This window comes from Cervus elaphus, chromosome 18 (assembly GCF_910594005.1).
Source record: "Cervus elaphus chromosome 18, mCerEla1.1, whole genome shotgun sequence".
In the NCBI taxonomy this organism is placed as follows: domain Eukaryota; kingdom Metazoa; phylum Chordata; class Mammalia; order Artiodactyla; family Cervidae; genus Cervus; species Cervus elaphus.
The window spans coordinates 94,830,752-94,902,840 of NC_057832.1; the positions used below are offsets into that span (position 1 = coordinate 94,830,752).

A 72,089-nucleotide genomic window follows, 5' to 3' on the forward strand; every position below is an offset into this window, starting at 1 on the left:
GATTCTGGATCTTTGGCAGGCCCTGCCACTCCTGGACACTGGAATTTCTGTTATCTGAATAACAGAAACTTCCAAATTTCCACTGGCACAACCACCTTCTAGCTGATTTGATTCCTAAGATCTCAATTCAAAGTCTAGAGTTGGATCTAATTGTCTTGGCCACAGTCACATAGCAGCACTCTATCTTCAAGGAAGGCTGGGAAAGCAGACATTTGGATAATTGAATAAATTAATTAATATTTCCTCTGGTAACCTTGGGGTGCTTCAGAGGGTCCCTGAGGCCTCCCAAAGAAAGATATTAAACTAATTAGGTTCATTTGGTGTGTTCGAGGTACGTGAGAAGTACTATTAAATAAGGGATAAATCTTCTCATGTTCTTGTGTACAGTAAATACAACTAATGCAGATTTTCTAAAAATTATATAGAATTCATAAAGATCTGATATGTCCTGGTAAAATGTTCTAAGTAATAATTCTAGTTATTATATTAAAGTGTTACATGTCACAGCAGTGACCAAAGTTATTTTGTCAACTGAAATATAATCAGAGTTTAAAAGTGCCTTCTTAAGCCTTTATTATGGACAGCTATGATTTTACTCTGATGCTCTTGCAAAAAAATACTACCGTCTCATCAAGATTTATGGAAAGGACCTTCTAAGATGAAATTAAAATTAACTAGATAAATTTTATTATTAACAGTAAGCTGGTATCAGACTGAAATTTGATTTTCTCTCTCCATTAAGAGAATAAGGTTTTCTTGGAATGTCACTTTTGATAATAGCCTATGTGAATTGCTTTGCCTGTAAGTGATTTATATTTGTTTTTACAATCTTTTGTTGCTTTGGTAAAGTTAATAAATATTATTTCACAATGATCTACGAAGACTGTGACATATATAGATCCATATAGATTAAGCTCTTTTGCTGCGGCAAAAAATTAACCCCTCATTGTCAGATGCTTTGCTATCCTGATGTCCTTATAACATGGCAACAGTCTACTCCTAAATCAAGGAATTTAAAATGAGTAAACAATAGCCATAAATCAAAGAAATGGGGCTATGGGAAATCCAAGACAGTTGCCTGGCTTTTCCCAGCTCCCTGACAAGCCTCACTTTTTAAATTTGATGGGATAAAGCCTTTCCTGGCTGCAGGGTTAATGCCCTCACAAAACAAATTATATATTTCACTGAATATTGAATACTAAAAGTTTTGTTAATTGAGATTCATGTTGACCAAGACTCACTTCCCAGACAGTTCCTTGTTGTTATGTCTTATAGCTAAAAAGTTTAATTGAATTATTTTAAAGTTTATCTCAGTAATCTACCTTTAGATGGAGATCAGATACCCCATTAACTACAACCAGGGGACATAAAATCACATATATTTATGAACTATATGCTAATTGAAGTTTATGGCAAAAACAGCAAGGCAAAAGAAGGCCTTTGGACTTCTGGAGTTGGAAATTTCCAGAGGCTGGGAGAAACTATGCTACTTTTGAAAAACAGTTATTGGCTTATTATTGGACTTTGATTGATATGGAACAATTGGCTGTAGATCATACTGTGATATTAAGACCTCAAGTGCCAATCATGCGATAGGTGCAAAGTTCACCCAAAACCTACAGGATTGGGCAAACCCAGGAGTCCAGCATAATAAAATGGAAATGGAATAGTCAGAACTTGGGAGCCAAGTTGGGCCAAACTTGGGCCACATGGGGTCGCTGCATTCAATGAAAAGATTTCTGAAATTCTATTGAAGGCCTCAAGCAAGAGGCTCTAATCAGGCCTGAGATATCTGAGTTGCTTATAAAATGGGGAAGGCCCTTTGACTTTCTAACTGCACAAGAAAAACAACACATATGGTTCACTGATGAATCAACTAAATATATAGGATCCACTCGCTATTGAAAAATGGTGGCATATAATCTGGTCACTACTGAGTTAATGACAACTACTAAGGAAGGTGAAAGTAGCCAGTTTGCCAAGTTACAAGCTGTTTATCAGCAAGAGAATTTAACTGAATGCCATACATACACAGATTCTTGGTTGGTAGCCAATGGATTGGCTACCTAGCTTCCCCTGTGAATAAAGAACAACTGGCAAATTCACTCCAGAGAGTCATGGGGAAAGGAATTGTGGTCTGACATTTGGGAAATTGTTCAATCTACTAAAGTTTCAGTCTTTCACGTAGATGCTCTCAGTGTTCCAAATTCTATGGAACGATGGTATTATATAACTCTATTACAGATGAACAAATCCAAATCCAAGCAGTCAGTTCAGTCTCCAGCAACTTAAAAGGTTTTGTTCTAGTAGGGAAGAGCTCCATCCATCCAGTAAAGTTACCTTAAAGACTAATAAGTATTAGAAGCCCTGGAAAGAGGGCATCTGAGTGAAATCCATTTGCCAGTGTTCTCCTAGACAAGTCTTCTCCTTGACATTGCCTCCTGGATTACAGATAGCACAAAGGGCACAGACTTGAGTAACTCTTTTAATTGTCTCCAGGAGCTCTTTCCCTGTAAAAGATCCAAAAAAACAATCATAGACATTGTATCTCTCCCCAGATGGAGAGAATCATGTAGTCCTTTAATAATCTTCCACTGGTCAGAGAGAGGTATGAGCAATTTCAGGTCTACGTGCCACCAGACATCTCTTCCCTTAGTTCCTTTCCTAAGGCCTGGGCAAACAGGTGTGGGCTGTCACAACATCCCTGAGGCAATACTCTCCAGGTATATTTCTGCTTTGGCTTGAGTCAAGATTAGCCCACTTGAAGGCAAACAGACACTGTGATTTTTGCATCCCAGTTAACTGGGATGCAAAAGAAGGCATCCTTGAGATTAACTATAGTAAACTATTTAGTGTCCTCAAGGATTTGAGTTAATATGTTATAAGGATTGGCCAAGAGGGGATGTATAGTGACAACTGTGTGGTTTATTGCTCTAAGGTCATGTACCATCCTATATCCACCGTTTGGCTTAACACCTGGTAGAATAGATGTGTTGCATGGAGACTATCAGGGTACCCGAGAGGCCACGCGTTGGAAATTTATCCAAGGGGTGGTAAAACCTTCTTCACCTCCAACATTATAGGATATTGTCTCTTATTAGGATAGGCAGTTTCTTGGCTGTTTTTCAGTCACTAAGTCATGTCTGACTCTTTGTGACCCCATGGACTGCAGCTCGGCAGGCTTCCCTGTCCTTCACTATCTCCTGGAGTGTGCTCAACCTCATGTCCATTGAGTCAGTGATGCCATCCAACCATCTTATCCTCTGTCATCCCTTTCTCCTCCTGCCTTCAATCTTTCCCAGCATCAGGGTCCTTTCTAATGAGTCAGGTCTTCACATCAGTGGCCAAAGTATTGGAGTTTCAGCTTCAGTATCAGTCGTTCCAGTGAATATACAGGGTTGACTTCATTTAGGATTGATGCTTGGATCTCCTTGCAGTCCAAGGGACCCTCATGAGTCTTCTCCAGCACCACAATTTGAAAGCATCAATTCTTTGGCACTCAGCCTTCTTTATGGTCCAACTCTCACATCTATACAGACTCCTGAAAAACCATAGCTTTGACTGTACAGACCTGTGTCAGCAAAGTGATATCTCTGCTTTTTGATACACTGTCTGGCTTTGTCATAACTTTCCTTCCAAAGAGCAAGCATCTTTTAATTGCATGGCTTAAGAATGCTATGGTACATATACACAATGGAATATTACTCAGCCATCTAAAAGAATACATTTGAATCAGTTCTAATGAGGTGGATGAAACTGGAGCCCATTATACAGAGTGAAGTAAGCCAGAAAGATAAACACCAATACAGTATACTAACGCATATATATGGAATTTAGAAAGATGGTAATGATAACCCTATATGCAGGACAGAAAAAGAGACACAGATGTGTAGAACAGACTTTTGGACTCTGTGGGAGAAGGCGACAGTGGGATGATCTGAGAGAATAGCATTGAAACATGTATATTATCAAGTGTGAAACAGATCACCAGCTCAGGTTGGACGCATGAGACAAGTGCTCAGGGCTGGTGCACTGGGAAGACCCAGAGGGATGGGATGGGGAGGGAAATTGGAGGGGGGATCAGGATGGGGAACAAATGTAAATCCGTGGCTGATTCATGTCAATGTATGGCAAAAACCACTACAATGTTGTAAAGTAATTAGCCTCCAACTAATAAAAATAAATGAAAAAAATAATAATAAAAGAGAGAAAAGAAAGAAATAGAAGATTTGATGATAAAAACATTTATTACTCTTTACATGGTTTGATTTTGAGATGCTTCATGGCTTTCCAGGTGGAAAATAATACTGACCAGTTGGAAATTCAGAATGATAATAAAAATCCTGTCTCTATGAAAAAAAAAAATTGCATGGCTACAGTCACCATCTGCAGTGATTTTGGAGCCCAAGAAGATAAAGTCTGCCACTGTTTCTACTTTTCTCCCATCTATTTGCCATGAATTGATGGAACTAGATGCCATGATCTTAGTTTTTTGAATGTTGAGTTTTAAGCCAGCTTTTTCACTCTCCTCTTTCACTTTCATCAAGAGGATTTTTAGTTCCTCTTCACTTTCTGCCATAAGGCATATGGCCATATGCCATAAAGCATAAGGCATTCTGTCATCTGCATATCTGAGGTTATTGATATTTCTCCCGGCAATCTTGATTCCAGCTTGTGCTTCATCCAGCCTGGCGCTTCACATGATGTACTCTGCGTATAAGTTAAATAAGCAAGGTGACAATATACAGGCTTGATGTACTCCTTTTCCAATTTCAGACAGGTTCAAAGTTGGGAAAGGTGGTTTCTGGCCTAGGCTAATTCTTACAGGCTGATTGTTAATGGTCCTTCCAGGGATTTCTTTGTCCCAAACTGCTTGTAGAATATGGCTGGGAATAGAATCTTGCTCTTCTGGCTGGTGTGTCTTAGTCAAAGTCAAGATAAGGGGCTTCTTGGGACCTCCTAACCAGAGCATGGCCCCAAGGGAGCCCAGAAGGTCCCTCCCAAGAAGAGGGGTAGGACACTGGGGCACAACTAGAAAGGCATGGGAAGTCAACCACTGCTCACATTGGCAAGTGAGAGGTCCAGTAGAATAATGGGTACAAGGCTTTCCATCATCATAGTACGGCTTTTGGAGAAGAGAGGTCCAGCATGAGAAATTAAGATCATTTACGTGGCTTCTGTATCAATTAAGAAATGGATCTTCTTACCTGTCACTTCAAAGACTACCCAGGGCTCGTGGTAATAGACATCTTATTGAGGGGAGCTGCCAGAATCCCTGGGCTGCTTCAGTCATCCAGTATGGCCATCTTGGGAGTAGGAGTCCCCCTTCCCACTTTGGAACTGAGGGCAGTCCCTCTTCCAGTGACCTGTTTGTTTGCAGTCTAGGCATGCCCTGGGGGGGGGGCTCTTTCTGGTGATCTTGGGCCCAGTGGCCAGTTGACTTGCATCTGTAACATTCTCCCTTGTTGATCTTACCCCTGGATGAATAGTTGGACTTTCTTGGTCCCATTGGGTTGTCCTAAAGTCACAAAGCATGGCTGATAGCAATGGCTATCAGTTGTTTATGAGCCCTGACCTGTTTTTTTCTCACATTGGATTCTCTCTTCCTCCTGAGCTTAGTCTCAATTATTAAATACCCTCAAGGCCACATCTAGGAGTTTGTGGGCCCCAATGGTAACTTTTGGAGTTTCTCCCTAATATCAGGGGCAGACTGGCTAAGCGGGAATACTGTCAGGAGCAGGAAGACCTAAGTTTGGAGCAAAAAGAGCTCAGTTTCTCCTACAGGAGGGCTTAGAAGGGGATCATCCAAAATGTTGGGAGAGCCTTCTGGTTCTCCAGGTTTTAAGTTACAAGAGCCGGATTGGGCAGGATTTTGGTAAAGGACCACAAAAGCCTTTCTAGGGAATATAGGGAATCTCACTCAACTTTCTCATGCTGTGGCAATAAAGATCCAATTGCAGCATGTACTGTAATTTAGAGACCTGTTTTCAAGCCATTTTTATCCACTCCCCAACTTATACAAAGTTTGGGCACTGCTACAGTAGAACTTGTTTTTCCTTTTTTAACTCTTCAATTAAAAAAAAAAATCCAGTTCTTAAGGATACATTCCAGAGGTGTTTCTTCTGGCTTGAAAGGGGACCTCCCATGTTGAGTAACCTACAACTGAGAACAAGAGAGTGCTCCTAGAATGAATCTGGCATCCCAGAAACATTTACCAGGAGGTTTTAACCTGAAGGAATTCAGGGCATCCCCCAAATTCCCTTTGAACCTGGTGGAGTTTCAGATGTACTTTACACTCCCATCAACTTTTGGACAGACATCTCTGGCCCTCCCTGTGACCTTGCACAAGGAGCCCAGCCTGGCATGGATAGAGAAAGGTTTTTAAACCAGTGCCACAGGTTGCCAGGACTTTCTTTTGGAGGGATCCCTTGTCTATAGAGTTTATGCCTGTGATAAGTCTTCCTAAGCTGGGGTATTCCTTGAGACTGAGCATCTGTAAAGTTCATAATTCAGTCTTCTGGGTAGTGGCCAGCTTGATAGGCTGTCCATAGCAGTGTGGAGGCTACCAAGGCCTGGAGTGAAGGGGGTCTGATTGATAGTTGCAAAGAGGAACCCTTGGAGAAATTGGAATTGGGCGGAATGGAAGATGACCCAGGGTTCTAGGCTTGAGGGTCAGCAGGCAGAGAAATTCTTATAGTAGATTTCTGAGCATAGAATGAGGTGAGAGACTAGACAGAAGATGAAACAAATGGTTTGCTTAAAGAGCAATTAATTAAGCTTGGAGAGGGCTCTTATGAAAAACTGGAGGGCTAACTTAAATACTGCCCTCAATAGTTTAAATAATAAACATACAGGAGAATTAGAAATTTCTTTAATGAGAATAACAATTCCAAACTTACATGTTTATAAAATAAACTTCTATCCTGAGACAATCAAGTATTGGGAAATTAATCCAGGAGCACTAGCTCCTTTCTGAGCAACTCCTGAGGCTGCCAGATTGAATTTGTACTCTGTATCTGACCACAGATTTACTAAAAGCTTGATATGTGCTATTTCAGCTGTTACTGGAATTAAAAATGCCTCCCAGACACTTTGGATTAATCAAAGAATGCTCCAGTTTAGTATTAAAAGTATCTGTGTCTATGGGGGAGTTATAGACCCAGATTACTAAGGAGAAATCCAAGCAATTTTACAAAATGAAGGAACGAATAATTTATTTATTAATAAACATGATTGAATCACCCAACTGCTGATTCTTCCATGTGTGATCGGCAAAGTACACAATGGAGAACCTCCCACCGTATTAACAGTTAGAGATGATGGAGGGTTTGGATCCACAAATGAAATACATGCAATTGGAGCCAAAGTTGGGTAAATCAGTCTAGTGGTCCTCCCATACCTGCTGATGTGATTGCACAGAGGAAGACTAACACCATGTTAGTGATGATTCCAGACAGGAAAAGTGGAAACATGTGCCGTTAACCCACTGTTATTCTCATGAGTAGATTATTCTCAGAAGCCTGACTGTAATGTGGATTGTCATTCACAGCTCAACCTTCAAGGATATGCTGCAATTAAAAGAAAATTATGAAGAAGTCTACTTGGAAATCTTCAGCTGGAGAAACCTGAGCCAAACCTGAACTTAGGATAACTTCACTTGCTCAGCAAACCAGGCCTGTCCTAACTAACTTTGCCTTTTTAGGGACAAAATCTGTCTGCTAGGTTATACAACAGTGGTAAAGATATAGTGCAAGCCTTGAACACAAGTAGTATGTATCAATTTCATGTATTACTTTAATAGTCACACCCATTTACTGATAAATTGTGATGAGACTAATGAAGGATGGCTATGTGGACCAACTTCTCGCGTTTGGGAAACACTTCTTATTGGAGAACTCCATCAACTATTGTGAATGGACTAATTTCCCTAAAAATTACAGTATGTTTTTTGAAATAGTCCCTCAACTAGTATATATTGTAACTGATGTTGTAAACACTACCTCTATGTATCAGTTAGGAACCACTTTCTCTGGATTCCTATTACATGTTGATCATTTATATTGGGAAGGGACCACCTATTATTTTCCCCCCATGAAAACTCAGACATTATATACTCAAATGCTATTTCCTACTTTGTCTGTTCCTAATATTAGCTTTTCCTTAGAACCCCTGTATAATTTTGCAGGGAATGAAAGTATTCAAAAATTTCATAGAAAAATATAATCATACCTTGATAACATATTCTATTGTTACCACTGTTATGTTAATGGATATAGAAGTTAATGTACAAAAATATATTTCTAATTCATGGTGGGACTTTTTACGTGCTATGTCACCTTCTGCTCAGAAATGGTTTTCTGCATTGTTTAACCCCTTGCTTGTTTCTTTGATTATCTTGTGTCTTTTGACCATTTGGAATTGTCATTTGACCTGTAGAATCAGCATGACTGCTTGGGTTATTTTGCCTTATTCTTATGCTCTTTAGCCTAAATAATCCTTAGGTTGACTGTTAGGGAAATTAAAGTGGGGGAAGTTTTGTTCAGGTTTCAGAAGCAGGAGAGCAGGCCTCTGCCCTTGCTTCTGACCTGCCCAGACACTGCCCAGATTCCGTACCTGCCTGCAAGCATGGCTGGCCCCACAGCACTTTAGATAAGAAAGGGAGTGGGTCTCAGAACTCTTGAGCCCCTGAAGTCCTGGCCACAGTGCCTAGAGTTTAATGAAATCCTATGACTCACAAGATGCTGTAAAGATGTTAAAGCCAGAGCTGCATTTTTGCATGCAAACTGATGATGATATCAGTTTGCAGCCTGGGATTATAAGCGAGAACTCCAGAAACTGCAATTTGAAGTCTCACTGGTGGAGTGAGGGCCACAGAGAATGAATCTCAGATCGCTTTACCCTGGGGGGGCCCATCTACTTCCTGTCTCAGAGCCAGCTCTAGTTTTCCACTTGGAAGAAAGGAAATATCCACCTCTAGCCCTATTAGCCAGCTTGTCCCACCTAAGAGGCAATGTGGCGGGGAAACTGAGAAGCAACTAGTTGTGAAGTTCACAGTCCAGAGGCAAGGGCTCTCTAAGACTGCGATCTAATCATGGGACTGGGAGCGCTTCCATTCCCCCGACACTTTACTAACATTCCGCAGCTCCTGTTCCCCAGTATGAGCTATCTGTCTACTGAGAAAAATTAAATCTCGTCTAGCTATCAAGAAAAAAAGTTAAAGACATACTAAAAGGCAAAAACACAATTGCAGAGACAGAGAAAGAGCCAGAACTAGAGTCAGATACATCAGGGTGTCAGAATTGTCAGACCAGGAATTTAAAACAACTATTAGTATGCTAAGGGCACTAACAGATAAAGTAGAACAAATACAAGAACAGATGGACAATGTAAGCAGAGAGACAGAAGTACTAAGAAAAAACAAGATGAAAGGCTAGAGATCAAAAACACTATAACAGAAATTGAGGATATCTTTGATGGCCTTATTAGACTAGGCAAAGATGAAGAAAGATCCTCTGACTTCAAAGATATCTCAATAGAAGTCTCCAAAGCTGAAAAGTAAAGAGAACAAAGACTGAGACAAAACAAAACAAAACAAAATAAAACAGAACAGCTGTCCAAGAACTGTGTGAGAGAGATAAGAAATGTTTAGAGACTGAACTGAACTTTACACGTAACAGGAACTCATGGGAATCACATAATGTGACTATCACATCTCTGTATTCAGGAAAGTATCGATGTGAACGGAGGGAGAAGCTCTGATCCCTTCAGTTCAGCTCAGTTGCTCAGTCACGTCCGACTCTTTGCGACCCCGTGAACTGCAGCACTCCAGGCCTCCCTGTCCATCAGTAACTCCCGGAGTCCACCCAGATCCATGTTCATTGTGTCGGTGATGTCATCCAACCATCTCACCCTCTGTCATCCCCTTCTCTTCCTGCCCCCAATCTTTCCCAGCATCAGGGTCTTTTCAAATGAGTCAGTTCTTCGCATCAGGTGGCCAAAGTATCGGAGTTTCAGCTTCAACATCAGTCCTTCCAATGAACACCCAGGACTGATTTCCTTCAGAATGGACTGGTTTGATCTCCTTGCAGTCCAAGGGACTCTCAAGAGTCTTCTCCAACACCACAGTTCAAAAGCATCAGTTCTTTGGCACTCAGCTTTCTTCACAGTCCAACTCTCACATCCATACATGACCACTGGAAAAAGCATAGCCTTGACTAGCCAGACCTTTGTTGACAAAGTAATGTCTCTGCTTTTTAATATGCTATCTAGGTTGGTCATAACTTTCCTTCCAAGGAGTAAGCATCTTTTAATTTCATGGCTGCAATCACCATCTGTGGTGATTTTGGAGCCCCCAAAAATAAAGTAAGCCACTGTTTCCACTGTTTCCCCATCTATTTCCCATAAGTGATGGGACCAGATGCCATGATCTTAGTTTTCTGAATGTTGAGCTTTAAGCCAACTTTTTCACTCTCCTCTTTCACTTTCATCAAGAGGCTCTTTAGTTCTTCTTCACTTTCTGCCATAAGGGTGGTGTCATCTGCATATCTGAGGTCATTGATATTTCTCCCAGCAATCTTGATTCCAGCTTGTGCTTCTTCCAGCCCAGCATTTCTCATGATGTACTCTGCATAGAAGTTAAATAAGCAGGGTGACAATATACAGCCTTGACATACTCCTTTTCCCATTTGGAACCAGTCTGTTCTTTCATGTCCAGTTTTAACTGTTGCTTCCTGACTTGCATACAGGTTTCTCAAGAGGCAGGTCAGGTAGTCTGGTATTCCCATTTCTTTCAGAATTTTACAGTTTATTGTGATCTACACAGTCAAAGGCTTTGGCATAGTCAATAAAGCAGAAATAGATGTTTTTCTGGAACTCTCTTGCTTTTTCGATGATCCAGTGGATATTGGCAATTTGATCTCTGGTTCCTCTGCCTTTTCTAAAAGCAGCTTGAACATCTGGAAGTTCTCGGTTCACATATTGCTGAAGCCTGGCCTGGAGAATTTTGAGCATCACTTTACTAGCGTGTGAGATGAATGCAATTGTGCGGTAGTTTGAGCATTCTTTGGCATTGCTTTTCTTTGGGACTGGAATGAAAACTGACCTTTTCCAGTTCTGTGGCCACTGCTGAGTTTTCCAAATTTGCTGGCATATTGAGTGCAGCACTTTTGCAGCATCATCTTTCAGGGTCTTTGTTAAAAGAGGCAATGGACCTGGACCCAGCAGAGTCCTCTTTCTGGGCTCTGCATTTCTTAGTCCGCCTCTTGCCAGTATTCGTCATATCATGGATAATTCTCTAAACCATTTCGCTTACACTATCTCATTCGAGCTTCACAAAAACTCTTCCCTTACTTGTCATGTCACCTCTGACCTGTTCAGCAGATACCTTGGTCCTGGGAAATGGAAATAGATGTGAGCCTGAAAAGAAATTATTAATAATTTAAACCAAAATATTTTCTTATTTTTGAAAATTGTAAGGAAATTGCTGAAAAAACAAAAAAAAAACTTTAAAAACTGGATTGTAAAATCTTTCATTTTAGTAGACTATAAAAGTGCAGGTAAGGAGACTTCTCTCTCAAGTATTGATACCAATATAAAATGCCCAAAAGAAAAATACTGTTTATAGTTCTGCTTTTAATGTCCACAAAATCACCCAGTTACATTTTCCAGCATATAACCTATGGATCCTTAGGATCTAAGGAAATGGATCCTTAGAGTATAAGGTGAATGTTTAATATTCTAAAGAATGGGGGAATGTATTATGATTATTAATAACAAACTTACTTAGAAAATCAACTGCAGAAAAAATTAGGAAACCAATTGCACACATTCTACTTTTATTTTCCCTCTTAAATGACCTAGATTTATGTTAACCTTTAAACACTAAACCAGTAATCCTTTAGGATTACAAAACCAAAATTCTCCCTGCTGAAATTTTATTTTCATCTATCTTAACCATATCTTAACTGAGAAAAATCTATGACTGGATGAATCATAAATAAAGCCCATTAAGTTAGGTACTCTAAAATTAACAACAAATATATTCAGGGATCAGTTATAAGGGCTGGATCAAATCAGATCTTGCGGGCCCTAAACATTGTGTTCCTTTGCCTAGCCTGGGAATCCTAATGGCACAAAACCCCTCTGATATAAAATAAAAATGTTTTAAAAAGCCCTCTGAGTCACTGTAGAGGCGAAGTTTTGGGGAGAGTGTTGCAAACTGAAAGCTTCGCTTTTTGTTTTCAACCAAGGGAACTTGGCTAAGATGAATGCGAGGCATCCCTCACATTTGGAGATGGAAAACTTTGGGATTCTGTTTTCAGGTCATATACTTATAGCTGGTTTGTGTGTATACATCCTTAGTCAACTTTGACTAAACAACTTTTGCTGGCTATTTACAGGCAAATTGTCTCAAAATGATATCCTGTTTGGGAAGATATCAGTTCAATAAATATATATTTAATATGTTTTTCCATTTAATTATAGAGTGTAATATTTAAGCACTGGTTTGTTTAACATTTGCATTATTCTAAGAAATTAAAGAATAGTGTCATCCTATTATTTTACATTTAGCCTCCAATCATAATTACTGGCAGATTGTTTTATATTCAAATGAATAATGAACTCTACTGTTTTCAATCTGCAAGATCTAATCAGTACTATTGGAGAAAGTGCTGCCCTGAGAACTGTGGGCATTGTTATTTGGGGAGACATGAGTTTGACTTCATCTGAGTTAAGATGGTAACTTGGCAGTATGTTGTTGTTTAGTCTCTAAGTCTTGTCAGACTCTTCTACAACCCCATGGCCTGTAGCCGGACAGGCTCCTCTGTACATGGGATTTTCCAGGCAAGAAAACTTTAGTAGGTTGCCATTTCCTTCTCCACTTGGCAGTATAGTTACTATTTAAATTATTCCCTGTTTTCCTATAGAACTTGCTCTAATCAGAGCTCTCAGATATCCCATGGCAAAATTGTTTTATAATTCAAGTCCAAATAAGCACCTGATACATAGAAGTATCTCAATAAAGATGAACTTGTATTAAAGTGAAGTCACTCAGTTGTGTCTGGTTCTTTGTGACTCTGTGGATTGTAGCCTACCAGGCTCCTCCGTCCATGGGATTCTCCAGGCAAGAATACTGGAGTGGGTTGCCATTTCCTTCTCCAGGGGATCTTCCTGACCCAGGGGTCAAACCCAGGTCTCCTTCATTGCAGGCAGACGCTTTAACCTCTGAGCCACCAGGGAAGGCCACCAGGGAAGCCCTCCAGGGAACTTGTATTAAGATGGCTAATATTGACGATTCTTGAATATTTACTGTATTCCAGGATTGTACTAAGTCCTTTTTTATTTTGGGTTAGCTCACTTACTGATCATAAAACCCTTAGGAGGTAAGGACTAGCATCCTCATTTATAGAAGAGGAAATGAGAAGAAATCTAACTAGGGTAACAGCTACTTAGGCTCGCTAATGGTGAAGCTGACCCTAACCACAAATGGTACGACTCTGGAGCCTTACATTTAGCCATTACATAAAATGTGTGATATCATATTTTGAAAAGTGTGATTAGACAGTAATTTCTAATATCCACACTGAACTTATTTATCTTCTATGGAGAAATTAGTGGAAAAAATAACACCATTTAAAGTAAGATTTTTCTCTTCAAATTTCTTCCAATTAAATACTACCTATTTCTAAGAAATTTTCCTAGTTTTCCCCAATCCACATTAATCACAGTCTCTCCTGTATTTCCAGATGTTTTCTGTTTATATATCCATAGGATATTTTGCCTTGAATTATAATGCTTGTATCCTCAATGCTTTTTGTTAAATTTATTTCTTTGCAAGTTCATGGTAATCTGATATTATTCTTAGAATTTCATCTACATGTTCAATTTGTTGCTACCAAGATGTTGTTTATGAAATTACTTGTGACAATATAAAGTTAAAAGTCTCCTCTGTCCACATATAAGAATTACGTAGACACTGAGAGGATCGGTACCTGACTCTCCAGATGTGATATTTCCCCTCTAACCCATGTGGCTCCTGACGAGTCATGAGGAAGCTGGGTGCAAAACCAGGAGTCTCTGTTTAGAACACACAATAGAAACACACATGAATGACTTGGCCAGCCTTCTAGGCATCCCTGTGTTTGAGTTGTATAGACGAGACTAGATCCCAGGGAGGTCTATGTTTGAGCATAACAGGAAAATCCAGAAGGCTCAGGTTGATGGTCAAGAATAATTTGGTAGAACAGAATAATTCAGGTTCTAACGCAACACTGAAAAGTACACACAGCTGAAAGGTGGCCAGAGGACAACAACTCTGGCATGATTTCTAAATTTGGGTTTGTTCCTCTTTCTTTCACACCCATTAACTTGGGATTTAGAAGGAAGAAGAAACAATAATATAAATTGGAAGAAGGCAAGGTCACTTATGGAGCTTCCTTAATGGCTCAGAGGTAAAGAATCTGCCTGCAATGCAGGAGACACAGGAGACATGGATTTGATCCCCAGGGTTGGGAAGATCCCCTGGAGGAAGAAATGGCAACCCACTCCAGTTTTCTTGCCTGGATTATCCCATGAACAGAGGATCCTGGTGGTCTACAATCTACGGGGTTGCAGAGTCAGACAGCACTGAGCGACTGAGCACAGCCCAAAGTCATGTATGCTGACGCTGGGCCCATTTCCGAGCTCAGTTAGCCTAAGACAATAGATTTTCCATCTCCTGTCATGACCACCTCCATCTTTTTTGGTCTGGATCCCCTGTGTTACAGCACCTGAGCCCGAGTTCACTGGCTGGAACCAATCCATTAAGTGTCAATCAAGTCCAAAGAGCTGCCTTATGGGTCTAGATGCCCTAACCCTACCAGTACTAGAAAACCACTACATCCTATTTGTTTCTACATTTCTAGGGCAACTATATTAAAGGTGAAGCAATTTGCGAGTTCTCATTTAGGGAGCCACATAGTCAATGTGACCAGAGCCGCTGAGGCGTGCAGCCTTCCTGTCTGCAGGAATAACGGGAGATGCATAAGGAAGGTGTGGAAAACGCCTGATTACCTTCACCTGAACCCTGCGAGTTACCACATCGAGGCCTCCGAGGACGGAGAATTTACTGTGAAAGGCAGAGTGTCTGACGCAGACCTGGCAGTGCTGGCAGAGAGATTCTCCTGTCATTGCTATCAGGGGTACCACGGGGCTGACTGCAGAGAAATGAAGAGGGCCGCTGGCTGCTCTGGGCCTTCCTCTTTTTCGGGCTCACTACTCACTCTGTGTCTGCTGGTTTCCACAGGTTATCAGAGCCGTCAGTGGTGAGATAATTGAGCTTAAAGGGAATTATGTGGCCTCTAGAGTCATCACTTAGGGAAGAGATGAAACTTGTGACAATTTTTTTCTCCCATGAAAGCCATTGAGAGGCACTATTAGTAGACATGTGTGTCACTTGATATTAATAGGAAACACTACATTCTTTGGCTCCAATTTGGCTAAGAAACCAGATCCAGGAGTTAAACCAATGTACCTTTCTTCCTTGCTGGAAGGTTTAAGTTGTATTTAACCTAGAACTAATATATTTTAGTTTCATATAAACATTGATACATGAAAGTATACATCTAAATGTTAAGTTATTAATTCCAATAACTGCCCTTCCAGCTAGCAATTTACTTAAGGACATATTACTAAGCAATTATCTGATTTAACAAGTGGGGTCACCTTAGGGATCTGGTCACCTGGTCCTTTGAAGAGAATTAAATGCAGAATTCCTGTTCCAGCCTTATGCTCAAACTTCTTCAGGCTTCTTCTCCTTGCCTGGGCTGAATGAGTGCAGAACTGCTCAATGAGCAGTTCCTGTTGTGACTTCTCACAAGGGCTCAGGAACTGAGGCAAGGGAGATGTCATCAACTCCCTGCAAAGACATCTATTCCAATATGGTGCCTCTCTCACCCACCATGAGTCCCTCCTTCACAGACGCTGGTCATGGAAATAAAGTGAAAGACTTCAGGATAGTATTCATGCTTGCCTAGGCTGATATTGCTCTAGATGTAGAAACTAGAGACCTGTTAATGAAAGTGGGGTTGGTGTCTTTTGCAAGCAAAAATCATTAATTAAAAAATATTTTAATGCATGACATTTAAGGGACCCAGAAATGCAACTGGGAAGGGTTTTATCAAGAATTACTGGGTATTTTGGCCCCCATATGTGAGTTTAGAGCAATGGGTTTTTAAATCAGTTTAAATCTAATTTAAATCATTGTTTCATTATCCATCTGGTTATGTGACTCTGGGAAAGTTATTCATATTCCCCCCTTTTCTCATCTGAAATTTGGTAATATGATTTGGTAATATGATTCTTAGTGAATTATTCGGAGGAATAAGTGAGATAACACATCCCAAGCATACTTTCTCTATTAATACATGTTGCTAAATCTTCAGTTATCTTGTCTGGATCACCAAAATAACAGAGACACTTAGAATGAAATGAGGTCTTGGGCAATTTCCTCCTCCTGATGTTATGTTCTATGTATAATCACTTATACATGTATTCTCTTGCTGCTACTGCTGCTGATGAGTTGCTTCAGTCTTGTCTGACTCTGTGTGACCCCATAGATGGCAGCCGACCAGGCTCCCCTGTCCCTGGGATTCTCCAGGCAAGACACTGGAGTGGCTTGCCATTACCTTCTCCAATGCATGGAAGTGAAAAGTGAAAGTGAAGTCGCTCAGTCGTGTCCGACTCTTGGCGACCCTCTGGACTGCATCCCACCGGGCTCCTCCGTCCATGGGATTCTCCAGGCAAGAGTACTGGAGTGGGTTGCCATTGCCTTCTCCATTCTCTTGAAAGGCACCATTTCAGTTGATAGAATTTCCTTCTCCTAGAGAAGATCTCTATGAAAGATAGCCTCAAGACAGGCCTGATGCTATTATAGAAGGCATGAGAGTTGATTCAATCTCCTTTTCCACCTCTTTTATCTTTCTGTGAAATATTTGTAATATAGATTTTACTTTGCAGCTCTGGGTCCCTGCTTGTCAGGGGTTACTGACAATGTGAAGGTCTAATTCTAAATGTAAAATACAAACAAAATGAAAATTATAATACCATAGGAGACAGGTAGCAACATGCAGATTAACTTTGAAATATTTTCATTACTTATTTTTAGAAAACACATTATAGAAAACTTGTGTATGTAATGGAAATAACCAAAAAATAACCAAAAATCACTATAATATATACTGGTAACTCTTGATCTATTTTTTGCTAGCTTTTCTTATAAAGATATTTTTAAAACATGATTCTAAATAATATAAAGAATAATATATGTGTATTCTTGCATCTCATATTTTTCACTTAACCATATATTGTAAGTAGTTTTTTGCTATTTAATATAAGTAGAATTTAAGTACTTTAAAGCCACATAATTCTCTATCAACTGCATGTGGCAAAATTTAATTAACAACTTTCCTTAACTTTTGAGTTTTAAATATCAAGTTTTTACTAGTCACCTCTTCAGAGAAGTCTTTCCACGTCATCTTCTTAATTCATTTATTCACCTATTAATCAATTTGTACATGAATTGATTTATTAATCCTTACTTCTTATCAGGGACTGTTCTAGGCTTTGAAATATATCCTTGAACAAAACAAAAAGCCTTGCCTTCTTAGAACTCATAGTCTTTCTGGAGGAGACAGTCAATATATAAATTAGCAATTTGTTTCAGATGTTAGATTTATGGGAAAAAAAACAGAAAAAGCAGAATGGGGGGAGAGTGGGATTTTCATGTGCTAGGCAGCTTTAGCAAACACTGTTTGAATTTAGCAGATACTGTTGACTGTGGGGATGTTTGGGGGAGGGTATTTCAGCCAAATGGATCAGAGGTGCACATTTGGGAGTGGGCCTGATATGTTCATAGAAGAATCTGGAGGACACTGGGGTGGGATACTTCCCTTCACCATCAACTTCCCCTGTTTATTCTCTAGTCTGTAGCATTTATCACTGTCTGACATAGTATAGATTGCATATTTGCTTATTTCTGTCTTCTAAACTAGGGAAATGAAGACTTCATTTTGTTTACTGCCGAAACACTACTTGGTACAGTGCCTGGTACACAGTAGGTGCCCAATAAATATTTGAATGAATGAATGAGTGATTCAGAAACCTGAACAGTGGAAGTTATAAATTTTTTACAGGTTTTCTTTTTTTTAACTCTGCACATTTATAGTGAGTTATTGCAAAGTCACTCTCCAGCATTATTGTTCTATTCTTATCGGAGTCCATGAGCCTCTGAAATCACATAGTTCAACTCCTCTGTGAAGAATTGAGGCCTGAGAAGAATAAATCACTTGGCAAAGTCAAAGAGCCAGTTTGCAAAAGAGTCCTGTCTGGATTCTGAGTTGCCTAGTTTCCTCTTGTTGCAATGGAATTCAAACATTTTCATTCAACTTTTAACCATGAATTTTATACATTTTTTTTTAATTTGGGCTGTAACTACTGGTTATATTCAGTCAGTCCCTAGATATTCCAGCTGCAGACTCTCTGTTTAATTTGGCTCGCTGCTCCTGGACAGGAAATCCACCTCTAAAGCTGCTTAATGACCGCAGTTTCTTGGGACTGTCCTAACTTCCCTTTATGGAAACAGCAAGGTGCTCAGGTTCACTAATCTTCGGTGTTCTCTTTCATAAAAGGGAGGTCATTTTGGTATCTTTTTTCCTTGTATACAGTTTAATCACATCAAGTAGATAAAACACTTAGCATGAAACCTGGCACATAAAAGTTCCCAACCAAATGTTATTGATCCTCATAAAAACTTTGATAGACAATCCTATCTCTATTTTGAGGTAGATAAAAGTCTATACGACTCAGAGTAATGAAGTGACAATATCATGAAGAAACACCCAGGCCTAGAAGCCTTTTGAGCTTAAACTAATTATGTTTTCATTAGATCTATTTATATATGCTGGATATTAATCCCTTATCAGTCATATCATTTGCAAATATTTTCTCCTATTCTGCATGTTATATTTACATTTTGTCAACGGTTTTCTTTCTTTTTTTTATTTAATTGGCTCCTATTTGTTTAATTTTGCTTTTATATATTTATTTATTTTTTGACTTAGGAGACAGATCCAAAATAATATTGCTACAATCTTATGTCAAAGTATGTTCTGCCTATTTTCTCTTCTAATTTTATGGTTTTAGGTCTCACATTTAGGTCTTTAATCAATTTTGAGTTTATTTTTGTATATGGTGTGAGGAAATGTTCTAACCTCATTGTTTTACATGTAGCTGTCCCATTTTTCCAGCACCATTTATTAAAGAGACTTTTTTCCATTTTATATTCTTTCCTCCTTTGTCATAGATTAATTGACCATTAGTGTGTGTGTGTGTTTTCTAGGTTCTCTATTCTATGTTTGTACCAGTACCATGCTGTTTTTGATCTCAGATGGCCTTGGGCTGCAACAGCTTGAGGCTGGGCTTGGGTGCCCAGGCAGAGATTGAGGCTGAGTCATGGTGGTGAGAGTACCAGATCCCAGCCACTAGACCAGTGGTCAGTGACAAGGGTCCTGGCCCTTTGGCTTTGCGGAGAAGAATTTCCACAAAGACAGAAAGTAATGAAGCAAGTAAAGAGTTTATTAGGAGGAAAAAATGGTACAGTATGTGTGGCTAGACACACGGATGGACTCAGAGACAGAGTTGTTGAGTCACATCCCCCGGTAGTGTGAGTAACTTTTATGAAGCATTCCTCAGGGAATGAATCTCCAATCACTTTACATTGGGGAAGCCCATCTACCTCCTGGTTCATTTTGTTACTGAAGCTTTGTACATTAGTCTGAAGTCTGCAAGCCTGATAACTCCAGCTTTGTTCTTTTCTCCCAAGATTGTTTTGGCAATTCAGGGTCAGTTGTGCTTCCATGTGAATTTTAGGATTATTTGTGGAAAATATCATAGGTATTTTGATAGAGATCAGATTAAATATGTAGATTGCTTTTGGGTAGTATGACCATTTATACAATGTTAATTCTTCCACGGAGAAGGCAATGGCACCCCACTCCAGTACTCCTGCCTGGAAAATCCCATGGACGGAGGAGCCTGGTAGGCTGCAGTCCATGGGGTTGCGAAGAGTCAGACATGAGTGAGCGACTTCACTTTCACTTTTCACTTTTATGCATTGGAGAAGGAAATGGCAACCCACTCCAGTGTTCTTGCCTGGAGAATCCCAGGGATGGGGTCGCACAGAGTCCGACACGACTGAAGTGACTTAGCAGCAGCAGCAATAATTCTTCCAATCTAAGGGCAGGGATATCTTTCCACTTCTTTGTGTCCGCTTCAATTTCCTCCATGTTTTATAGTTTTCAGAATACATATCTTTCATCTCTTTGGTAAGTTTATTCCTAGGTATTTTACTCTTTTTGATGTGATTATGAACAGGATTGTTTTATCTTTTCGTCACTTTTTACTTCCTATTTCTCAATGCACCAAATTTCTTCTTACTAATTTATAGACAAATATAACCTTCAAGTAGACTGATTCTGATATCACATAGTCAGTGTTCTTTTATTTATTTATTTGAGAAAAACCTGTTAAATTAACTATTAGCAATATACCCTTAGCTCTCAAACTCTAAACATCTAAATATCATTTACCCATAAAAGAAACTAAGATCTCTTAGGAACTGTCTGATTCCAGGCCTAAGACAGGAAAGGTACAAAATGTTTCTGAAATATTTTGTTGTACTATAAAGCAAGGGTTCTGCTGGGGGTCACTAGGATTGTATCAAAAGCACTCACTAGACAACTCAAGGAGCCACTGACAAAGGTGAGAAAATTTGAGAATCACTAAAGAAATAACTGCAATAGATTGAAACATATCAAATGAGATCAAAATGATACTAAAGAAACTTCTTCACTGACCACCTCTGAAGAATGTTAAGAAAACAACTCATACTCTTTTTAGAAAATTTCCCAGAAATTGTCACATGATGCATCAGCTTATATCTTTTAGCAGAATTCGGTCACCTGACCCCCAGCCAGCTTCAAGGAAGGCTGTTATATGTGATCTGTATTTCTGGCATCCATTAGATTAGATTAAAATCTATTACTACTAAAAAAGGGAACAGGCAAGTGGGGAATAATAAGCAGTCTCTGCATTACTATGTCCTACATGATAGACACTTTTTTTCATTTCCTTTTTCTCCCTGTACTCACTAAAGCTTCCTAAGTCATAAGGAATTCATCATTGTATTCCTAGGTCAAGCTCAGAGCAGGCACACAGGAGACACTTGAAAAATATTTGTTAAAACAAAGGGCAGTAATTCAGTTATTTTTAGTCAAAGATGCATATTAAAATCATTAGGGGAGATAAAAAATCCACACATGCGCATACCTGGAAGTGACTGTTGGGAAAAGGCAGTCCTAAACTGTGTAGGGCTTTGTGCTAGACAAGGGTCTGTCATTAAAAGAGTCATAAGAGTTTTTCAGATGCTATCAGCATGCTATTTACCTCACAATATTAAATTTTACTCCATAAGAGAATTAAGACCTTCCCTTAGTGGAGACTAAGCATTCTCCAAGAAGAAAATAATCTGTGATATTAATGAAGATCAACATCAGGGGTTATTTTCTAGCTACTCTAAAAATAAAGCAAGGATTTCTTTCTGAGTAATGATGCAGGACTCAATTCTGTGTTCCTGAAAGACCAAGCATCCCCCTTTCAGTCCATTATATCTTTTCATATACACTCAAGATCTGCATCTGAAATTACTTACTTGTCTTTCAACTTATTGAAAACTGATTTTCCCAATAGCTTTGTCACCATTAGGCCTGATTGTGGAAATCCAGGGAGAGGTGAAGACAAGGAGTAATCACTGGTGACTAGGTCAGGGTGGACTTAATTGTCCCGACTAGGTGAATTGCTTCTGTTACCTTGTTTAACAACTGATCACAAATAAGTAATAATAAATTTCAACATTGAAATCAAACACTGTATTTAAACTTCTCGATTCTTTCCTTTCATTGACTTTTGACCCACACAATTTAACAGACACTTGGCAGGTCCCCCAAAGTCCCTATTATAGTCTGTGTGCATCCCCTCCCCACATTCAGTGGCTTTTCTTCCTCCTTGCTGCATGCCATTCAGCATGACTTTGCTTCCTGAAGCCCTTAATTGGATCTGCAGTGTGATCAGGCTAATGCTGCCTTCTGTAGGACTTTACATGAAACTACACACTTTCTTGGTTTTTTCAACCCCTTTCTTCTGTGGCTTTCTTTCTCTGAGAGTTTCTACCTGAAAAAGCTTTCCTAATAAATCACTTGCACATGAAACCTCATCTTAGGGTCTGCTACTGGGGAACTTAAAGTCCCATTTATTCTCCAAATATTTAGAAACAAACATAAAGAAAAGCAGCTTGCATTACATGGAAACAATACCATGTAATTACATGGAAACAATACCAATACTCAAAACATGAACTGAAAAAATATATTTGGAATACATGACAAAATAATAATTCTGATCATATATAAAGAGTTCTGAAGCAAATCAATTCAAAACTACTCAAACCTAACATGGGAAAAGGACATGGACCAAAAATTACGACAAAAAATGATGCATGACCCAATTTCTCAAAATAAAATAGTAATTATTAAATAATGAGATATTATTTTTATATTACTTGGATTGGCAAAGACTCTTGCAAAGTATAATAATACAGTGTTAGTTTGGGTCTGGGGAATAAGCCCTAATTTTTGGCAGAAGTGTTAACTGCTACAATCTCTTTAGGAATTAACTTTATATATTGTATACTGTAAAATGGACAAGAATTGCCTTTTTAACTCTGCTCTTTCTCATTTTTGTCTTTAAATCCTATAATAGCATTTGCCACAGTCTGAATGTTTGAACCCCTCAATCTTCATATGCTGAACTCCTGATGCCTGTTGGGATGATATTAGGATATTGGGCCTCCAGGAGATGTTTAGATTATGAAGAATGGGTGCCTTAATCCAGGAGGCCTGAAGAGCTTGCAAGCCTCCTTCCACCATGTGAGGACACAGTGAGAAGTCTGCAACCTGGAAAAAGACCCTCACCTGAGCATGCTGGCACCTTGATCTGAGGCCTCGCAGCCTGCAGAACTGTGAGAAAAAATTCGTGTTGTTCATGAGCTACCCTGTCTGTGGTATTTTCTTATAGCATCTCAGACAGACTATTCAGCATTTATCACTTTGAAATTATTTGTTTGTTTGGTTTTTGCTTATTATCTGATTCCTCTACTAGAATGTAAACCACATAAGAATAGAATCTGAGGACTTCCCTAGCAGGCAGGTTATGGTTCCACCCTTAAAATGGATACTTGTATATGTACGGCTGAGTCGCTTTGCTATGCACCTATTCACCTGAAATGATTATAACACTGCTTGTTAATCAGCTATACCCTAATACAAAATTAAAAGTAAAAAAAAAACAAAACTTCACGCTCCCAGTGCAGGGGCAACAGGGTGGTATGATCCTTACCCAGGAAACCAAGATGTTACATGAAAAAAAAAAAAAAAGAACAAAATCTAGTCTACGTGGTATCCTCCATGTCTGCTCTTGGCATGTAATATCCTCCATGTCTGCTCTTGGCATGCACCATTTAAAATAGTTCAATCAATAAATCAAGTAGTCAACACTTATGGTGTGGTTTGAGATGCCCTAGTCACTCCTTGATAGCCCTCTTCAAGGTCTGAAATTCTTCCTTAGGCAATAAACGAAGACCCTGAGGGAGCCTATTAAACTATTATTTCATGAAAATCTAAACAGAAGTAAATTAGCTAAGGAAACAGAGCAAGAGAGGAGTAAATAATTAAAACTGAGGGTGTGAACCAGGTAAGGTCAGAATCACGCAGTATATTTTAACTGATGGCAAACAAGTAGATGTAGACATTGGAGGGAAGCTGGGGAGCCTCGCTTGGGTTGTAGAGATTACAGAACCCAAATAAGACAAGAGACATCTCAAGACAGTTCAGAGGAGAAACCAGAGTCTAAACCTAAGCAGGCAGAGGACCACAGTGCCCATCAGAACACTCAAAACAGAGAAGTAAAACCGAGGGCACAGAGGCAAATTGAAGGTATGAGGACAGTTCAAGCAGAAAGAAGTAGCGGGTTAGAGCAAGAGTCTAGAGAGACCAGCAAAGCTGAGAGTAGAATATATGGCAGTGTTTCCGGATGAAGTGGGAGACTTTTAAAGTATCAGTCATTTTGGCAAAAATACGTGAAATAAATGATAGAAACTCCTCAATTTTGCCACTTGTAGGACTATGGAAGAGTTTAAGGTGTGGTGTGTCCCTCCTTGTAGGACCCTCTGTCATGGTCCAGCTGCTGCCAGGGCTGCACTTGACTGCAGACCAACGCTCCAGGAGACAAGAGGGCTCCGGACACAGCCTGGGTTCAGCCAAACCTCTGTTTGGGGACTTTGCTTCCAGTCACACTTCCCTGGGCACTTTCTTGAGTTTTCTTCCTCGGATTTAAAAATTTTATTCTAAATCTTTGAAGATAGCCAGAAACATCTCAGACATCAGTCAAGTCAGACTTTTGATGAAATAGATCTCTTAAACTGAAGAATCCACTGGGCCTCCTTGAAACTGGCTTATTTTCTTCTTCTGACCTGCTGCATTAAGGCTCTCCAGGACTTTGCCAATGAAATAGAAGCAGTTCTGAAATCTGAATCCCAGGGATTCAATGGAAATTTGCTGAGGTGTAAAGAAGTTGAGTGACATCTGTAAAATAGGGACAATTCTTGTGCCTCCTTCATAGGGTTGATATTAGTATTAAATGTGTTGACACATGTAGAGTGTCTGAGAGAGAGGGAAGGAAGAGAGGTGGGGAAGAAAAAGAAAAGCTAAAATATTAGCACTCGTCAACTTGTCTCAGGATTGGGGCTGCGGTTAGGCTCAAACTAGTTCACTTTGTCCAGTTACTGTATCATGCTTTAAACCCCAAAGGTGTTTAGGCTTGAACTTGCCCATTCTCTAAGGTGTTTTTCTGAGAAAGTTATATAACAAGCTTCAATAACTAACTTTAATCACTGTTGGCAAAGTTAGAAGATCACATACATTAACCAGGAGTTGAAAGACCTCCACAAATAATTCAACTTACTTCTACTTTAGGTAAAGTGTTGGTCTCTTAGTTTAAAGGACGTATTCTAACTTTCAGGTTGCAGTATGTGGAAAGTTAGTAAATAATACAATATTTCCATTTTCCTGATCAAGACTGAGTAAACTAAGTTAAAACATAAGGCGCAACTGCTATGCTAACACTTTTAATCATTTGAAGCTAAAGCACACGCACAAAAATAGTTGAGTGAAAAAAATTAATAGAAGAAGTACCCATTCTGCAAATGTTATCTAAACCAAAACCAAGGGATCGTTTAGGGGCAGGAGAACAGCACTGGAGTCTATCTAAATGCATACCTTTGAAGATATTTAGACTGAATTTTAATTCCTTTCTTTTAAGTGGGGCTAATTCTAATATCCATATGCTGGTTAATTATACAAACAGAAAGATGTCCATCATCTACATACAGTACTAGATAACTAAAATATTTGGGCCTACTCTCAAGAATATGTCCTGTGTTTGTCTCATATTTTCATCTCTATGATAGTGGCTCATATAATAGACAGGCTTGGGCACAACTTGAGCATCAGAATTAGCTAGAACTGAGTTTTCTAGCTTTGGGATGGTGGTCATCTTTGAATCGTTTTCTAATGCTTATTTAGTCACTTGTAAGATGAGGATTATTCTTACTCCAGGGCGTTACTGAGTGATATAAATTCCATAATTAATTTTCACAGAAAACCCTTAGGTGATTTCAGAATCAGTTGTTGATTGTCTGATTTTAAGGATTTGGTTGAAATTGTTTTCCTGTAAACACTGTCTCTTAATGACATTTTAATGAAAGTCTTGCTGTACTCATGTTAGCATTTAAAATATAATAAATATCACACTAGTTAAGGCAATTTAGGCCATCCATAAATATTACTCATTGTCTTGGATTTTTTCAATTATAAGAATTGTGTGTTAAAAATTAAAAGCAGATAAGCCATACACAACTGAATAAAAGATATTTTTTGTTCAGACCATAAACATTCATTAAGTAGCTGAAGTATTAATTAAATACCACCTTGGGAGATTCATTACCTCATAATTATGTTGACAAGTGAGCACGTGCCTTTGAAATTTTAACCTTTTGACATTGTCTTGTAATCTGTCTAATCTGGCTTTTTTTTTTTAAGCAAAAAAAATTATTCTTTTAAAGATCTTGTCCTCATCCCTCTAACTCATACTTGGTTTATCCCCCGATCTTATACTAGGTTCAGACTCTTCAAAAATTCTGAAGTGGAACAGCCTACAATTTTCTTCACGTTTGTTCTTGGATATTTCCATAACTGACTTCTCCAGCCTCTCAGAGGTCCTTCTCTTCTGTGCCTTCTCCCAGTTGGTGAATTTCAAGGACACTCCCATCCTGCCATAAACTGGCCAGATTCTTAGTCTCCTGTCACACTTGCTCTGAGTTCCTGTTCCTCTGGTCTCAGGTGAAAATTATAGGGCACTCCTGTTCACCTCTGTTCTTGGTGGAGACAGACAGCAGTTCCTACTGTGCTCATCTACAAGGGTAAATGTGGTCAGGTTTTTACGGAATAGCAGAGAGGGGCAGAGATGACAAGGATTGTTCATATACCTTTATAATGGCACTAGAAGGTCAATGTTTTAGTTAATTTTTCTTTTTGATAGCATTAGTCGCCTATTTTGATACATATATGTGATGTGCTAGGCATATTGTTTAATTTGATAACAGCAATAATAATGGTTACTAATGATGGCTCTTATTGTGTAGATGTAATAAACCTGCCAATAGCCAAAGTAAGTTAGATGCCAAGAAATACTCTTCTTAACTACTGCTTCTTTGATTTTTGGTAACTGCTCTTTCTCCTCTCTGGTGAAATAGAAACAGAACCAGCCTGTTTAGCCAAACTAAGATATAATGACTTAAGGTTGTAAAACTATCTGGTTTCTATATTAATAATTTGTTTTGCTAATATTTGTTTTAAATGTCACTTATATGCCGCTTGCTTATTTCACTAATCCAATTGGAAAGACTGAATAGAAATCACATTTGACAGTTCAGAAAAATGTTTCAGTCAGGCTGAGAGAAGACAGTTTTAAGTCTGAGCTAGAATATGTTGTTTTCTAAGTGGACTTTTCTGCAGGACACAAAGAGGCAGCTAAGTTAAGGCAACATACAACACATACTAAGGCTTTAGTCAGTCTGATCTGCAAGAGTCATGACCCATGTAGATCTCATGTTGTTTAGTCACTAAGTCATGTCCAACTCCTTGTGACCTCAGGAACTGTAGCCCACCAGGCTCCTCTATTCCTGGAATTCTCCAGGCAAGAATACTGGAGTGGGTTGCCATTTCCCTTCCACGGGATCTTCCTGACCCAGGGGTTGAGCTCAGATCTCCTACTTGGCAGCTGGGTTCTTTAGCACTGGGCGAACTCAGGGAGAATATTGTAGTGATAAACGCCATCCCTCAGGCACAGCACCACCATCAGATCTGGCTACACTGCAATATGACTACTGAGTATTTCATTTCTACCAGAACAATTTCTTAATGGCTCATATATTTAGATTTTTTAAAAAGTCTTATTTTGGTGTTTCCTAGGAAGCTTTAATGCCAGCAGGTCTATGAATCATTATATGGTCTTGGATTTCTATCCTTTCTTTGTGCTTGTCTTTCATACAGAGGAAGGTGCAGGGTAATAAAAGGGATAGTTTTATTAATTATTATTCTTAATTTCTTGTTAATTTATTAACAATAAGAACATTACATTTATTTTGTATTTACAGTGTGTCTGGTGTAATGGCAGAAAAAGAACTTTCTTTTATCCTCTTAAGTTCTATAGCTGGAGCCTGTGAATTCAACTGGCCAAAGACAGATTAACAGGAGAAAAACACACAAACTTTATTGAATATTTTTACCCACACATGTAAGTTTTTATAGGAAAAAGGGTGACCCAAAGGACCAGTTAGGATCAAGAGTTTACAGATCTTTTAAACAGAGAATGATACATTGTGAAAAAGTGACAAGACAAAAGGAAAGGGGGTTAAGATTTGAGGGACAGTAAATTGTGACTAGGAAATATCTGAGGGAAACTACCGGGGGATAAGGGTCATTTTTGTGAGTTTATGCAGATTAATTTTAGCATCAGCTACCCGTCTCTGGTGATGTTTCCCTCTTCCTGGTACAGAGTACACCTTTCACAAGGGAAATCTTCAGGCAGCAAGGGAGAGGTCAAAATATTGTCTGCATTGGCTGTTGCTCAAGGTAGAGGTCAGAAAGATTGCCTGCATTTGCTGTTGCTCAATCACCTTCATCTCAAAATAGTCACAATAATATGGGAAAGGGGCACATTTAGGGTGGCATGTTTGGAACCTCTTCACAGGCTTTGTGCTAAGCAATCTGTGTGTTTTATCTCATTAAAATTTCACAACAGACCTGTGAGAGTGTTGCCATTAATAGTCATATTTTTTAATTGAAAAAGGAAAAAGGAAAACTAAAGTGCAGTGAAGTTAAATAGTTTGGGCAAGGCCATATTGCTCCCAAGGTGAGAAGCCAGGTTTCAGCTCTGCTTGTCCTCACATAGAAAACAAATTTGCCTAGTCCAGTAGTTCAGTCATTTATAGACATGAAAGAGCCCTGAGACAGCTCAGAATTCTGTTGTGGTTGCTGAAGAGATTAAAGAGAATTCATAACTTACCCAAGACCACATAATTAGAAAACAGCTGCAGTGAGGATGCAATATCCAGGTGTGTCAGGCTGAAAACTTTGAAGAATCAAAGTGATTTGATCCATTCCACAGTAAAAAAATACATTTTACACTGTGGCCCAGTGCATGCATGTATAATATATATTGAAAAGGTTTGTAAATTCATACTCATGCTTAGCTTACTATATGGGAGTATAGTGCCTTCTGTGTTTCCTGTTCTTTCCCATTCTATTCTATCTTTTTCTATTTCACTCTACTCTTGTCTATTTCACTTATTTTCTTTAAAAAGCTTATTCCAACCAATTAAATCAATCCTGTGGTCCACTAATAGTTTGTGATCTACAATTTGGGGGAAAATGCTAGAGATAAGTCTACTCAACATCACTTTCTTAGATATTCATGTTCACAGTTACCCTGCTTTTGTGCCTAAAATGCACAGACTTCTTAGGTGATTTAGTTTCTGCTCTAAAATGTTAGTTTCTGTGTGTGGATTTTGACCAGTGACGATCTCAGTGCAGAGATTAGCTGTGCTTTCTTGTGGAAGCGCTGACTGAACTCTCCTATTTCCTTCAACCGGTGCCCTGTGATCTTTGTTGAGGCAAAGATCAGTCTTACAGTCATCAGGCAATGCAGTCTCATAATCTATAGATGGAGAGAAAGAGGAAATTGTTAATGCAGCTTGTACCAAATTTCCACATTTGAAGTGAATTTTGCTAGGTATGACTCTTCCCTTTTCACTGACTATATTCTTTAAATGAGGCTTAGATTACTGTTATTACCCCCCCCCCCCAAATTCTCTGTATTGTCTAGCTATGTCAGTAGCCATGATAAACATTTCTTTATTGTTCTTGGACTATGCTTACTGCTGTGCTTGGTCGTTCACTCTTTGCAACCCCATGGACTGTTGCCCTCCAGGCTCCTTGTCCATGGGGATTCTCTAGACAAGAATACTGGAGTGGGTTGCCATGCTCTCCTCCAAGGGATCTTTCCAACCCAGGGATTGAACTCAGGTCCCCTGCATTGCAGGCAGATTCTTTACTGTCTCAGCCACCTGGGAAGCCCCTAGTTCTTGAACTAGGAATTCACAATTCCTAATTTTTTCTAGAGATATCCCTAGTCTAACTACACATATTGGCTTTTATGGGCTCCTATAAGTCAAAAACAATTCTCTCTACACTTGTTACTGCTATCTTTCTTATAGTTTGGGGCCAAATACAATGAACCACAATAAGCAAGATTTAATAATACAGGTAAGAGAGGGGAAATAACGCTACACTTCAGATATACAGAGCTTCTTGGGAAGAATACTTCACAGGTATCTTCATTGTCGCATCTCTGGGAGTTAGGCTAATCTAGGTGTTACCAATATATTTTTATTTAAAGAATTGAGTAATACTTAAAGGTTGAATCATTTGAGCTATCCAATCACTGGATAATAAAGCTAAGTGAAAGTGTGAAAGTGTGAAAGTGTTAGTTGTGTCCAACACTTTTGGGACCCCATGGACTGTAGCCCACCAGGTTCCTCCATCCATGGGATTTCTTAGGCAAGAATACTGGAGTGGGTTGCCATATCCTTCTCCAGGGGATCTTCCCAACCCAGGGATCAAACCTGGGTCCCCTGCACTGCAGGCAGAATCTTTACCATCTGAGCCTGGAAATAAATGCTCAACCCTTTTTTGAATATAGATTCTTTAATCCCCAAAGTCACCAGCCTTCAGGTCCCACTGGCGAATGGAAGACTCAGTTAAGACAGAAAGAAAAAAGTTAAAAGTAAATGTAAAAAAAAAAAAAAAGTAAATGTAAAGGAAAACACCAGTAAATGTTTCCACTGCTGCTGTGTGTGCTGTATTCTAATCTTGGATTATATCATATCATTAGGTAGAATGGTGGCAATTCAAGAAAATTCTAAGGGAATGAGATTAGTTAAAGTCCCTGCTAGGGAATTTCCTGACAGTCCAGTAGTTAGAACTTGGCCTTTTCATTGCTCAGCATTGGGGTTTGATCCCTGGTGGGGGAACTAGTTCCTGCAACCTCTGGGATGTGGCCAAAAGAAAAAGAAAATAATCTCTGCTAATTATAACCTCTAAGATACATTTTACTTTCCAGATAACAAGGTAAGGTAAAACATAGCTATTGTTACTGAAGAATGATAATTATCACATCCTCAACTCTTTATCTGGTTAACATTTAAGATATGATAACTTGAGTTTTATGCAATAGATATGCAAGAATGATAGAAGATTAAAAGTAATTTAGTGACACTTAGGATAAGCAAAAAGTAATTAGTTGAAAGGATTAGCAGATAGATTCACTCACTCACACACCCAGTTAAAAACTTAGAGGCCAAGCACAGTACTGGGAATTGGAACAGTCTAGAAAAGGAGGCAGTCCTGAATATTCATTGGAAGGACTGATGCTGAAGTTGAAATTTCAATACTTTGGCCACCTAATTTGAAGAATTGACTTCTTGGAAAAGACCCTGATGCTGGGAAAGATTGAAGGCAGGAGGAGAAGGGGACGACAGAGGATGAGATGGTTGGATGGCATCACCGATTTGATGGACATGAGTTTGAGCAAGCTCTGGGAGTCCGTGATGGACAGGGAAGCCTTGCTTGCTGCAGTCTATGGAGTCGCAAAGAGTCAGGCACGACTGAATGACTGAACTGACTGAGGGAGGCAGACATTTCAAATTTGAACACAAAGTGTGGCTGGTACTAAGAAAAAAGTACAATTTTTCTGACCGTGTTGATAGACTTAAAATAACCTTGGTGGCAATCAGAGATTAACACTTCAATCGTCATGCGTGCTAAGTCGCTTCAGTCATGTCCGACTGTCTGCTACCTCATGAGCTATAGCCCACCAGGCTCCTCTGTCCATAGGATTCTGCAGGCAAGAATACTGGAGGGGGTTGCTATGCCTTTCTCCAAGGGATCTTCCTGACCCAGGGATCCAGTCTGTGTCTCCTGTAGCTCCTGCATTGCAGGCAGATTCTTGACTGCTGAACCACCAGGGAAGCCCTAGTAATCATATCTATTGGTATTTGGAAAGGCTGCACAGTAGGAACAGACATGGAGAGATATATTTTTAGGCTCGGAATAGAGATTTTTAAAATCTAAGAAAAAGAGATTAACATGAGAGGTGCACAACAGGATCCCACTGGAATAAGATATATAGAATTCCCATATGTAATTAATTCTGTCCATGAGAACCTGTAACTCCCCAAACTTCTCCTTCAAAGGAATAGGAACTTTCATGGGTAATGAAAATTTTGACTTTTATTTTTGTTTACATCCTGGCTGAAAAGCTGGCCTAGACTGGATTGCCACACATTCCTGCTGGGAAGACTTGATTGCTTGAGACTTTAACCATACTTTTGCTTTCACAAAATAGGCATTAAAAAAAATTATTCATTTATATGGTGGTGCTGTTGTAGTTGCTGCATGTGGGATCTAGCTCCTTGACTAGGAATTGAACCTGGGACCCCTGCATTGGGAGTGTGGAGTCTTAGCCACTGGATCAACAAAGTCCCCCAAATATGTGTTCTTAAGGCAGACTGCAGAACATGGCTTTCTAGGATGATAAATGCTAAGTCACTTAAAACTCTTGACAACATGTTTGAACCAGTCCTCTATCCTAAGAAAAAAATAAGTCTGCACCCTGAGTGCTCCATGTAGAAGTTATCTCTACAGGCTCCAGATATCTTAAACAGATAAGAAGAAAACATCTGTTTGTCGCATTGTCTTTTGAAGTTGAGCCCATCTGTTCTTTAATGGTACTTATCTTCACCCTTAGTAAATGTGTTCAGGTACATTTAATGCCATTGGGTCCTTGTTGTCTTTGGACAAAGGAAATTTATGAATACACAGGTGTTTTCTGTTTGTGTTAGACTACAGTGATCATTTGGACCTTTGATATAATCTCATATGTAGAAGACATAGTAACCAGGACTTTGACGATTCAGAGAAATAATGTCATCTGACTGGTCCAGGGAAGACAACTCTTATGGCTAATAGGAGATCAAGTGCAAACTCATATCTCATGTTATAGCTATTTTACTGATGTGAATTACACTGTGCAAAGCACTGGTAATGATGGAGGTATTCATTATTTTTCTTAAACTTGAACTTGACTGGTACTGTCCAGGAAGTGGAACTATTCCTTGCTACCCTTCTGAGTTCTTGTGCCTGTACTGGTAATAAAATTTACACAAGACACATTAACAGAAGAAAATTTCATGTGCACAAGAGATCATAAAATGATGCTCAGAGAGTGATATGAAGTAGAAAGCTTTTGTGTCTTTTTATGTAAGGAAACAATACATTTGTGAGCATTTGCCAAGACAAAGAGGCTTAGGTTTGAGGCCTTAATAAATAAGGAAATAAAGCAAAAATTAGGCTTGGATAGTAAAGTATTAAAGAAGGAACAGGGTTTGTGTATATGGGCTTCTCAGCCCTGAAATGAATTATCTCTGGTGATACGGATGTCTCTATTAGGATCCTGTTACTGGGAGGGTACTCTTCACAAGGGAGATTTATCTCCTGTATTCAGGGAGACAAAGAAGGATCAAAGGGTTCATATATGTGCTGCTTTCCAAGTAACTTTAACTAGAAATAATCAATATGCAGCTTTGGCATCTTTGGGGGCAGGCTATGTGCCCTTAACTCCAACCTGCTAAGCCCCCTTTGTCCATCAGTACCAGGCAGCTGAGGCACTGGAACCACAGAAGAACCAGCCCTGGTCCCAGATTTACGTGATGGAATGTTGGTGTGATGACTGCAAGTCAGGAGTCATGGCGCTCAGCCTGGGGTCTGACAGGAGCACCCCCGGGGAAGCTACTGTGCTTCTAATTAGCCTCTAGGATTTAGGGGCTCTTCATGGCTCTATTCCACTGTTCAATTACTTCATTTCAGTCATATCTGGGGGTGTCAGGAAGTCATGCTTGGCTATAGAAGATATTACTTGTCTTCTGAGTAATGTTTGAATTCTGGCTTATGGATGCTATACATTTTTTTTTTTTATGTTTGAACATCTTCATTTTAAAGTGTCACCACAAGCCATGATTTTGAGTTTACTGAAATTCCAGGTACATCAAAGTCATTTATTTCATTAACTAGCTAACTCACTTAGCATCCACAAACAGGGGGCTGACAAAGATTCTCCACTGGACCCTACGTGTCAGGCTCGCTGAAGTATCTTTTTGCCATGGCCTCAAACACTGGGCTTCTGTGGCCTTCCTCATAGAGTCCAATTAAAGCAGGAACCCTGGGAAGGCAGCTTACCACGAATCCCCCCTCCTCCTCCTCTGATCCACGGGACGTGTAGCAGCTTCCTCATGTGCCACCCCCCCCCCCCACGTGACCTCTGACCACCTGGCCTGCATTCAGCAAGAATCCTGTCGGGTGACTTTAGCCAGACTCTCCTCTCACCCCTGATGTTTCCTTTAGTAATTTTGTACCCACTGACCACCCTCAGCCCTCTGTTCTTCAGTTATAAATTCTCAGAGTCCTTGCTCAAAAATTGAGCCCAGTTGTATGCTGAGGTCTTTTTTCCCCTATTGCAGTAGTTTTTCTTCACAAAATTTGTTTTTACTGCTTTAATTGCTGTCTCGTTCTGGTTTCTGTTTGATAGTTCTGAGGCTTCTGGATGATACATTTCAGTTCTTGTTTGAAAATCTTCATTTTAAAGTGTCATCATAAGCCATGGTTTTGAGTTTACTGGGATTCAAAGTATGTTGAGTCCATTCCTTTAATAACTAACTCCTGTGTGTATCTATTGAGTATCAAATAAGTGACTTAGAAAGTTGACAATAACCTAATCCTACAGTTAAAGGTATATTATGTACATCTTTTATAATACCTCTAGGGTGTACAAAGATATTTTGGACACAGAAAATCCTTAGTAGGCACATTCACATACTTTTCAAAGGAACTGTTGTCCAAGAATAAGAGGAATTGCTTTCTTATTTTCAATTAAACACTGTTGGTATTAACCCTGTCATGCATTTTCAATAGGTTGATATTTATACCTTTTACAATATGTCAACATAGCTTGTTTACAGTTTCAATATTTAGAATTCATGTTTAATTTTACTATGGTTTTCTAGCTTCTTAACTATATTACTTTCTGATTATGCCATGGCTCAACAGGGCAAGCTTTTATTGCATAAAATGAGCTTGTATAAATTACATCTCTTTGTTCCACTACAGCAATTGAATAAAATTAGATTTTGGGGACTTCTCTTGAGGAACTATGTTATTTATTTGACTCTTCTTTTTCTCTTCTTCTCTCTCCAGTCCCACCTTATGGAATGAAGCAGAACTCAGAAAATTATTTTCCTATGACTAACAAATATCAAACATAGCTTTCTTCATCATTTTGAAAATATTCAGTCTAATTCATTTTTTAAAATTTTGTAGTAAAATATTAATTTTACACTGAATGCTACATTTCCTTGAAACCAGTGTCTTAAAGTTGATTCTTCATCTATATTACACTGCAGAAATCTGTCATTATATCACAAAATGTTTAACCATCAAAACAACTGCCATAAGAGTTTGTTCTATCATTGGGTTCTTAAACTTACTTCAAATGCCAATGAAACATTTATAGCATTCTTATATTAACTTATCATCCTGGCTAATTCTTTCTATTAGGAAGGCACTTGAATTTGCTGGAATTCAAACACACATATTGAAATACATATACCCACCCACACATACAAAATTCCCCTTTCCCCCATCACACAATAACATCTCAAAAAATTAAGTCTTTCTTTGACTGGGCAAAGAGCTGTCTTTTCTCATCCAGCAGGTTAAATACTGAAGAACTATTAGATTATCTGGAACTGTTTCTGACCTAAAGACTTTTTAGAAGAAAACTTAAATTTCACTTCAAAAGTAAGTAGTCTTTTCAAATTTCTGCTGCATAGCCTGATAGGGAACACGAGGTATGGCTTTCTGTGAAAAAAAATAATTAAAAGTTGTATAATGTGCTGTGTTTTTAAAGCTATGTATTTGACTTTAGGAGGAAAATTTTTCTGCATTTACTTGTGCCTTGTAGGGAATACACAGATTAAGGATTAGCAATATGTTTTAGTCTTGAGGATCTCCAACCTGTGCAAAATTTATCTGGGGGAGAAACTGACAAAGTTGAGACAAAGTGGAAGGAACCAATAATAAGGAATACTGATGATGATAGTAATAATAATGATAGGAATGGGGAAGGAAAAGGAGTTGATGGAACGCCACCAAAAATGCTACTAACTTCTCTTATCGAACTAAGTTTATCACCTTATCTATTTCTGGCCAAGTTACATTATAAAATATCATAGCTTAATGTGAAATTTTCTAGGAAAAATGTCTTGCTTGAAAGCACCTTTCTTTCCCGAAAACATAAATTTCTGCTTTAAAAGAAGAAACTGCTTTGGGGATTTTTCTGCTTTGAGGATATTACACTGGTCTCTTATTTCAGAAGTTTACTCAGAATTCAGTTTGGATTCACTGTAACTTGTTATTGGAGGTAGAAGGCAGCCTTTGGGTTGAAATAATAAACTAAACAGTTCAGAAAGGGCACATGCTTTTCTGATATGATTAGTGTATAAGTGCTATCAGGGCAATACATCTGGGAACTGCTGCTTCACTTGGAATTATGCTTTTTATTTTTCATGTTAAAGAATGGTTCCCAAAGTTTTTATGAATATAATTTATATTCATATTATATATATCCATATATATATTCATACTATATATATATAATCCCTTTCAGTATCATGAGGCTAGAGGCTGTTTGCTGGGTATTGTAACAGTGTGTTTATCATGCTTGGTTGACCTGGGGACTGTGAGGTAATGGAGACTGAGGAGGTGCTTAGGAAAGAAGACATAAAAGGAAGCTCATAGACGATTAAGATTTTATCTTGGCACTGTTTCCCCATTGCCAGTGATAAGAATGTTATCTTTCTGGTACCAAAGAGGGCATCTTTCTTATGGAAAATTTTGTTTCCTGCTTTTATGTAGAAATAGGGAGATCAGAAAGTCTTTCCTATACTTGCTGTTTCTCAAGTGTCTTCAGCTCAAAATCATCAACATGCTGAAGGGGCATATTTGAAGATGGCACATCCTCATCCCCTTCAATTTAAACATACACAGAAGTAGAAAAAATTGACCTCCATATCCTCATCACCAGTGTCTGTAAGGTATAGTTCGGGCCGAGGCAGTAAAGGAAAGACGATCTCAACAGAAGTAGGTTACCTTTATTCAGGCAAGGAGGGGCAACAGTCAGCCCAATGACCAGGCTGAAAGGGCTCAGGGAGGCTTCATATTTATAGGGAGGTTTGTGGAAGCGATAAGGGAAATGTTAATCAGGCAGGATGTTTTGGGTATTCTTTAGTTGAGATGGCATTTGTAGATGGGCAGGGGGTGATAAGTCTTCTGGGCGGGTGTAGGGGGTGGTAGGTTTCTGGACAGGGGTTGATAAGTCCCAGAGAGATGCAACTGGCCTGGGGCATCAGGGCAGGACCTAAAGTTCTGTTTTGTTTTCTCCGAAGTTAGATGATTCCGCAAGGGCCTCTGAGTTTTCTTTTCTAGGCCCAAAAGACTCCTTCATTCCAGACCCTGAAATCATAAAAAATGGGAAAAAGGGCGCCGTATCTCTCGGGCTACTTCCTGCTGGATAGGGGCGATGGTTTTGGGTCTGGAATGGAGGATTGTCCTAGGGCCCAGGGTCTCTTTTTTCTGAGCTTGGGGTGAGGCTCTTGAGAAGAAGAATGGTCTTGACCTGATCTCGAGAGATGGCCCGAATCCGTTCTTGGAGAAACCTTTGAAAGAGATTGAAGAGACAGGGTCCAAATAAGAGGAATAGAATGATAAGTACCAATGGCCCCAGGAAAGGGAGCAACCAAGGGAGTATCTGTTGGAACAGGTTTTGGGGACTGTAAAGGTTTTGTAACTCTTTTCTGCGGGGTTCAATTCTGTCTCCAAGTTCTTTGACTCGGCCCTGGACTATGCCTGTTTCATAAACAAAATATCAGCAGTCCTCTCCTAGGAAAAGGCAGGTCCCGCCCATTTTGTGGTGAGAAGGTCCAGGGCTCGCCTATTTTGTAGGGCCACAGAAGCTAATGAGTTAATTTGTCTTTGGATTGAAATGAAGGACTCCACTACTTGCTCCATGTCTTCATTAAGTTCTTGGGACAGCTTGTAGTAGAAATGGGCAGAGGTCGAGATGCCTCCAATCCCGGTGCCTAGGGCTGCTGCTTTGCCAGTCCCAATCAGGAGGGGGGCTATGACAGCTCGTCTTTTTCTGTGGGAAAGTTCCCCTTGGGAGTAGACTATTTGTTCTACCTCTTCTTTGAGGAATGTTAGGCCCGGGTCAGGAAGACCAAGATGCAGGGTCCAGGGGGGGTCCAAGGGGAGACATGAATATGCATAAGTCCCACAGAGAATGAAGATTCCCGGATTGGTGCAATTATTTGTGCTGTTCCAGAGAACCCAAGTGGAACAGAAGGAGAGAGCGGAGTTTGTAAGACCAATGTAGTTGGGACTAGAGTAGTTAATACAGGTTAGGTTTGAAGACCCTGAGAGTAGGACATTGTCAGAGACTGGCCCAATGAATTGTGTAGTTTTTTGTTGGGAAGGGGAGGTACAGTTGCCCTGTGACAGCCAGGTTGAAGGTAAAGAATTGCTATGTGCAGTGAGGGAGACAGTGACGTGCATATCCAGCACTGGGATGTGTGTTGTGTGTACTGGAAGAATTAGAAGGAAGAGTTGAAAAGGCGAGTAAGGTGTTGGTTGCCAGAGGGAGGTTTTAGGAGAGGCCGTAATTGGGAAAGGAGGTCTAGGCATTTATAAGTCTCAGGGGTCGCCTGTAATGGGGAAATTATGTTCTTTATGACTTGTTCTTGTTTCTTTTCCTGATTTTGATCTAGTACCCCATCCCCATCTGAGTACCCCCAGTAGGTAATGGGATAGAAACATATGTTTCCTCCATTTGGCTTATGGCAGGTACTCATGAAACTCCCTCTCTTTTGTACTTTGACAGTGAGTAGGGATTTGGACTTCCCACCCCCGAGGTTCATGGTGCATGGTTTTGGAGCTGTATTATAACATGAGGAATGTACGTAGGAATAAATGCCTGAGCAGGGGCAGGGAGTGGCCAGAAGGCTGGGGAGTGCAGCAAGGATAAGGAGCAGAGGAGTCATGGGGCTGTTAGCTAGGCAGTGCGGAGGAAATAGCGCCCTAGGAGCAGAACACAGCCAGCAACGTAGGCGATACCCACGGAAAGACGAAGGATAGGCGGCCAGTCTTGAGGGGAGACAGTTACTAGGCCTATAGCAAGGATTAAGATTAGGAGTGCAGTTATGGTTAGAGAGACAGGGAGAGGCCAGTCAGGGCGAGGGGCAGAAGGCCCCAAGTTGGTGGTTGTTTGAATCTGAGGAGGAACAGTGTTCATTAGGATGTAGAATGATGCAGAGAATGAGAGTAAAGAAATCAATTTCGTCTGGAGTCAGGTTGTAGAGGGTTCCCTGGAGTCACAGTTGAGACACCAGTGTAGTGAGGTCTTTGAGGGAGGTTCCTGATGGGGCGCTGGTCCAGAGGTCTTGTAGTAGTTGGGTCAGGAACTGTTGTAGGTTGAAGAGAGTCCAGGTCATTCAGTGTCTTCTTGGATGGTTGACAGAGGTTGTCGCCGGGTAAATTTTAAGGAGGTAGGTCCTGAGAGGGAGACCTGATAGGTGTCATTTAAGGAGGGCAGCGCAGGATCAGAAGTGACCCTTTTTAGGCGAGAGAGGTGTACCCAGGAGGTGACCTTCTCGAGTTTAGCTGCAGTTGGGGTAAGGAGGATGATTTTGAATGGTCCCTGACACTTTGGGGTTAGGTTACCCTGGGGGTTATCAGATAGATAGACCATGTCCCCAATTTGTAAAGGGGGCAGGGAAGCTTGGGGGTCAGGGGCAGGCAAGTTGTGGTTGACATATTTCCAGAGGGCATTGCGGAGTTCCACCAGCGGAGGGGAGTGTAGAAAGCTTGGTGTGGGAGGAGGTTCAGGGGGGAGTCCAGGAGGGAGCGTGGGCCTTCCAAACATCACCTCAAAGGGGCTCAGCCCCAGGGGCTTTCTGGGCAAAGCCCGTATTCTGAGGAGAACAATCGGCAAAAGTTTAGTCCAATCCAGATGTACTTCGAGGGTTAGTTTGGTAAGGGTTCCTTTGATTATCCTATTCATCTTTTCTACCTTTCCTGAGGACTCGGGATAGTATGGAATGTGAAATTTCCAGGGTATTTGTAAGAATTAGACAAGTTGTTGGGTGACCTTGGACGTAAATTCTGGGCCATTATCAGACTGTAGGGATGAAGGCAGGCCAAACCTGGGGATAATTTCTGTGAGGAGGATTTGGGCCACTGTGTGCGCTCTTTTGTTTGTAGTGGGAAATGCTTCTAGCCATCCCGAAAAGGTGTCCACAAGGACCAGGAGGTATCTGACTCTCTGGACCAGGGGCATATGAGTAAAGTCTATGTGAGTAAATATGAGTTATATGAGTAACTATGTGAGTTATATGAGTAAAGTCCTGTGCTGGGAGGTTGCCTCGCACTTGATGGGTTGGAAAGGATGTCAGTTTAAGGTTGGAATTGGGGTTAGTACATTGACATGTTCGACAGGAGAAGGTAAGGTTATCTAAATATTGTTGGTCAGCATTGGATATGGGGAAGTGGCTATGGAGGAACTGTTGGAGTGTCTTGGAATGAAAAAGTGAGTGTAGAGGAGAGAGGATTTCTCTGGTGGTGGGAGGGTCGGGTGGAGTCAGAGCTAAGATGACAGGGGACTGGAGGGAAGGGTGGGACAGTGCTATCTCCTTTGCCTTCTGGTTGGCAGCATTGTTGTAGGCTGATATGAGACTTCCCTTTTGATGTCCACTACAATGGAGGGTGGCGGCTTTGTTTGGTAAGAGTGCTGCCTCTAGAAGTTTGTGGATCAGGCCTGAATTAATAATGCGGGATCCCTTTTGGGTTAGGAAACCTCTTTCTCTCCACATTAGGATGTTTGAGTGATGTATGTTATAGGCATATTTGGAGTCTGTGTGGATGTTAACCCTTAGATTTTTAGCCAGAGTTAAAGCTCTGGTGAGAGCTATCGGTTCTGCCTGTTGGGAGGTGGTGTGAGGTGGCAGAGGTGAAGCTTCAATTGTCTGGGTTCCATGATTGTGTCGAAGGTCCCCCTGGATGATGGCATATCCTGCTGCAAAAGGTGGGGATTTTTGAGAGCTGCCATCAACGAACCAGTGTGGGGTGTCTGGGTCTAGGATGGGCTGATTTGTTAAATGTTGGAAGGGCTTTTGGGTAAGATCTACTGTTAGGCTGCAGCTATGTAGGAGGGAGTCTGTTGTAGAGGACATGGGTAATAAGCTGGCGGGGTGAAGGGGAGAGCAGGGGGAGAATGAGACCTGAGGGTCGAGGAGAAAGGCATGTAGGACCTGTACCCTGGAAGGGGGAAGGGAGAGGAAAGCCCGATGTGATGGTAAGTCTCAGAAGGTGTGTGGAGAACAGACTGTTAAAGGGGCATGTATAGAGAGTTTATTTGCTTCGGGTACGAGGGCTGCGATAGCAGCCATGGCCTGTATGCAGGGAGGCCACCCCTTGGTCACCATGTCCAGCTGTTTTGATAGATAGGCTATGGGAGCCCAGGTGTCTCCAGCCCGCTGACATAGAAGCCCCAGGGCCTGTCCTTGGTTGGAATGTGCAAAGAGAAAGAATGGTCTGGTGTGATCTGGCAGGTGGAGAGTTGGCACTCAGAGGAGACTCTAGGTGAGCTGGCAAAGAAGATTGGCCAGCGAGGAGGGATTAAAGAGGGGCTCATCCAGACATCCTTTAGTTGCCTCATAGAGCAGCTTTGCAATGAGGGAGAAGTTAAGGATCCAGATACAGAAAAAATTTAGGAGGCCGAGGATAGACAGGAGTTCCCTTTTCGTTTTTGGAAATGGACAGCTAATTAAGGCCTGGATTCTATCTGGGGGAATAGTTCTTTGTTAATGGGCTATGGAGAGCCCCAGGTAGGTGACGTTTGTCTGGGCTATTTGGGCCTTAGATTGGGATACCTGATAACCCTAGGATCCCATGGCCCCAAGGAGTTTGGCAGTATGTTGGAGGCAGAGTTTTCGGGCTGGGCTACAAAGGAGGAGGTCATCTACGTATTGGAGATGACTCGGGGCTAGGTCTGTAGGTAGATGTCTACCTACAGATGTCTGTAGGTCCTTTTGTAAAGCCTGTCCAAAAAAGTGGGGACTGTCTCTGAACCCCTGGGGGAGAACTGTCCATGTTAGTTGTTGGGAAACCTGAGTCTCAGGGTCTTGCCAGGTGAAGGCGAAAAGGGGTTGGGAGAGGGGGTGGAGGGGGATGGTGGAAAAGGCGTCTTTGAGATCTAATACCATGAAGTGGGTTGCAGTCTGGGATATGGCAGACAGAAGGGTGTAAGGGTTAGAGACTACTGGGAATGTCGGCATGATGGCCTCATTGATTTTTCGCAGATCCTGGACCAGTGTCCAAGAGTTTGGTCCCTTCCTTACTGCTAGAATAGGGGTGTTGTGTGGTGAATGGGTAGGAATTAGGATAGAGGCTTGAAGAAGATGGTCTATGATAGGCTTAAGTCCCTTGTGGGCCTCCAGGGTGAGAGAGTACTGTTGTTGGGTGATTATAGTCGAGGGGTCTTTTAGGGTAATGTGGACTGGGGGATGATGTTTGGCTATGGATGGGTGATCAGTGTCCCAGACTTGGGGGTCTAAGGTGGGTAGATCCAAGGGAAGGTCAGGGGTGAGGGATAGTGACCGTCCAGGTGCCATCTGCATGGATAATATAGAGACTATATCGACGGGGGTATAGTAATAAAGACCCCCAATTTAGATAACAAATCTCTCCCTAGGAGTGCCATTGGGCACTGAGGCATTATGAGGAATGAGTGTATAAGGGTCGATTTTCCAAATTGACAGAGTAATGGAGGGCTGATTTTTGGCCTTAGGGAAACTCCAGAGACCCCCTTGATTGTGAGTTCTGAGTCTTGAGTTGGGCCAGAGTAAGGGGTTAAGAGAGAGAAAATGGCTCCATTGTCTACTATAAAAGAGGTCTTTTTTCCGGCCACTACCCCGTCGGCCCTAAGTTCCAAGTTCGTGTTCGGGATACGGGCCGGGGGCTGGAACCCAGGCCCCATCATTGGAACAACTCTCGTAGGGTTGGGCTGGGGTTCTGGGGAGAAGTGGGGATCTCCCCAGAGGCACCAGGGTGTCCCTGTGGACATTCCACTCTCCAGGTCTGGGAGGTGGGGACCTCCCCAGGGGTGCCAGGGTGTCCCTGGCACAGGTTGGACATGCTTTTGTGGGGGCCCTGGGTTTGGGCATGCCTTTGCCCAGTGTCCTGACTTGTTGCATCGGAAGCAGGGTCTGGGGCTGGGGGCTCTTAAGCCCCGTTCTGGGATGACTTGGGCCAGGCTGATCTCTTCCCTTAATTGCTGCTGCCAAAAAGGCATATTTAGCTTTTCTCTCACATTCTTTTTCTCTCTTAGCCTCCTCCTCTCTTTTATTGAACACCTTGAAGGCTACTTCTAGAAGGTATCTTTCGGGGGGGGGGTGTGTCTCAGGGCCCTTTTCTAGTTGTCAAAGCTTGCATCTGATGTTAGGGGCGGACTGGCTAATGAATTGAACGTAAAGTAGAGTTGAATTAGAATTGAACGTAGAATTGAAGGTAGAGTAACCCAGCAGGGGTGGTGCTATGTAGGTTGGTATACTTCTGGACTGCCTCTGCGAGGCGTGCCAAGATTATTCTTGGCTGGATATTCGGCTGGCCCTTGGGTGATTTCTCTGACTTTGTCATAATTGACATGGATATGAGTATTTTTCTGCATTCCTTCTAGAATGCAGATAATCATATGATTGAGTCTCCTGATACCTGGGTCACCAGGCTGGTAAGTCCAGTAGGGATCTAACTGAGGCACCGCCTCATCAGCAACTGGGCTATCCTGGTCTTGGTTATGTAAATGATCAGCATGGGCTTTTGCCGCTTGCCAGATACGGTCTTTTTCATCTGGGGTGAGAGTGGCATTTAGGATATAATAGATGTCACTCCATGTGAGGTTATAGGCCTGGGAGAGTCTCAGGAATTCTTTTCTGTATCTGGTAGGATTTTCAGAAAATGATCCTATCTTTTCTTCTATCTGGCTCATATCTGACAATGAAAATGGCACATGGACTTGGGTGGGCCCTCTGGTCCTGCCACCTCTCTCAGGGGAAACATGTGTTGGGTACATGACCGTGTGGCAGGGGCAGGGGGGGGAGTCGGGGAGATGGGGTAGTGGGGTCAAGGGGGAGTCAGGAGAGGTTTGGGGCGAGTTGGATGAAGGGGAAGGAAAGGGTTGGCTGGGTGGTGGGTAGGGAGGGGACTCGTCCATGGGGTTGAACTCTAGGGGTGCAGAAGGTCGCGGTCCTTGGTCAGTTGAGGAAGAAGAGCCCTTTTGCTTGGGAGGCAAGGTGCGTAGAAGGATCTCGTGGGTGGAGCAGGCCTGGCATAGGGAGGGTCTGCTCCGAAGGGCCCAAAAGGCTTGGGCATATGGGATATTCGACCACTTGCCATTCCATTTAAGGAAGTTGGTGAGATTTTGAAGAATGTTAAAGTCAAATGTGCCAACTTCAGGCCAGCGATCTTGGTTGTCTAATTGGTATTGAGGCCAAATCTGTGTACAGAGTTGTTTTAAGTGGTTAGCTTTGAGTTCAGTGAGTGAGAGTGGTTTGATATTTTTGAGAACACAGGTCAGAGGGGAATCTTTTGGGAGAGATTGGCCAGACCCCATAATTGAAAGACAAGCAGAGGTTCCTATTGGGAGGTCGAGTCATCGCCCAAAGTTGCAACAGGAGTTATGAGAAGAGAGCTCTGTGTCGAGGTGGAGAGTCCCCCGCTGTTGCCTACAGAGTGGCCCTGGGCCAGGGGTCCCCGGGACCCGGAGAGGACTGAGTTCTAGGGTGCCTCTAGAACACCGCCTGGATCTTACCTTAATCTAGGGGCCAGCTTGAGTGGAGTGTTGCATGTAGAGCAGTCGAATGGCAAGAGTTCCCTGTTCCGGAAGTCTTCAGAGAGAGAGAGAGAGAGAGGGGAAGGGGGTAGAGCCGAGGCCTGGGGGTATGCAAAGCACCAATAAAACCTTAGCACAAGGCTTGCACCGCTCATGAAGGCACTAGGCATCCCCAAGGGGAACTTAAGAGCCCTGGCAGAAAAGTGAGCTCCATGGATGTTCGTGCTTCCAGACTCCGGGAAAAGGGAAAACAATGAGAGGGAGGGAGAGTGACAGAGTGAGAGTGAGATGAGTGCCTCACCCCCTCCCGGGTTTCGGGCCAAGAATGTAAGGTATAGTTAGGGCCGAGGCAGAAAAGGAAAGACGACCTCAACAGAAGTAGGTTACCTTTATTCAGGCAAGGAGGGGCGACAGTCAGCCTAACGACCAGGCTGAGCACCAAGAGGGATCAGGGAGGCTCCATATTTATAGGAAGGTTTGTGGAAGTGATAAGGGAAACGTTAATCAGGCTGGATATTTTGGGTATTCTTTAGTTGAGATGGCATTTGTAGTTGGGCAGGGGGTGATAAGTCTTCTGGGCAGGTGTAGGGGGTGGAAGGTTTCTGGACAGGGGTTGATAAGTCCCAGACAGATGCAACTGGCCTGGAGCATCAGGGCGGGACCTAAAGTTCTGTTTTGTTTTCTCCGAAGTTAGATGATTCAGCAAGGGCCTTTGAGACTGTTGTTTTCTTTTCTAGGCCCAAAAGACTCCTTCAGTTTCTACAATTATTAATCCATGGCCGATCTTTTTCACCTAAACTCAAATCTTCTCCTTCCCACCTAGTCACCCTTCCCCAACCCAAATTATTTTGTAGTAGATCTGAACAGGGCATAAAATGACATCTAAAAAGAGCTTAAAAATATTTCAGATATCTAAGATATTTTATTTTTATAGGAAATTTTACTACCATTATCTTTGTCAAGTTTGTTACTATTTTTCGAACAGATGGAGAATTATGGGGATAAAGAGACTGAGTGACTGTCTTTTTGATTCAGTCTGAGCTCTTCTAACTGTTCAAGCCAGAAACCAAAGAGTCTCAAGTTACCAGCTTCCTTAATCTTCCAAATGCAATTGGTGATCAATGGCTGTTAAGTCTTGTTCTTTTCCCATCCTTATCACTCTTCTTATTTTTAATGTAAAATTTAAAAGATTTTTTTGATGTGGGCCTTTTTAAAAGTGTTTATTGAATTTGTTACCATGTTGCTTCTGTTTTTTGTTTTGGCCATGAGGTATGTGGGATTTTAGCTCCCTGACTAGGGACTGAATCCTCACCTCCTGCATTTGAAGTGTGGCATCTTAACCACTGGGCCACCAGGGAAATCCCCCTATCACTCTTCTACTCTCTAACTCATTTCTACTCCTTTTATCATGCCTCTCTCTAGTTGGGTATAGCATGGTTATAATAATTGTTATGAAACAAATTTGATCATCTCACTACCCTAACAAAACACTATTTTGGAGTAAAGGTCCCTGAGAGACAACCCAAAGCTCTGTTAGCTGATATATTTTACACCGCCCCCGCCACAATGTTTGAACACTACCAACATTTATATACAAGACATTTGTCCTTATGTAAAATTATTTCCACATTAAAAATTTTTTCATATTAAAACTTGAAGGATTTGGCACCATTCCAAACAACTCAAGCCAAATAGCAGATGTTCATTTAGAACAGGATATGACCTTTGACCTTGGCCATAGTTCCACACATCTTGCGTTTTCACTTATTCTGTCACTTGCCTAAGGGCTACAATCAGAAATCCTTGGTATGATATCTGAGCCTTCTCATTGCCAACATTATCTTTCTTTCTCCCTACTGGATTATTGAATATATTGCTCCAAACGCTACTCCTCTGTGTCTAATCCCTGCTTCCATTCCCAGCCCCCACTCCTACTTCGGTTTGTCCAGCTTGAGCATTCTTCTCTGTGTGGAGCCATAGCTCAACTACCCAGAGGTCTTTGGTATTTGACTCTCATGGAGCTTTGGACACATCCTAAAGCACTACTGTGCCCTTTACATCTGGCCATCAATTTCTGCATTTCGAATACCTGTCAGCAAGTGTGTGCTATCATCTTTCTCTTCATCTCATCTTCCTTCTTTTTCTTTTCCTCTTCCCTCTCCTTCCCCTCAACCCTCTTCTTCTTTGTTACTACTGCTTGCCACAGTATCTGGCATACTATGGGGGTTCAGTGAATGTTGCATGCATGATTGGCTGATTTTATTATTATCTTTAGGTAATAAGGCCCCAAGTATATTGAGAGGTATTTGGGACAATTAAAACCTCAGCCAGCCCAAATGTACCTTTCCTACTCATATTGCTCTGGAATTATGCAGGTTCTTCTAACTGGGCCTCAGAAATGAATGTTAAGAATCCCTAAGATTCTGCTAACAGTTTAGGTGGGATTCATTTAAGTCTTTGACTACAAATCTATGGTCTGTGATTTTGGGATATTGCCTTTGTACTTCAGACCTAAAACTGTTCTCTCTGCCTCCTTTCTTTTCTCTCACTTATATATTAACACCCTAGTCTCTCAACTATCTGTCTATTTGCCCAGAGATATTAAATTTCTCTAGAACTCTTCTCACCTCTGGGACTCAACCCTGCATTCAAGTTCAAGTGAGTCTTCCTGGCCTCATGTGCTTTGGATTCTGATCATTACCTTGGCTCACACAGATACCAGTTGTCTTGCTTTGTGTGAAACAGTGACATTTGAGGAGGTTATGTTGACAATCATCAGGTGGCCCAAAGGATGAAGGAATTCTCCTTTTCTCCTTAAACTCTGAAGACTTCAAGAAGGTTTTATTCCACAGAATGAGTCTGAAAGATGCAGGTTCTGGCTCTGTCACTGGTTTGTTGTTTTTAGGTCAGTTTGGGTAAATGAGTTAATTCATGATACATATATGTATACTAATCTTTCTCTTGAAACCAGTTTGAGAAAACAGACTTGTAGAAACTACAATCCGTTCTTCACATTTGGTGATTAGAATGAGATTCTCAGGGCTACCGTAATGAATTGCCAAGGGCTTGGTGGCTTACAGCAATAGAAATTTATTATCTCACTGTGCTGAAGGATAGCAATTCTAAATCAAGGTGTCAGAAGGGCCATTTTTCCCTCTCAGAACTCCAGAAAATAGCCTTTCCTTGGTTTTTCTTAGCTTCTGTTGGCTCCTGGAAATCCTTGGCATTCCTTGGTCCACACTGCATTACTTCAGTCTCCATAGTCACACAGCCTTCTTCCCTGTATCTCTCTATCTTTGTGTCCTCTCTTCTTCTTATTTAAGTACCAGTCACTGGATTTAGGTCCAACTCTAAATCCAAGATGATATCATCTTAATATCCTTAACTGTTTTTATCTGCAAAGACTCTATTTCCTAGTAAGGTCACATTCTGAGGTTTGAGGTGGAAGTGTATTTGGGTTGGGGGGCATGTTAAACCCAGTAGAGTACCCAGCCTTCTTTAAATGTCAACAACTTGATTACTTTTTAAATTTTAGATTCACAATTTTCAAGGATAGAAGTGTCTATTCTTTTTTTTTTTTTTTAAACAATCTGCTCTATTTGATTATTTCTTCATAAGGAAGACACAAATGCCCATTCTTTTTTGACGATTTCTGTGGGTAGAATTCTTCCTAACAGGCTCATTCTGTCCCATGTTTTCCTTATATAAAATGACCATGTGGAAATTAGGTTTGAATGTTAATTATATAAATAAGCTTAACTTACTCCTTCACTGAGATATAAGGACATCCAATCCTTTCTTTATTCCATGTATTTGTTTCATTAGCTACCATTCAGGCACTTGTGTTGGTAATCAGTAGTTGAAAGGAATTAGTTTTTCTTCCACCATTATTTTAGGCGAAGATTTTCTAGGTCCTAAATAAGGAAGTTTAGAAGGGCTTAAACTGTAAAAATCTTTAGGTCCTTTACATGTTCTAAACATTAAGGTGAAAAAATCCATTATCTTCAAAGAATGAGACTATAACAATTCCTAGGATTTTATTTATTCTGTTTGTGATGTCCTCTTTAGAGTAATTCCTTTTATAGCAATGGGGATAATTTGCTATGGTAAGGTCACATGTTTGGGGGAAAAAATGGTACAATTCTCATTGTACCTTTATATAGCAGTATGCTACTAATCAGCTTCCCAGGTGGCTCAGAGGTTAAAGCGTCTGCCTCCAATGTGGGAGACCTGGGTTCGATCCCTGGGTGGGAAGATCCCCTGGAGAGGGAAATGGCAACCCACTCCAGTATTCTTGCCTGGAGAATCCCATGGTCGGAGGAGCCTAGTAGGCTACAGTCCACAGGGTCGCAAAGAGTCGGACATGACTGAATGACTTCACTTTCACTTTTCATGCTACTAATCTAGTTAAAATAGACATTCTATAGTTTCCTCCTAGAAATGATGTAGCATATTTAAATATGCCTTCTTATAGGTAATTTTTGCAGATACCAAGTGTTAAATAACACATAGCTTAATTTCTTATCCTTGACTATTTTCTTTTACCACAAAATATACCCTAACATTTCATACTGTGACAATAAGAATGACACTACAATCTCAATTATCAAAGGCTATAAAAGAATAAAGTTTACATATTGCTTTTATTAAGCAAAACCAGAACCAATCCTTCCAGTGGATGATATAATCTCATAAGATATTTTATCAACTGTAAACGTGATTGGACATTACTTTGACATATAGTAGAGTGAGCTTTCCTGGTGGCTTAGATGGTAAAGCATCTGCCTGCAATGCAGGAGACCTGGGTTTGATCCCTTTGTCAGGAAGATCCCCTGGAGAAGGAAATGGCAACTCACCCCATTACTCTTGCCTGGAAAATCCCATGGATGGAAGAGCATGGTAGGCTGCAGTCCAAGGGGTCGCAAAGAGTTGGACACAACTGAGGGACTTCACTTTCACTTTCTTTGACATATGATGGAGCGTCGTTCTAAATAGCACTTCAACTTACCCCTCAGTGGGAGGTTTTGTTTGATTTAATAGTTTCAATCAAATTTTAGAGTTATTACCTCTGGCAAAAGTGATTTTTGCCTCCTCCTCCCTTAAAAAGCATATATATATATATATATAAAACCTCAAAATTCTCTGAGGATGTTTTCACTTTTTTTGGCAGACCACTATAAAGTGGTCTTTTAGGAAATAACAAACAAGCTTAAGAGGTTCAACTTGGAATTTATTTTTACTTAACAGTCTTTTGCTAAGGAATTGCTTGATACAGCATTCTTCACAACTAGGAAAGCACAAGGAAAAATAGCTTCATTCACTTCTCTGTAGATTCAATAATGATTGGAAAGACAAGAAAATTGTTAGCTGTTATAGATTTTATATCATGCATAAGAGAAAATAATTTTATGGATTCAAACACAGAAGTCCTCCATTTTCAAACATTGACTTAAACTTCCTGCACTTGAAGTTGAGAACTTGGTAAAGCTTACAATCTCTTATGCAGAAATGAGTATAACAATCTATTCTACATTTCTTTTTTTCTTTTTTCAGTTACAGATGAAGCAACTTGCAAAACATTGCTAAAACAAGAAGCAAGAAGAATAATATTTACATACATATCATCATTATACATTTTTATCTGTCAAAGTGGCTTCATTCCACACTTTCTCTTCTGTGTTTATATCCTACATCAAATATTAGATAAACCAAAGTGTGTAGGAGAAAAAAAGTGCTTTTCAAATCATTACTCTTTGTGGTAGGAATGCTAAGGCACCAGTATATCTTTTTTAGGAACTTTGTTGGGTCCAATGGAGCACCCCAGGCAGTGTTCACCTTCCTTCTTGTTCCATGTTGTTTGGCTTTGGACTTTACAGCACCCCCTCTTATTCCAAATATTCCTTTCCTGTGGGCCTGGAATGCCCCAACTGACCGTTGTGGTAAAGTATTTGACATGCCTCCAGATCTGAGCCTCTTCTCCTTAGTAGGAAATCCCCAAAAAGATGTTACAGGACAACTTATTACATTATTTTATGCTGATAGGCTTGGCTACTATCCTCACATAGATGAAAGAACAGGTGCCTGTAAGAATGGTGGAATCCCTCAGATGGGTTCCTTAAAAAATCATTTGGACAAAGCTGCAAAAGACATTGCCTATTACATGCCAACCAACAACGTGGGCTTGGCGGTCATTGACTGGGAAAACTGGAGGCCTACCTGGGTAAGAAACTGGAAACCTAAAGATGTTTACCGGGATGAGTCTATTGAGTTGGTTCTGCAGCAAAATCTACAACTTACTTTCAAAGAGGCTACCAAGATAGCGAAAGCGGATTTTGAAAAGGCAGCAAAGAGCTTCATGCAAGAGACTTTAAAACTGGGAAAGTTACTTCGGCCAAACCGCTTATGGGGTTATTATCTTTTTCCTGATTGTTACAATCATCAATATAACCAATCTAATTACAATGGAAGTTGCTTTGATGTAGAGAAAAGAAGAAATGATGCACTCGACTGGTTGTGGAAGGAAAGCACTGCCCTTTACCCCTCTATTTATTTGAATACCAAGCTAAAATCTTCTCCACAAGCTGTCCTTTTTGTTCGTAATCGTGTTCAGGAAGCCATTCGGATGTCTAAAATTGCCAGTGTTAAAAGTCCACTTCCAGTTTTTCTATACGCCCGTCCAGTTTTTACCGATATGCTTTCAAAATTTCTTTCTCAGGTAAGAAAAGCAAGGAGAGAAGGCTTTGGAATATTGTCCGCATTTAGTGGCATTTAATGCAATTGAACATCATTTTTGAAAGGAGTGAAATTTAGGTTTAATAACCTTTAAGCTCCCCTGGTGGCTCAGACAGTAAAGAGTCTGCCTGCAATGCAGGAGACCCAGGTTTGATCCCTGAGTCGGGAAGGTCCCCTGGAGAAGGGAATGGCAATCTGCCTAAGTATTCTTGCCTGGAGAATCCCATGGACTGTAGCCTGCCAGGCTCCTCTGTCCATGAGGTTTCAAAGAGTCAGACACAACTAAGCCATTAACATTTTCACTTTCACTTTTCAACCTTTAGGAATATGCACTCAGTTAGTTCTGCCTCATTATATGGATGTAAAATAAATAAGACTCTATTTCATTTTAATGTAATCATATAATGTCTTAGCAACCATGGAGGATTTCATAATATAGATAATGTATTAATTCAGTTCTTCTTTTCTTTTACAGACCCGCTCTCTTGTCAATAGAAGTAATTAAAATAATAGCAGAAAATCTGAATTTTTGTTATAGTAGGGCAGTGGTGGCTTAAAAGATAGAAATGAATAGTGGAGAAATATTTACATAATTTTTGTAGGGTCAGGATTCTTGGCTTTGGTGTTACTGCCCAATGTATAACACTTCATTTTATTCCTCCCTGTTAACTCTTCACCTTTGCCAGGACGACCTTGTGAATACAATTGGTGAGAGCGTTGCTCTAGGTGCTTCTGGAATCATAATGTGGGGAAGCATCAACTTAAGCCGAACTAGGGTAAGTTGAAATGGTAGGAAATAGATGAAAATATTTTTGCTTTTAATGTTTTTTAAGGTTTCTGTGGGATTGAATAATAAAATAAACATGATCTTTGGCACAAAGTAGTAGTTGCTCAGTTAATAGTGGCTAAATCAAACTGTCATTTGTGTGGTTGTTTTGTAAGGCTGTTTTCCAGTGAGGAAACAGAAGTTTGATGAGATTAATTGAAATTGCCTAGGCTACATGACTAAGAAGTAGCAAAAACAGGACTACCCTTCTTAGTTTCCTTATGTGGTCTTTGGTGTTTTTTCTACTATATCATGTTGTGTTGTTTCTCAGAAGAGCTCAACTAGCCCATATGCATTCCTTCATTCTTTCATTCATTCAGTTACTGTTTATTGAGCACTTATTTATTTATTTAGTCATTAAATGTCAGTTTATTTCATGGACCAGCAACTAGTGGGGGGCAGCTAGGAGTTAGTTTCTGAAAATTTTACTAAATTGTTCAAAGCTTCCCTAAGGGGGAGAAAAAGGAACCCTTCTTTATTTTCCACAGATTATATGTAATAGAGTCTATTTTAAGTGATATTTTCAGTAAAAAATGTTTTATTAGGAAAAATGTTTATTTTGTTCTATATAGTATGAATTGTATTACTTTTCTCCTAATGCATTTTCTTCAAAAAGCTTTTAACTATGATGTCCTGAGCTCTGTGCTTAGTCCTTTTACATACATTGCATCCTTTCAGCTTCACAATAACTCTATTGTGCTATAATTATCTGTATTTTGCAGTGATGAAGCTGAATCATAGCCAGCTTAATTACTTTCTACAAGGTCACCCAGAAAGGAATCTAAGAAAGCTTAAGGAATTCCCAAGCTCACACAGCTAGCTATTCATGGATCTGTGACTCCAAACTGGGCAGAAAGATTCCAGACCCCATGCTCTGTTCCCTCCACCCACACTGTATATTCTGCCCCTTCCACCCCTGTTAGTGTAGGAATTACTGAGGAAGCCCAAGGCTGGGTATATTAAACTTCAACTGGTTAATTATTTCATGACATGAAATAGCATGTGAAACTTACAAATGTTACGAAGAACAGTTAGAATTGTCTTGCTTATAAAGGCAAGAAAGATAAAAACATTCCCTACTCTTACTGAGTCTGGTTTAATGTGTGTGCTTCTTTAGAAATTGTTTGGCCTCCCCTGGTGGCTCAGATGTTAGAGAATTTGCCTGTAATGCAGGAGACCTGGGTTTAGTTTCGGGTTGGGAAGATCCCCTGGAGGAGGAAATGGCAACCCACCCCAATATTCTTGCCTGGAGAATTCCATGAAAGATATTGCTTAACATAGTGAATTAATTCACATATGAACTCACTTGGATCTTAATAATCTGATCTTCTTGCGATTTTACAGCAATCTTGCATGAACCTAGGCAATTACTTGAACACCATACTGAATCCTTATATTATCAACGTCACTCTAGCAGCCAAAATGTGTAGCCAAGTGTTGTGCCAGGAGAAAGGAGTGTGTACAAGGAAAGACTGGAATTCACCCGACTATCTTCACCTGAACCCAATGAATTTTGCTATTCAAAGAGGGAAATGTGGAAAATACACCGTACATGGGAAACCCACACTTGAAGACCTGCTACAATTTTCTAAAAAATTTTATTGCAGTTGTTATGCCAACATCCGCTGTAAGAAAAGAAATATAAAAAACATTCATACTATTAATGTATGTATTGCTGAAGATATTTGTATTGAAGCTTCTCTAAACTCAGACCACAGTGAGCACTCTTCTGGCCAGAAAAAGATATCTTCTACCACTGTTAACAGTGTCTCATCCTCCACACCAACTGCCAAAGTGTCTGCACGTGTTCCTGGGAAAGATCATGTGTCCCTCAAAATCAGGCTTTCGGGGGAAGCCCTCTCCAACACCATCCAAAGGGGCCATAAGAGTGTTGACTGGAAAAATACATTCCGTCAGTTATACATTCAAAACATTAAAAATGAGACAAACTATTAAAATATAAATTCAGTGATTATTAGATTTCCTGCCTGCATGTTTTATGTTTTGATTTTTTTACATTATAATAGTTTATAACTTCAATGACTTTTTAGGCAAATGATGTTACCTATTTATTTGAAGTTTTACATTTGAAATGTAAATCAAAATTCATGGTCAAGATAGTGTTTTAATTTTTTGAGCAAAGATTGCATTTTCATGATCAAATTTAACTTGATGTTAGTATTGATTGATAAACAAAGAATTGTGATCAGCACCTTTAATATTCAAAATCATAGGGCAGTGTTATTACTAAATCCACTGATGCTACATTTTACCTTTGAAAATCAAAGTAGACTCTTGATAATTAAGATAGCATAGAATTTACTTTGTAAGATGATACCCACTTTTTTTTAAAATTGCCGTGAGTGTATGGCAAATATTTCACATAGTGTGATGAATACATACTGAGAGATGCCTGTTATAGTCTTGGTTCTATCAGAGACTGATTATAAGGCCTATGATACTTAGAGATACTATGTTCTTCTGCAAAAAGTGAAAGTTTAAATAATATCAATGTACTGCAAATGAATGTCTTTATAAGTAGTTGGTAATTTGCAATAAAAATATCAAAAATTAAAAAATATATCAAAAATATTAAAGTGCAGCATCATATTTTTTTTAAGTAATATCTTAAGTGTACTAGTCTGTGTCAGCACAGAGCCATGTTTTTTAGCTATTTCATCTTGATAATTTGTTCAAGTTGTGTTTTATAAAAAGATAAACTTTACAAATAATCCTGTTAACTTTTGTACATAGTTTACAATGTCTTCAAAGTTCACATATACCTTATTCTAATTTTAATTCTTGATGTCAAAATTGACAATCTTGTGTACCTAAAATGCCTTGTTTCATCTAAGCATCTATTCACATCTTTCATATAGCATTTGTTGAATGTTTCTTCTCTGTTAGGCTAAATATTAAGCAGGTTCAAGGTGAAGCAGCATGCTTCTTGCTATCTGTGAGTTTGTTGTATATTTGAAAAAGACAGACATTGAAAGTGGAAACTTACAACAAAACATGTGAGAAGTGCTATAGTTTAGCATGCTCTTGTATACAAACAGGAGCCTGAGGGTGTCAGAGAAGGATTTCAGACACCATGAGAGATATGAGGTGTCCATTACCTTGAAGGCTGAATAGCAATTAATGCATCTGCTGGTATGAGATAGAAGAAACCTTATTAGAACAGAATGCTGATTGTGATGATTGGAGTGGTATTCAATAGACGATGGCCACATGATGAAGGCTGCTGTCAACCACATCAAGAAGTTTGGGCCTTATAAGCAAGATGCTGCCAAACTTCTTGACCTGCCCTGATTTAAACCATACCATGAAGTTTGGACTTTACAAGGAAGATGCTGCCAGACTTCTTGACCTGCCCCATTTTCCCCATGCACAATTATCACACAAAAATTTCTCTATTTTTACTTCCCATCACCTTTCTATAAGGTAAACATCATACGGACAGGTGTTTGGTTTTTTTGCTGCTGTATCCACAGGGTAATGGATAGCCTCTGAGACTTAGTAGGTGCCCACTGAATATTTTATGAACAAATAAAAGACAATGGGGAGAAATTTTAGGTGTGGGAGCTGTCATGACAAATTGGATCCTCTTGAACTAATGCTGCCCTTTTCCTTAGTTCTGTACTTCAGTCTTTGTTCCAATTATGCTTCTACTGACAAAGCCACAAAAAGAGACAATTTGATAGTGATCTGAAAAGGATGCTACAGTTGGACTATTTTCCTTAGAATGCATAAATGGCCATCAAGTGATAGAATGGAGATAGTAAGGTGAATTGGAAAAGGTATAGATTTTGGAGTTGGACAGTTACAAGGGCAAATCCCAACTTCCAACATTTACTAGCTTATGAGCCTGAGAAACTTAACCTGGCTCAGCTTCTGTTCTAATAAAACAGCACCAATACATAACTTTTAAGGGTTCTTGAGAGGATTGGCTCATATAACACACGAAAAGAAATTTAGCCTTAGAAATAACACAATAGGGATTTCCCTGGTGATCTGGTGTCTAAGAAGCAGCTTTCCAATTCAGGGGATGTGGTTTGACCACTGGTCCCAGAGCTAAGATCTCTCAAGCCACAGGGCAACTAAGCCTGTGTGTCACAACTCCTGAGTCTGAGCGCTCTGGAGCTCACAAGCCACTACTAGAGAAGCCCATGCATCACAACCAAGGTGCAACACAGTCAAATAAACAAATAAATAAGAAACAACACACTAAAAGTCTTTGGGAAAGGGATGGACATATTTTTAATGATTATCAAAGATGCCTGTATTACTGTTGTTGGATGGAGTATCAAAACAATAGACTTCAATCAAGGCAGACTTTGCCATGAACCCCGTGGAAAAAGAGGCTACTAAATAGAAAAAGACACTTGGCAGGAATATTTTGTATAATGCACAACTTTGTGTATGGTTAGGTTCATAGAAGCAAAGTTGTTTCCATTTAGATCCAGAATTTTTTGCCAGGGATCATGTTTGTGCCTGAGACACAAAGAGAATAAAACAAGTATCCTTGCTCTTTATGAACTTGCACACCGATGGGGATGCTGGCATGTAAACAGAACTTGTCCGTAGAATGTGTGATATACATAAAGTGTAAAAATTGAAGGGCTATAAGAACACAGGTTCATCTAATTACAGTTCAGTTCAGTTCAGTTGCTCAATCATGTCTAACACTTTGTGACCCCATGGACTGCAGCACGCCAGGCTTCCCTGTCCATCACCAGTTCTACTCAAATTCATGTCCATCGTGTCAGTGATGCCTCCAACCATCTCATTCTCTGTGGTCCATTTCTGCTCCTACCCTCAATCTTTCCCAGCATCTGGGTCTTTTCCAATGTGTCAGTTCTTTGAATCAGGCGGTCAAAGTATTGGAGTTTCACCTTCAGCATCAGTCCTTCCAATGAATATTCAGGAATGATTTCTTTTGGGATGGACTGGTTGGATCTCCTTGCAGTCCAAGGAACTCTCAAGAGTCTTCTCCAACATCACAGTTCAAAAACATCAGTTCTTCAGCGCTCAGCTTTCTTTATAGTCCAACTCTCACGTCCATACATGACTCCTGGAAAAACCATAGCCTTGACTAGAAGGACATTTGTTGGCAAAGTAATATCTTTGCTTTTAATATGCTGTCTAGGTTGCTCATAGATTTTCTTCCAAGCAGCAAGCGTCTTTTATTTCATGGCTACAGTCATCATCTGCAGTGATTTTGGACCCCCAAAAAATAAAGTCTCTGACTATTTCCATTATTTCCCCATCTATTTGCCATGAAGTGAAGGGACCAGATGCCATGATCTTAGTTTTCTGAAAGTTGATTATAAGCCAACATTTTCACTCTCCTCTTTCACTTTCATCAAGAGGCTCTTTAGTTCTTCTTCACTTTCTGCCATAAGGGTGGTGTCATCTGCATATCTGAGGTTATTGATAATTCTCCTAGCAATCTTGATTCCAGCTTGTGCTTCTTCCAGCCCAGTGTTTCTCATGGTGTACTCTGCATATAAGTTAAATAAGCAGGGTGATAATATGCAGCCTTGATGTACTCCTTTTCCTATTTGGAACCAGTCTGTTCTTCCATGTTCAGTTCTAATTGTTGCTTCCTGACCGGCATACAGACTTCTCAAGAGGCAGGTCAGATAGTCTGGTATTGCCATTTCTTTCAGAATTTTCCACAGTTTATTGTGGTTCACACAGTCAAAGCCTTTGGCGTAGTCAATAAGCAGAAATAGATGCTTTTCTGGAACTCCTTGCTTTTTTGATGATCCAGCGGATGTTGGCAATTTGATCTCTGGTTCCTCTGCCTTTTCTATATGCAGCTTGAATATCTGGAAGCTCACGGTTCACGTACTGTTGAAGCCTGGCTTGGAGAATTTCGAGTATTACTTTGCTAGCATGTGAGATGAGTGCAGTTGTGTGGTAGTAGTGAACATTCTTTGGCATTGCCTTTCTTTGGGACTGGAAGGAAAACTGACCTTTTCCAGTCCCGTGGCCACTGCTGAGTTTTCCAAATTTGCTGACATTTTGAGTATAGCACTTTCACAGCATCATCTTTTAGGATTTGAAATAGCTCAACTGGAATTCCATCACCTCCACTAGCTTTGTTTGTAGAGATGCTTCCTAAGGCCCACTTGACTTCACATTCCAGGATGTCTGGCTCTAGGTGAGTGATCACATCATCATGGTTATCTGGGTCATGAAGATCTTTTTTGTATAGTTCTTCTGTGTATTCTTGCCACCTCTTCTTAATATCTTCTGCTTCTGCTAGGCCCATAGCATTTCTGTCCTTTATTGTGCCCATCTTTGCTTGAAATGTTCCCTTGGTATCTCTAATTTTCTTGAAGAGATCTCTAGTCTTTCCCATTCTGTTGATTTCCTCTATTTCTTTCCATTGATCACCGAGGAAGACTTTCTTATCTCTCCTTGCTATTCTTTGGAGCTCTGCATTCAAACGGGTATGTCTTTCTTTTTCTCCTTTGCCTTAACTTCTCTTATTTTCTCAGCTATTTGTAAGGCCTCATCAGACAACCATTTTGCCTTTTTGCATTTCTTTTTCTTCGGGATGGTCTTGATCCCTGTCTCCCGTACAATGTCAAAAACCTCTGTCCATAGTTCTTCAGGCACTCTATCAGATATAATCCCTTGAATCTACTTTTCACTTCCACTGTAGAATCATAAGGGATTTTATTTAGATCATCCCTGAATGGTCTAGTGGTTTCCCCTACTTTCTTCAATTTAAGTCTGAATTAACAGAGATGGAACTGGGGCTTCCCAGGTGGTGCTAGTGGTAAATAATTCATCTGCCAGTGCAGGAAACATAAGAGATGTAGATTCAATCCCTGGGCTGGGAAGATCCCCTGGAGAAGGACAGAGTATTCTTGCCTGGAGAGTCCCAAGGACAGGGGAGCCTGGTGGGCTATGGTTTATAGGGTTGCAAAGATTTAGACACAATTGAAGCAACTTGGCACACACACATGCACTCACTAAAGGACCTGAGTAATTTAGTTTTAAAAGATAGGGAATTAATTTGTAAGATGCAGATAACATTTCTAAACTTTCAGTATCATACAAAACCTGTCTCTTTACCAGCAGAGGGCTCAGTCCCAAAGTTATTAGAGAAAACATATACCTTTATTTCTGTAAGTGAATCTGAAAGGAGAATAACATATAGTAGACCACTGGATTTATTGCATTCAGTTCAATTCAGTCTCAGTCGTGTCTGACTCTTTGCCACCACATGTACTGCAGCATGCCAGGCTTCCCTGTCTATCACCAACTCCCAGAACATGCTCAAACTCATGTCCATTGAGTCAGTGATGCCATCCAAACATCTCATCCTCTGTTGCCCCTTCTCCTCCTGCCTTCAATGTTTCCCAGTATCAGAATCTCTGCCAATGAGTCAGTTCTTCACATATATTCAATATTATTAAAAAAACTGTGGAAAATTCTCAAAGAGATGGGAGTACCAGACCACCTGACCTGCCTCTTGAGAAACCTGTGTGCAGGTCAGGAAGCAACAGTTAGAACTGGACATGGAACAACAGACTGGTTCCAAACAGGGAAAGGAGTACATCAAGTCTGTATATTGTCACCCTGCTTATTTAACTTATATGCAGAGTATATCATGAGAAACGCTGGGCTGGAAGAAGCACAAGCTGGAATCAAGATTGCCAGGAGAAATATCAATAACCTCAGATATGCAGATGACACCACCCTTATGGCAGAAAGTGAAGAGGAACTAAAAAGCCTCTTGTTGAAAGTGAAAGAGGAGAGTGAAAAAGTTGGCTTAAAGCTCAACATTCAGAAAACTAAGATCATGGCATCTGGTCCCATCACTTCATGGGAAATAGATGGGGAAACAGTGGAAACAGTGGCTTACTTTATTTTTTGGGGCTCCAAAATCACCACAGATGGTGATTGCAGCCATGAAATTAAAAGATGCTTACTCCTTGGAAGGAAAGTTATGACCAACCTAGATAGCATATTAAAAAGCAGAGACATTACTTTGTCAACAAAGTTCCATCTAGTCAAGGCTATGGTTTTTCCAGGAGTCATGTATGGACATGAGAGTTGGACTATAAAGAAAGCTGAGCACCGAAGAATTGATGCTTTTGAACTGTGGTGTTGGAGAAGACTCTTGAGAGTCCCTTGGACTGCAAGGAGATCCAACCAGTCCATCCTAAAGGAAATCAGTCCTGGTGTTCAATGGAAGGACTGATGTTGAAACTGAAACTCCAGTACTTTGGCCCCCTGATGTGAAGAGCTGATTCATTTGAAAAGACCCTGATGCTGGGAAAGATTGAGGGCAGGAGGAGAAGGAGATGACAGAGGATGAGATGGTTGGATGGCATCACCAACTCAGTGACTGTGGGTTTGGGTAGACTCCGGCAGTTAGTGATGGACAGGGAGGCCTGGTGTGCTGCGGTTCGTGGGTCGCAGAGTCAGACACGACTGAGTGTCTGAACTAACTGACTGATGAGAATTAAGCAGACATTCCTAAGAGATGCTGAAAAACGATTTAAAGCTATTTGCTAAGCAGTAATGAAAGCATGAAAAGTGGTGTTAAAAAATGCCCTTAAGGACTTCCCTGGTGGTGCAGTGGATAAGAATGGCCGGCCAATACAGAGGACACAGGTTTGATCCCTGGTCTTGGAAGACCCCACATGCCGCCGAGCAACTAAGCCTGTGTGCCGCGACTACTGAGTCTGCACTCTAGTGCCCGCAAGCCACGACTTCTGAGCCTGTGTGCTGCAACTACTGAACCCACATGCCTAAAGCCTGTACTCTGCAACAAGAGAAGCCACCACAATGAGAAGCCCATGCACCACAACTAGAGAGACCCTTGCAAAGCAATAAAAACCCAGCACAGGCAAAAATTAATTAATTAATTAATTATTTTTTAAAAAGCTCTTGCCAGTGAACTTCAGATCAGTATGTCCATTTAGGAAAATTAATTGTTGGATTCTTAATCTATGCAGATATTATGCAAGCACAAAAATGATTAACAGGAAACAGCCCACAGGAATATATAGGAAAAAAATGAAAAGCAGAAGGATGTGAAATAAGAAATATTTCCAAAATACTAGCCTTTATTTGGTAATGTAGTAGTAATAAAAAATGAATTTCTCAAATTTTAATAAATTGGCTGTTGGCAAATTAATTGATCTTTAGCAGATGTTTGACCCATTATGAGGAAGAGGACTATTAGGTATACCCTGTTGTGGTGTGACTAGATAGTTGAGGACTGTGAGGACATTTAATTGCCACTTATCTTCACGTTGCACTTTTGAAGTGATTTCCAGCCTGTATTCTTTCTACCCCACTCCCAGACAAGCTCAGCGGAGGTATAACCACATGCTGGGATCCTATGACACAGCACAGTTCCTGGCACAGAATAGGTGCTCAATAAAAAGTTGTAGAAAAAAGGTTGTGGTGACTACTGAATATAATTACTATAGATTGAAAGTAAATTTGATGTTTCTAAGTCATTTGGTTAGCTACCTTGTGATGAATGCATTTTTGCTTTACTTTGCCAGTGGGTGTTTATTTTGGAACCCTTCATTTAAAATTATTTTTGACTTTGGAAATGCTCCCTATCACTCTTCTCTGTTTTTGGGGGGTACTTGTTGAAAATGATCTTACTCCTAACTTCCTGTCTAATAATAATAATAGTAACAATCATTTATTTTCTACATCTTTGGATGTTCTAGCATCTTAAACACCTTTCTGGCAGGGAACGGACTGCATTTTCCAGGACTAGTCAATTCTCATGAATAGCAAGAAGCATGCAATATGATATGGAAACCAATCCAAGTCCTACCTCCTCTACGGCCCTGCACACACCAGGAGGCAATACTCTTCTACCTTCATCATCCCAGGACCAGATTCCAGAGAACTGGAGAGCACCTCTTTAGCCCTGTTGGGGTTCAGGACACACAACCCCAAATTATGGCACATTGGTTACTGAATATTTTAAGTTGAAAGAGTTTGAGAAAAGAGTGGAAGCAAGAAGTTCACTTTAAGTCACTCCCCATTCCACTTTTCTTCCCTGAAATAGGCCAAAAGACCTTCATGTGAAAGGTGTCCCCTGTGGACCTGGAGGAAAGAAGCAGACTTTTCTCTGAAGACCAAAGAATGCCAAAAAGAACCTAACCAACTCACCTTGCTGTTTCCTCCAGTTTCCTACAATTAGCTCATACTCCTTTTAACTCATTGTATTTCTCCCCCACTGCCCTTCTTCATCCAGCCTAGAATAAAACTGCACAGGTTGAACTGTTTTCTTGGGGTCTTCATATTTTTGATGAAGGCACTGGTGTCCCATAAAATATATTAATAGATTTGTATGCTTTTCTCCTGCTAATCCACCTTTGTCAGTTTAATTTTTAGACCCAACTAAGGACTCCAAGCTGGAGGAGTGCATAGCAACCCACTCCAGTATTCTTCTCTGGAGAATCCCCATGGACAGAGGAGCCTGGTGGGTTACAGTCCATAGGATCTCAAAGACTAGGACATGACTGAGCCACTAAGCATGCGCGCGTGTGCACACACACACACATGCAAGGACAGTAAGAGGATCAAATAGAATGTTTTCCTCCCTGCAGCCCAAAGCCTGCTAAAGTTGTTCAAATGAGCCAATACTTACCTGTTTACCCTGGAATAAATACCCGTTCTCCCCTACTCCTGCATCTGTGTTTTGTCCAAAACCTGGTGTTCTTCACATGGTCCTCTTATAGCCACTCAGTTTCCTTTATAAATGAAGACTCACAGAACAAATGGGGAAGCAGAAATGCTTTTTCTCTTTGTAGTATTTTGTTCTTCTGTGTAAGTTCATAAGTCTACCTATCAGAGTAAATGAACAATATGCCCATTTTGAAGTGTTCTTTGTAGACTAACTCTGAAAGGCTCATCTCTCATGGAGAGGTCATTTTTGGAAAGACCTTTTTGAATTCACCATACCTGGTGAATGGCAATTTCCTTTTGAACTTGACAAGCAGTGCAATCTCAACCCTGGGTCCAGGACTGATATTTCAGGATTCAGCAGTTTGCCCACCAGTTGCCCCAGCTTAGAAGACTAAGACTTACATGATCTGTTTCGCAGGCAAAGCTGCTGGGATTGTGTCAACACAGTCATCCTGCACAAGATACTGACATTTTGATGACACTGAAATTTCATATAGTGTGTTTAAACTTTGGAAAGTGAAAATCTATTGATAAAACCCATCAATAAAATTGAGAACCTGGATTCTTATCTTTTCTCCTCTGCTTGCAGTCAGAGGGTATGGGAAGGAAGGAGGTGAGGAAGAGTGGGAAAGAAGAAAATAAAAGGAGAGAAGAGATGAAGAAAAAGAACTAGAATGCTTTCTCTGATTCTGCTGAGGACTGTAATTTGCACAGGATTAAAAGAAACATCTGATGCAGACACAATCAGCCTTCAATTCCCTGTAAAAGCCAAAAGCAGTTGTACTTGAATGCCCTACTTGGGCTCACCTGAATAAATGTCTCCTTCTTCCCTTGCCTCAGACTTCCTTTAAGAGGCAAAAGTGATGAAGGCACGAAGTGGTGGCACTGTTTGGGATGCACCAAATTCACAAGGGGCTGTATACTTGCAGGTTGTGGTACAAAGTTATTAAGATCTTAAAAGTACTCCAAAGAGACACAGATGACCAACAAACACACGAAAAGATGCTCAACATCACTAATTGTTAGAGAAATGCAAATCAAAACTACAATTAAGTATCATTTTACATAGATCAGAAAGGCATTATCAAAAAATCTGCAAACAATAAATCCTAAGAGGATGAGGAGAAGAGGGAGCCCTCCTACACTTTTGGGGGAGATGTAAATTGGTACAATCTCCATAGTGGGGAATAGTATGGAAGCTTCTAAAAAAAACTAAAAATGGAACTCCCATAAAACCCAGAAACCCTACTCCTGGGCATATACCTGGAGGAAACCATAATTTGAAAAGATGTATGCACTGTAATGTTCATTGAAGCACTATTTACAATAGCCAGGCTATGGAAGCAAACTAAATGTCCAACAACAGAGGAAAAGATAAAGAATATGTGGTCCACATGGGGACTTCCTGGGCCGTCCAGTGGTTAAGAATCCACCTGGCAATGCAGGGGAACTAAGATCCCACACAAGCCTCAACTAAGACCCTGTATGCCTAAACTAAGATTTACAGTCAAATAAAATAGTTTTTAAAAGTTAAAAAAAAAAAAAGGTACCTATACACAATGGAACATTATTTAGTCATAGAAAGAGTGCCATTTGCAGAGATGTGGATAGACCTAGAGACAGAGTGAAGTAAGTCAGACAGAGAAAAACAAATGTTATATAATATCACTTACCAATGTGGAATCTGGTATCTAGAAAACTGGTACAGAGGAACTCGTTTGCAAATCAGAAATAGAGATACAGATGTAGAGAAAAAATTATGAATGCCAAGGGGGGAAGAGGATGAATTGGGAGATTGGGATAACAAATAAGAATTGGGAGATTGGGATTGATATGTATACCGTACTATGTATAAAATAGATAACTGATAAGAATCTGCTATATAGAACAAGGCGCTTTACTCAGTAGTGATCTAAATGGGAAGGAAATCTAAAAAAGAGAGGATACATGTGAACATGTAGCTGCTTCACTTTGCTGTATGGCAGGAACTAACACAACATTGCAAAGCAACTATATTCCAATAAAAATGTAAAAAGTCAACACTTTGAGGCATTACATTTCCTGAGAGGAAAAAGTTTTATTACAGAACTTGTCTCTTTATGTCTAAACTTTGTTTAATATTTGAGTTGAGATGGAGCAATCAAGATGATTCAAAGTCTTATTTTACATTTTTAATCTCCAATAGTTTTTTTTTTTAATTTGATCTTTTTATTTTGTATTGGAATATAGCCGATTAACAATACTGTGATAGTTTCAGGTGAACAGAGAAGGAACCCAGCCATACATATTTCTAATCTCCTCCAGACTTCCCTCCCATCCAGGCTGCCATATAACTTTGAGCAGAGTTCCATGTGCTATACAGTAGGACTTCGTTGTTCATCCATTTGAAATATTAAGCTCCAATATTTTTTTAAAAAACAGAAACCCAGATACACATATAGTCTTTTATATTATGTTGGTTTAAAGGCTTTTTTATTCTTTTAAAGTTGGAGCTTAACACCTTGATGGCTGTTTGTGATTGGTTGTCCTTAGTGTCTTGACTTTGTAACACTGAGGCACTTACAGGCTTAGATTTTTGGTTTGTTTATGTATGCTAAGAACCACCTTACTCTAATGGCCTCTTTGTTTAATTAATTAAACAACATATTAAACACAAATAAGGCTATGGTCCATAGTTGTCTACATAGTGCTCTTCCACATGACTGTATATTTTAGGTGTCTGTCCACATCAGGATGTTTCGTAGTGACCATGCTATATTCCACTATATCACATGAAAAAATTTTTTGAAAGTTCTTATTGACAGACATTTCATGTTCTGGAAAATTTTTCCCCCTCTATCAAAAATGCAGCTTTGATAGATCTGTATTTAGAACAAATTTGTATTTGTATTTAGATGATACATGTTCTTGCCAGGATGAAATGGAATGGCTAATGTAAAAGATGTACACATTTTAACTTAGAGAGTTATTGCCAAATTTTCTTCTGAAAGTTTGTTCCTATTTAAGGATCTCACCAACAGTGAATGGGAGGGCCAATTTTACTTACCAGCACTGGGGGCTATCAAATTCTGTATTGTTATCCATAAGTAAAAATGGCATCCCAGTTTAAGAACTAGGATTTTACAAAGTAAAGTACATATTTTTTTCATACTTCGTTAAGGGTATTCTGTTTTTCTTGCCATATTTTTTTTTCCCTAGGAGTAAAGCTTGTTTTGTTTCTCATATTGCTCAAAGTCTATTTTTAGGAGATGTTGCCATTTATGAAAAGTAAGGTATATCTTTTTCAGAGATCAACAGATTACAGTATGAAACTGGAAATCAAAGACCAGGTTTAAAAAGAAGATTTTATTTCTTCTGTCTATTACTTCTCATGTGGCATCAGCTTTGATTTTCATTGCTGTATTTTTATTTTTATTTTTTATTTATTTATTTATTTTCTTTTTTATTAGTTGGAGGCTAATTACTTCACAACATTTCAGTGGGTTTTGTCATACATTGATATGAATCAGCCATGGAGTTACATGTATTCCCAATCCTGATCCCCCCTCCCACCTCCCTCTCCACCCGATTCCTCTGGGTCTTCCCAGTGCACCAGGCCGGAGCACTTGTCTCATGCATCCCACCTGGGCTGGTGATCTGTTTCACCATAGATAGTATACATGCTGTTCTTTTGAAATATCCCACCCTCACATTCTCCCACAGAGTTCAAAAGTCTGTTCTGTATTTCTGTGTCTCTTTTTCTGTTTTGCATATAGGGTTATCGTTACCATCTTTCTAAATTCCATATACATGTGTTAGTATGCTGTAATGTTCTTTATCTTTCTGGCTTACTTCACTCTGTATAAGGGGCTCCAGCTTCATCCATCTCATTAGGACTGGTTCAAATGAATTCTTTTTAATGGCTGAGTAATATTCCATGGTGTATATGTACCACAGCTTCCTTATCCATTCATCCGCTGATGGGCATCTAGGTTGCTTCCATGTCCTGGCTATTATAAACAGTGCTGCGATGAACATTGGGGTGCACGTGTCTCTTTCAGATCTGGTTTCCTCAGTGTGTATGCCCAGAAGTGGGATTGCTGGGTCATATGGCAGTTCTATTTCCAGTTTTTTAAGAAATCTCCACACTGTTTTCCATAGCGGCTGTACTAGTTTGCATTCCCACCAACAGTGTAAGAGGGTTCCCTTTTCTCCACACCCTCTCCAGCATTTATTGCTTGTAGACTTTTGGATAGCAGCCATCCTGACTGGCGTGTAATGGTACCTCATTGTGGTTTTGATTTGCATTTCTCTGATAATGAGTGATGTTGAGCATCTTTTCATGTGTTTGTTAGCCATCTGTATGTCTTCTTTGGAGAAATGTCTGTTTAGTTCTTTGGCCCATTTTTTGATTGGGTCATTTATTTTTCTGGAATTGAGCTGCAGGAGTTGCTTGTATATTTTTGAGATTAATCCTTTGTCTGTTTCTTCATTTGCTATTATTTTCTCCCATTCTGAAAGCTGTCTTTTCACCTTACTTATAGTTTCCTTTGTAGTGCAAAAGCTTTTAAGTTTCATTAGGTCCCATTTGTTTAGTTTTGCTTTTATTTCCAATATTCTGGGAGGTGGGTCATAGAGGATCCTGCTGTGATTTATGTTGGAGAGTGTTTTGCCTATGTTCTCCTCTAGGAGTTTTATAGTTTCTGGTCTTACATTTAGATCTTTAATCCATTTTGAGTTTATTTTTGTGTATGGTGTTAGAAAGTGTTCTAGTTTCATTCTTTTACAAGTAGTTGACCAGTTTTCCCAGCACCACTTGTTAAAGAGGTTGTCTTTTTTCCATTGTATATCCTTGCCTCCTTTGTCAAAGATAAGGTGTCCATAGGTTCGTGGATTTATCTCTGGGCTTTCTATTCTGTTCCATTGATCTATATTTCTGTCTTTGTGCCAGTACCATACTGTCTTGATGACTGTGGCTTTGTAGTAGAGTCTGAAGTCAGGCAGGTTGATTCCTCCAGTTCCATTCTTCTTTCTCAAGATTACTTTGGCTATTCGAGGTTTTTTGTATTTCCATACAAATTGTGAAATTCTTTGGTCTAGTTCTGTGAAAAATACCGTTGGTAGCTTGATAGGGATTGCATTGAATCTATAGATTGCTTTGGGTAGAATAGCCATTTTGACAATATTGATTCTTCCAATCCATGAACACGGTATGTTTCTCCATCTGTTTGTGTCCTCTTTGATTTCTTTCATCAGTGTTTTATAGTTTTCTATGTATAGGTCTTTTGTTTCTTTAGGTAGATATACTCCTAAGTATTTTATTCTTTTTGTTGCAGTGGTGAATGGTATTGTTTCCTTAATTTCTCTTTCTGTTTTTTCATTGTTAGTATATAGGAATGCAAGGGATTTCTGTGTGTTAATTTTATATCCTGCAACTTTACTATATTCATTGATTAGCTCTAGTAATTTTCTGGTAGAGTCTTTAGGGTTTTCTATGTAGAGGATCATGTCATCTGCAAACAGTGAGAGTTTCACTTCTTTTCCTATCTGGATTCCTTTTACTTCTTTTTCTGCTCTGATTGCTGTGGCCAGAACTTCCAACACTATGTTGAATAGTAGTGGTGAGAGTGGGCACCCTTGTCTTGTTCCTGACTTTAGGGGAAATGCTTTCAATTTTTCACCATTGAGGATAATGTTTGCTGCGGGTTTGTCACATATGGCTTTTATTATGTTGAGGTATGTTCCTTCTATTCCTGCTTTCTGGAGAGTTATTATCATAAATGGATGTTGAGTTTTGTCAAAGGCTTTTCTGCATCTATTGAGATAATCATATGGTTTTTATCTTTCAATTTGTTAATGTGGTGTATTACATTGATTGATTTGTGGATATTAAAGAATCCTTGCATTCCTGGGATAAAGCCCACTTGGTCATGATGTATGGTCTTTTTAATATGTTGTTGGATTCTGTTTGCTAGAATTTTGTTAAGGATTTTTGCATCTATGTTCATCAGTGATATTGGCCTGTAGTTTTCTTTTTTTGTGGCATCTTTGTCAGGTTTTGGAATTAGGGTGATGGTGGCCTCATAGAATGAGTTTGGAAGTGTACCTTCTTCTGCAATTTTCTGGAAGAGTTTGAGTAAGATAGGTGTTAGCTCTTCTCTAAACTTTTTGTAGAATTCAGCTGTGAAGCCATCTGGTCCTGGGCTTTTGTTTGCTGGAAGATTTCTGATTAGTTTCAATTTCCTTGCTTGAGATGGGTCTGTTAAGATCTTCTATTTCTTCCTGGTTCAGTTTTGGAAAGTTATACTTTTCTAAGAAATTGTCCATTTCTCCTAAGTTGTCCATTTTATTGGCATAGAGCTGTTGGTAGTAGTCTTTTATGATCCTTTGTATTTCAGAGTTGTCTGTTGTGATCTCTCCATTTTCATTTCTAATTTTGTTGATTTGGTTCTTCTCCCTTTGTTTCTTAATCAGTCTGGCTAACGGTTTGTCAATTTTGTTTATCTTTTCAAAAAACCAGCTTTTAGCTTTGTTGATTTTGCTGTGGTCTCTTTTGTTTCTTTTGCATTTATTTCTGCCCTAATTTTTAAGATTTCTTCCCTTCTACTAACCCTGGGTTTCATAATTTCTTCCTTCTCTAGTTGCTTTAGGTGTAGAGTTAGGTTATTTATTTGACTTTTTTCTTGTTTCTTGAGGTAAGTCTGTAATGTTATGAACCTTCCCTTTAGCACTGCTTTTACAGTTTCCCATAGGTTTTGGGTTGTTGTGTCTTCATTTTCATTCATTTCTATGCATATTTTGATTTCTTCTATGATTTGTTGGTTATTCAGAAGTGTGTTATTTAGCCTACATATGTTTGAATTTCTAATAGTTTTTTCCTTGTAATTGAGATCTAATCTTACTGCACTGTGGTCAGAAAAGATGACTGGAATGATTTCAATTTTTTTGAATTTACCAAGGCTAGATTTATGGCCCAGGATGTGATCTATTCTGGAGATGGTTCCATGTGCACTTGAGAAAAAGGTGAAATTGATTGTTTTGGGGTGAAATGTCCTATAGATATCAATTAGTTTTAGCTGGCCCATTGTGTCATTTAAAGTTTGTTTCCTTATTAATTTTCTATTTAGTTGATCTATCCATAGGTGTGAGTGGGGTATTAAAGTCTCCCACTATTATTGTGTTATTGTTAATTTCCCCTTTCATACTCGTTAGCATTTGCCTTACATATTGTGGTGCTCCTATGTTGGGTGCATATATATTTATAATTGTTATACCTTGTTGGATTGATCCTTTGATCATTATGTAGTGTCCTTCTTTGTCTCTTTTCACAGCCTTTATTTTAAAGTCTATTTTAAAAATGGGCATTGCAGCGGTGGTGTGGATCCTGTCCATTAAGTGGAGAACAGGGAAATTGAAGGATTTTCCCCAGACCTTTAAGGTGGGTTCTTGTTTGGGGTGGGTTTTTTTTTTTTCCTCCTCCCTTCTGGAGTTTTACTTTTAAATGATACACTGCAGGCCTCAGGCATGACAGGCAATTAGCAGGTGAAGAACCGATGGTAAAGTGTTCCAAAACTCCTGTGTTAGCTAACAGGCTTCTGAATGTATCTCTGTGGTCCACAGAGGAAGCTGGACAAGGTAGCAAGGAGATGATGTATCAGCTATTGCAGCCTTAAAACAAAGTTGGTGTCTCTTTGGACTTCAAAATTGTTCCTATGCAGCTTATTTTATTTTTGTTTAATCAAATAAACAAGAGAGTTTTTTCCATTGGGGGGGGAAAAAAAGTCTATTTTATCTGATATGAGTATTGCGATTCCTGCTTTCTTTTGGTCTCCATTTGCGTGAAATATTTTTTTCCAGCCCTTCACTTTCAGTCTGTATGTGTCCCTTGTTTTGAGGTGGGTCTCTTGTAGACAGCATATATAGGGGTCTTGTTTTTGTATCCATTCAGCCAATCTTTGTCTTTTGGTTGGGGCATTCACCCCATTTACATTTAAGCTAATTATTGATAGGTATGGTCCCGTTGCCATTTGCTTTGTTGTTTTGGGCTCACATTCATACAACCTTTCTGTGTTTCCTGTCTAGAGAAGATCCTTTAGCATTTGTCGAAGAGCTGGTTTTGTGGTGCTGAATTCTCTCAGCTTTTGCTTATCTGTAAAGCTTTTGAATTCTCCTTCATATCTGAATGAGATCCTTGCTGGGTACAGTAATTTGGGTTAGGTTATTCTCTTTCATTACTTTAAGTAAGTCCTGCCATTCCCTCTGGCCTGAAGAGTTTCTATTGAAAGATCACCTGTAATCCTTATGGGAATCCCCTTGTGTATTATTTGTTGTTTCTCCCTTGCTGCTTTTAATATTTGTTCTTTGTGTTTGATCTTTGTTATTGCTGTATTTTTAAACCAACTTCATCCACTGGTGGTGGTGGTGGCTTAGTTGCTAAGTCATGTCATACACTTGACCCCATGAACTGTAGCCTGCCAGGCTCCTCTGTCCATGGGACTACCCAGGCAAGAGTACTGGAGTGGATTGCCATTTCCTCCTCCAGGGGATCTTCCTGACTTAGGGACTGAACCCTGAGTTTCCTGAATTGCAAGAACTTTCTTGTATTGCAAGTGGATTCTTTACTGTTGAGCCACCAGGGAAGCCCACATCAGTCACTCTGTGTGTGTGTGTGTGTGTGTGTGTGTGTGTGTGTACGTGCACACACATGTGTACGTGCACATGCACTTAGTTGCTTGATACTGTCCGACTCTTTGTGACTCTATGGACTGTGGCCTGCCAGACTGCTATGCCCATGGGGCTCTCTAGGCAAGAATACTGGACAGAGTTGCCATTCCTTCTCCAAGGGATCATCCTGACCCAGGGGTCAAACTTAAGTATACTGTATTGCAGGCAGATTCTTTACCATGAGTCATCAGGGATATCAGTCACTAGGAGCTACCAGTTCATCTATCCAATGAATCTCTTTGCATTCATGTAGCCATAAAATCTAATAAAATTGGCAAATAATTATTTTACAAGATGTCTTTTAAAGAAAAATCTAGTAGTTTTT

General features: G+C 40.0%; 1 protein-coding gene across 1 annotated transcript; it reads left to right on the forward strand.

Moving 5' to 3' along the window:
• Positions 1 to 26,558: 26,558 nt before the first annotated feature.
• LOC122674307 (hyaluronidase PH-20-like) lies at positions 26,559 to 54,869 on the forward strand. Its single transcript, XM_043872532.1, has 4 exons — positions 26,559 to 26,626; positions 50,371 to 51,532; positions 52,236 to 52,325; positions 53,720 to 54,869. Exons 2-4 carry the CDS (start codon positions 50,582 to 50,584, stop codon positions 54,329 to 54,331), a joined length of 1,653 nt encoding a protein of 550 aa, XP_043728467.1. The 5' UTR covers positions 26,559 to 26,626; positions 50,371 to 50,581; the 3' UTR covers positions 54,332 to 54,869.
• The last annotated feature ends 17,220 nt before the right edge of the window (positions 54,870 to 72,089 follow it).

What these genes read in the sequence shown, in the direction of transcription:
- LOC122674307 (XM_043872532.1), top strand. Translation starts at nt 50,582, where the DNA reads ATGCTAAGGCACCAGTATATCTTTTTTAGGAACTTTGTTGGGTCCAAT. An exon ending in TTTCAAAATTTCTTTCTCAG is followed by an intron (nt 51,533 to 52,235) that starts GTAAGAAAAGCA and finishes CACCTTTGCCAG; the next exon opens with GACGACCTTGTGAATACAAT. An exon ending in TCAACTTAAGCCGAACTAGG is followed by an intron (nt 52,326 to 53,719) that starts GTAAGTTGAAAT and finishes GCGATTTTACAG; the next exon opens with CAATCTTGCATGAACCTAGG.